This window comes from Acartia tonsa, chromosome 8 (assembly GCF_053477335.1).
Source record: "Acartia tonsa isolate MP-2025a chromosome 8, ASM5347733v1, whole genome shotgun sequence".
Lineage (NCBI taxonomy): Eukaryota > Metazoa > Arthropoda > Copepoda > Calanoida > Acartiidae > Acartia > Acartia tonsa.
This window is the reverse complement of record NC_137267.1, coordinates 31,602,670-31,674,758: the sequence shown is the minus strand read 5'-3', so window position 1 is coordinate 31,674,758 and position 72,089 is coordinate 31,602,670. Positions and strand designations below refer to the sequence as shown.

Sequence of the window (72,089 nt, the reverse complement as noted above, 5' to 3'; positions counted from 1 at the left end):
GCGAAGCCGCTAGTTACATACAAAGTAGCTATGCTACTAAAAGTACATCATAAATAGAAAATTATTTTATCTTAAATTTACCAATTCGTGTCTCCCTAACTATACTACCCAAATAGAAAGTAATTAGACGTGTATTATAGCAATTAGGTAAAATTGTTGGCAAGCAAAAGGAATTTGTTTTTAGCCAGTTGCCAATAAAATTTCGGTGATATCCCTCAAAGTACATATCGAGCACTAAAGCCCCCATGTTCCTTAGTTTTGTGATAATTGAAAATAATATTGGGGGGGGGGGTATCAGTTTTTTTTCTCACTATACCTAATTTCTGCAGAGGCCCCTAACCCTGTGGTGCTACCCACTACCTGCTATAAACTACCCATAAACTACCTAAAGTAATAAATAAGGGGAGAAGGAGGGTCTTTGCTTGACAAGGCAATTTAAGGGAAACAGCCAAATATCATTATTGGTTTGTATGAGAAACAAGGACAATTATGGTACAATACTCCATCACACATTCAAACACAGTCATTTAAAACCATGTGCATTTATTTCATTACATATGAGCGTCTTAAAAAGAGCCAAAGCTGAGTCGGACTGCCAATATTGTTTTTTTCTTTCTTAAATCTATCTCATGATTATGGTAATTAAAACTAAATATTTAAAACATTTATTTAAAAGCACCCTAGTAATTTTTAGACTTTTTAGTTTATATTCTTTAAGACTAACTGACATACTGAAATGAATACATATATAACATACAAATGTTTAAATTGATATTTATCAAAAAGATATATAGTATAGATATGTATACAGATAACTACCTCCCTCCCTTTACCAATGATTGTCTGTTTGCAAATTGTTTTCTGCTACATGGCTGTGTTAATATTCCGGACACCATTGGTTGATTTTCAAAGACCCGATTAGGAGTCGGCACAAGTTCATTGTGATAGTTAAATACAGTTACCCCTTTCCCCTTTGGTGTTTCACTCTAACATTTATCATTAAACTTTTTTGAATTCCAAATTTGTATATGATATTTGTGTGAATAGATTTTTCATTTTCAATGCGGTTCTGAACATTTCTATTTTATTTTTAATTTTCATTTCCAATAATATATCCCAACATTACCCCACCAAAGGCATAATTTCCTATTTAACAATTAGAGGGGATTGGTTAATGGTTATATTTAGTTTTTTATAAATCTAAAATTTAAATATACACATTATTATCAATTTACGTTAAAAGCAAAACTAACCTAATAACTTATTTTAACAATGAACCCTAAATTCACAATCACTAAACTATTTTTTATCACAAACTCATTAGCAAACACGCCCTTACAGTTTGGCGCCAGTGTTGTAACTGAATATGTTGGTCTAATTGTGACAGGCAGGAAAGCATATATATTTAGGACTTGTTGTGTGGAAAATGCAATTTTTATCTGGTATTTAATCACTGAATTATCAATCAGCGCAGGTAGGTTGGTTGTTGGTAAAGTGACCAAACAGGAACAAAAAAATGAGGACAATTCTTTACCTCTAAGCTCCTTCCTTGGTGCTCATACGTTGCAGCAAAGATTTCTTGTCCTTATATCAGTACATCATTTGAATAAACTTTTGTAGAAGAAAAGTTTTGCAATAATTAGAGTTAATAGAAACAAAATTTATGTTTTCGTAATTCTATTAATGGAATGTAATTGTTTTACCAATTAAATACATTATAAAATCCAGTTAAAATAATAAAATTAGAAATATACATATTTAACTTCTAACTTAATCTTCGCTTAAATGGTCTTCTTATCCATTGAAAAATCTATAAGGCATTTTTAAACCAAAGTTCAAAGGTTTCTTAGATTTGATATAAATTTTTAGAAAAATATTACTTTTATACAATGCCAGGACACTTTTTTTTAGAATGCCTATTAACCCATTTTTTTAGGTTGAGCTAAAAGTGGTAGACAACAATTAATCTTCCACAGTTGCATTACATACGTACTTACAGACCAGTAAGAATAATTTCCAAGTATTATACATACATTATATTTAGTGTTTAGAAAATTTCTTTTATCATTAAATGCTAAACTAGTGCTTTCCCTGAAAGTGCCTGGCAAGCACATAAACCCACCTATCCCCCTTCTTAATTTTTCATTACGGTTCTCAAGCCTGCGGGGATACTTAGTATTACACAATATAACCTAAGCTAACCTGGCCTAAGATAATGAAAAACTCACGAAAACTAACCCCTATTTTTAATTTATTTCTGCGCTCAACAAGTCGACAAACCCATACTAAATATATTCGAATAGTGTATTATCTAATAGTTTAGAAAGGAAAGAAAATGGCATACTATTTAAGATGTAGAAATCTTGAAAATGAGATTTTGAGACGACCTTTCACCAAAAAACAGGACAGACAAATATGCAATATGCATCTTTACTAGGGATACACTCATAGGCAAATGGACGGTGAATTAGTATTTCATTTTAAGTTTAAGAACCCTTATTCTTATGTGTAAAATTCTATGTTTGGTAGCTTAGAAATATAGGTTAAAGGAAGAATATATTTGACCAAATTATTCTTACAGTTCCCTCTGAAGATAATGTGTACAATTCTGCCATTAGTATCTTTTTTATGCATATTAGAAGAAAGGGTTGTTTATTTATTTTATTTCTAAAGAATAAAAAGACAAAAAAAAGTTTGAAAGATACAAAAATATAAAATTTTAGAATTTGTGGGAAGATTAATTATCCGTATATGTCCTTTACCTTTATTCCTGAATTGTAAATTCGCCTACATTATGCAAAAGTGTTTAGGCGATAAATTTCTGGACTAAAGGACAGATTAGTCCATTTCAATCTGGAATTATTAGTGTTTTTTTGTACATACTTTATTTAATTACACTTTTCTTCTTGATATTGTAACTAGTTAGAGTATGCTTTGCTTTGCAGCTATACAATTATAAATTTTTAAACTAATATGCGAGGCTTTCCATGAAAGTTCCTATCGAGCACTGAACTCCACCCTCAACCCCCCAACCCCATCCCTTGCTGCGGGGGCCATCTAACCTGACATCAAGAAGAAAAAATTCCCGCTCTTATTCAAATTTATTTCAAAATAATGGTGGGGAGTTATTTGCTCGGCAAGGCACTTTAAGCCTCATTTATTCTGTAACCCTTTTTTCTGTCTAATAAATATAATATTATATACCTTGTTAATGTTCTATAGTTAATACATGTCCTTCAAAGCTAATGAAAGTACAACAAGCATTCGAATAAGAATAAAAACAAGGATATTTATGTACATAAGTAGCGCAGCAATAACGAGCAATTGATTTTTATATTTGAAATAAATTGGCGTTTTTTTAGATGACAATTTAAAAAAGCAAGCATTGACAGTCAATCACATTAAATTTCACAAGAATTTACACTATGCGTCGGACGTACAGACATATTCTAGTTATATAGTAGCTGCGCTACTAATCAAATGTGAATGAAAGAAAAGTTAAAACAAGAGAAAATTTAGTTTGAAATTTATGATATTGTTCTCATTAACTACCCTTTGAACCGGAAAGGTAAATATGTGTTGTGATACAGATATGTAGGAATAGAGCATCTGAAAATAAAATTATTTCAACCCAGTACCATTACCACTCTAAGAGAAAAAATTCTAGCTAGTGAAGAAAAAAATGGTTCAAACTAACAGTGTTGAAGCTTTTTGCAAATATTTTTAATCTACAGAAGGGGAAAATATTGTTTATTCTAATTGGGGAGGTACTCCAGTGTCTTGTCCTTGAGTTTAGAAATGCTTTATATCTTCAATATTCGAATACCTCATATACTAGCGCCGCAAACACTAGTTTAATAAGAAAAAAAGTTTTCTTATATCTTATCCATTTTATCTGTGAAAATATAAATAGTACGATAAAATAAAATAAAACTAAAGTGGTCAAGTAGGAAATGCTATTTTGGACACAACCCAATCTTTCCCGATTTTGTATAATTTTTGAGGAACACGATTCCAGTGACGTCATATTTTTCTTTCCCGAAAAAGGGAAGGGGAGAAGAAAAAAAGAGATGGGAGAAAAGGGTGTTTTCCCCATCTCTTTTGAAGAGATTTTCTTCCCCCCTTCCCTTTTTCGGGAAAGAAAAATATGACGTCACTGGAATCGTGATACTCAAAAATTATACAAAATCGGGAAAGATTGGGTTGTGTCCTATTTTTGTATAGAGCAAAGCACTTCGAATGGTTAGACACCTGAATACTTTTACCGTGTACTAAAGCAGTATTCAAAATGAAGCCCTTTAACTTTCTAGTTAAACATGTTAATTTATTTTAATAAAGACATTTTGTACAGTGCCTTGCTAAATTTTCGTCGGACTCGGTTGCCGCACCCTTTACCCTTGCAGCTGCAAAATAAAATAATTTTTGCCAGGGATCTATAGGGTTAAGACAATTGCCAATAAATTGATGTGCATCAAAGTGTTGATATACAAAATTACCCCTTCTGTAGATTACAATTAGTGTTGAAACGTTAGGACACTCAACTAAATGAACCAACCAATCAAAATTAAAGTAAAGTACCCAAAAATGTTGAGCCGATAAGAAAACGTTATAAAACTTTAGGGACTAGGGTAATGTTCCTCCATTTTAGCCGCATTGCTGCTTTTCAAATGTTGGATCTTATTCTCATAAGTTTGTTGTATTTTCGTGTGTGTGGATGTTTGTACCTTTATTTATATGTTTGTGTGTGTGTGTGTGTGTGTGTGTGTGTGTGTTTAAGTGTGTGTGCCTGAGTGTGTGTATGTGCAAATTTATTGCAAATAAGTGAGCTTGCATATCAGTTTAATGAGTAACAGATTAATCACATACAGGTTTTAAATAATCAGGGAAATATGGTTAGGGAAATGGCAGTTAAGTATTTTTCCCTAGCACTCTTTAACCTTTTGGACGACCGTATTCTTTACTTAACCTATCCTATAAAAATAAGTTTGTTTCTGATCGAATTGAAACTTTAAGTAACAGGATCTGTTTGTATGTGAATGTGTGGTCTATGGTGAAGGATCTCTCTAACCGCCTGGCCGATATGATTCTCATAAACAGCTTTAAAGCTAAGGGATGGTTCATAACTATTTACCGTACCTTAACCTCCTAAGAGAATTCGCCCATTGATAAAATACTCCTACAATTCTGCCTTTTTTACCATTCAATTGAAAGTAAAAGTTCGGATTACCCCACCCCCTTTACCTCCAAGTGCCTTAAGAGACCTCTAGGTGCGAAACCACTAGTACTTAATATAAGGAATAAAATAATTTTATAGTCATTTTAGATTGTAATCTTTAAGAAATTCTGATCAATCAGAGCCGACTTTAAAATAGTCTATAGATCTCAGAGCTGTTTAAAGTTAGAAACCAATCAAAGGCAATACTTTACATTACAGTCACGAAGACAGGCAGTCAAAGGTGACTTTTAGAGTAGCCCTGCTACTAAAAAAAAAGTCAAATAACAAACAGGTCTAACTAAAGTGCATATATTTAGCCAGATCTGACGGGTGTATCAAACTAATGAATTTAATGGATTTTTTGGCCAACAAATTTCCTTCCTGTACCGTAAACTTGTTCTAATTAAAATAAACAAAATAAAATCTGCTTTTTTAGGAGCGAATCTACTGTATAAATTATATTTGTTAGTTGCATTTTTTCAATTTTTAAGCAGCTCTTCTATAATATGTTAGGACTTGCATCTGTTCGTAAAGTTAAGATTGATTATTATGACTTCATAAACATGTAATCATCTAAGAAATTCATCCGCTTGTAATGGGATGCAATAATCTAACACCCACTTTTGAAAATAGATTATGTAAAACCTAACAGACAAACAACCCTTTGATTGCATGACGGTTGTATGGAAGTCTAAAGTGTGAATTGTAGTGAGTTGTGCCTGTTTATGAGCCAAGGTATTCCACATACTTTCACTAATTAGTGTCAGACATAGCAGCAGTAGGTACGTCTCTAGTTGTGATTTCCTCTTGGTGTGTACACATTTGTGTATGCAAGCACATGCAAATACTGTGCAGATCTGAGGTGGATTCTTAAAAAAATTTGCCCCACTAATCGCTTAGTGGGGCAAAATTGTTTTCGTAAAAAAAAAATCCTCCAAAATAACATAAAAAATGTACAAAAATAAAATAAAATCTTATGTTCATAACCCTTCTATGATTTTGTTTAATTTTTGTAGATTTTTTATGTGATTTTTTTAAAGAATCCACCTCTGTACTTTAACATTTTAACTTAACTCATAAAATATTTTTTCCATTAAGATTTGTTTTTACTTTTACTTATGTAATTAATTGTTCTTGTTGTACCTTGTTTTCCTTATTCATAATTATAGAGAGCAAAGCATTTCTATATTTAGCGTCAATGTGTACTTCCGTTTGACAAGTTAAAAACGTTTCAATGTAAAACTTTTCATACAGATTTATGAAACCGTATTCTATGATATAAACCGCCAAAAAGTGGTTAAATTATTCCATTTTTTAGCAATGATGATTCCTATCACGATATGCTCATACTATAGTCTATTCATGCTATTTTAGTACTCTATCTAACATTATATTGTTATCAATATCAATAGGCGTGCAGAAGGGTAGTATAGAAGTGGTGTAGAAGGGGGGATACATACCTTAGGTTTATCGGATTGCTTTGAACTTACATATAGGCATTAGGTATAGGCAAAGTCACAACTTGGTTTGATAGGAAAGCTTTGCTGTAGAAAAGAAATATTTTATAATTTTTTTATTACTTCCCCAAAAATAATAAGTTTAACTAACAAGAACAATAATATTCAAAATATACACCTTGAAAAACCAAGAAATTGTAAGAGATTTTTTAAAATTGCCTATTTTCAAATTCTTTTAGTCAAAATAATTATTACATACATAAAAAGTATTGTGTTGTTTTTCCTGTATTGTGATGATACTGTTATCCTATGGTTTAATCGATTGGGCTCTCTATTTAGGGAAGCTTTACTAACATTTTTTTTAGATTTAATACTTGTGATGGCTTTAGTCCATTTTCTGGCTAAACGTATTATAGAGTAGCTTGCAGTTCTTGAAAAGTAAAAGATGAATGCTGCAGTTGAAATAAAGCAATCAACCTACCCTGCAATTTTAACACTGCACTGTATGAAGTGTTCATACGATTGTGCAAAATGTTTGAAAATTGCGAATTTTACTTTAGCTGAAGTCTATAGTTGATGTAATGCTATTGCATTAAAAGTAACTTGATATGTGTATGTCGATATTGACGTTTCTGTTGCTCATTAAGATCTCAAAAGATTAATGACCGATTATTTCACACATTTAAAAATAGTACCGGACAGGTTTTAAGCCATTGGCCTTAATATTTTTCTTTGTCCTTATTTTGCAAAATAAATATGGCACTGTAAAGGAGGACCATATAGGTCCAGTGGTTAGCGCTAGACAGATAGGAGACACCCTATTACTTTCAAATAAAAATTACAGTACCGAGCGAGCGTACTGCAATTTAAAGATTTCATTAAGACTTAGATTTAAACATTTTCGTGATGGTCCAATTTACACCACAGAAAAACACGAGAAACATATGTTTTTTGAAAGCAGCAAAATTACTTTGAATAAAAAGAAATTCATAATTATAACAGGAATTACTTTAAACATACATAAGTAAAAAAAAACAATGGTTAAGTGTAAAAGAGGGTAATTTATTTTTGGTATTTTTGGTAACGACCTATTAATCTTTATGATTCATGTGGTTTTGGATAAACACTTAAATAGGAAGGTGATATTTTTACAATGAACTTAAGGGATAAGACAATGAATGACAATTTTATATCCACCCCAAATAAAATTTATAAACATAATCATTCTCTCTGTAGACTAAAATACAGGTGAAGTGTTAAAACACTTGTATCTTTTCATAAAAAGAATCTAATGTTCTCTCCTTTCCTTTAATTTCAAGTAATAGAACAAATATTCTCGGCACCTCGGGGCTAAAAAAACTGGTTTTAATCTTATAATTGTACATTCTATATCTGTTTATAATACGATGCGAGGAATAACTAATCAGGTGTTTTAATGAAATTAAATAAGATCATTGAAATTTTGTGTTTCACATAAAAACATATAAGATCAAATTTTAAATAGGTATCTTGATTTTTAAAATCACCTAAATATATTAACATTTTAGCTGATTTATAATCCCTATATAAAGTAACAATTTATCTATCTGTGTGTACGACTTTGTGTAGCACAGGATCTCGCAAACTGCTGAAAAATAAAGGGGTTTCTTTTTACTGTAAAGCATCTTGTAGGTTCAGGGAAGGTTCATCACTAGTTAAATACCCAAATATTATAATATTAAAACTACAGAAAACACGTCCCTTTTCTAAATAATTTAAGGTTCAGTTTACACTAAATTAGTGTGTAATCTTTATAATTTTAGTTCATTATATCTGCAAATACCCAGGAAATAGGCATTTTATTGTTATTGATTGGAATACATCAAATTAAATCACAGACAAGGATGATGAATGATGATATTTATAAGTAGTGAAGCGCAGATATATAAAAACCATAAGCAAAGCATCGTACTGACAGAGCACGTTATAAAGTAATTAGAAAATTACAGAACCTGGATTCATATAGAATTCGAGAAAATAAAATATCAATAGAAAATTCAAATCTCCCCCGTATTACTATTGACATACATACGGACAAAGGAGTTATAGAGTTGTATGTATGCTAAACTGTCATAAAAATATTTACAAGAAAATTCATATATCCATCTTCAAAAGTAGGCAGGTAAATAATTTCCACTTTAAGAATTACACTAATATTACTAACACACAAACGAACGGACGAACAAACAAAGTGAATTATAGAATAGTTATTTCTTTTATCGTATTATAAACAGCTTTCCGCGGATATAGAATGTACAATCATAAGATTAAAACCATTTTTTTAGCCCTGAGGTGCCGAAGACACGGGCTAATAAAACTGGTTTTAATCTTATGATTGTACATTTTTATATTAGTAGAAAGCTGGATATAATACGATGCTAGACATAGTTTTTTCGTATGGATGAGAACCGGTTCCTATCCACCGGATTCGAATGAATACGAGAAAAATTTATATCATGTGGCAAAAGAAAACCAGACAAAATGTATGAGTTGAATTTGTAATGTAAAATTATTAATTCAATTTGGAATGCTTAAATATGCAAGCGTACAAAGAAGCACGTTCCAATAATTGAACAAGGAGAATATTGTCCAGTGTCCATAAGTAATGCAGCAAATATAACATGAGATACATTTTTACAATCTATATACCATTTATAGATTTGTTACACCTCTATAAAAATAATAGTCTACCTTTCTTTCACAATGATTGTACAATAAGTATTGTCAAGTTTTAGGCTATTTTTAGAGAAAGGGATAGACTCACCTCTCTCCCCTCCATAATATAAGTAAAGGCCAAAGAACAAACATGGTTATTTTTGTGGATTTAAAATAAATTTTGTTGTATTGTATCTATTCGTTATGCATTTTTGACCTAAATTAAATAAATAAGTTCTAGCATGTGCCCATGGTCTAGATTATTTTTTAACCCCTCACACCTAGGGGTCAAGAATTGAATTAAACAGCTAACTTTCCGTGTTAAACTTTGTTCCTGTTGATTAGTATTTATGTCGACGATATGGCAAAATGGATATTCGTGGATTTTATGACAAGGGAAAAATGTCGTCAACATAGAATACAATTATTGGTTAGTTTGTTCATCTAGTAATAGGGGAGGGGATGGGTGGAAAGGGGTGGAAGGGTGGTGTCGTTATTCTAGACCGCTGCTAGCTTCACTTTATTAAAGAACATGAAAATCTGGTGTTGGATCCAAGTAATAATATATCCATTTATGGTAATATCCTATTCTGACATATTACCGACATAAAAGATTACCTTCATGGTGATATAATATGATTTTTATATGCGTATCATGTATGAAAGTATCCGCTTCCCCCACTCACTGACTCTATCCTTCTTTCCAACAGAAAAGTTGTATACTGTATGCTTCTAAAATTTATTTTCAATAAGAAAATATCATTGCTGACAAACTATCTACACAGTCCTGTAATTTACGTCGACATTAGGTCAAAAATAAGAAATACGTATTGATTTTATCTTTTTATTTATCAAGCTCTGTTTTTTATGTTTTCATCCTTGTTACTTTTGAGTTTTGATATTAATATTCTATGTGTAAGAATTAAACGTCTAGCCCAAAATATTATTTTGTAATTGTATAATATACAATAGTGAAGCTTCTCTAAAGAAAAAAATAAGTCAGTCAATCATTTAGCTATAAATTATGGCAATGAATGACTTTTAATGCTTATTGAGGCAATAATAAATATACCACCCTATTACATAAAGTAGTAAGGTTTTTAAGATATCTTTAATTACTGAACTGATTGAGCTTTTATTTTATGATAGCTTCAAAGCTTTAGGCCACTTAGTAAAAGTTTAAAGTCTAGATTGAAGTCTTGGGATGGATTTATGCTATTCTTACCATCTCCTCCGGGATTGGGATATCAATGATGATTAAATTAATCTACATCCCTTACTTACCCATCAAATTTACCTACTAATATTTTTTCTGCAGATATTTGATAACATAAGAAGGTGCTAACATGTCATTTGAATATTGTTATCTCGATAATTGGTCACCCAAGACCACTTTTATTAAATATTTTTTTTAAATGGCGGATTGAATTTATGTAAGCCAGGAACATTTTCGCCATATAGTCCATTTAAACCTTTCAAATTTCATATCGACAGAATTCCAACAGTTTTAATGTGGTTATTGGCTGCGAAATATCTAAAATGTAGGGAATATTAGTTTGTTATCCATTTACATATCCCAATATCCCTGTTCCAACTATAAATATGAATGAGGATTAAAGATTAAGCCAGCTAGACATGTTGCATAAACGGTTTAAATAGATATGAAGCAGGGCTCGGCAGTCGCATGTCAACCGTGCAGTTGCCGCCAATCTAAAATTGTTTGTGTGGGGTTTATTAAATGGACGTAATGACTAATAAGAAGCAGGTCTAAAAATCCAGCTGACTTTTAAAGATAAAATGTTGATTTTATTTTGAATATTTGCTGTCAAATGCGCGGTTCTCGAGATCTAATAACAAAAAATAATTATGATGAATTGTATAATAGTTTACTTTTCAATTATGTTATAGGTACCCAAGAATCTATAATTGCAAAACTTTTGGAGGGTAGGAAGGTGTAAATTTTCTTTATTCTTTATGCTTATTTATGTTTATGTTTATGTTTTAGATCTTTCAGAACAAACACACCGGGAGATAAAAGAAGACAATGTTCAAACAATAATATCTTTCTTATTGTTCGCTCTCATTTTATAATCCACCTTCATTTATTCATTTTGAATTAATTATATCATGTATTATGTCTAAGATTACATTTAATTAAGTGAAACAACAAGGATGACATACATAAAAGTAAGGCAGTACTTTCCTTCAAACTTCCTAACAAGCACTGATCCCTCTCCCCCTCCGCCTCATTTTCGAAAATGAGTTAAGCAATAGGGGGAATCTTATTTTTTATGTCTAACCCCTACTGGAAAAACCCAACCCTGTGGAGCCTTTACCTACGATGCCCTAAAATTGCCGAAATATTTTGTACCCAATATAAAGTAACCTAACCTGACCTAAAGTAATAGACTAACAAACAAAAAAATTTTATCCTGCTTATTTTTAATTTATTTCAAATAAGGAATGGGATTTTTTGAGCTCCATGAGGAAAAGCACCTAAAAATCTTAGTCTGTATATCCGTCTAAAAATTTTCTGTCTGTCTTTTTAATTATTTTCATCTTGTATAATGTCTAAAATTACTTGTACTTAATTTATTACACAATGACAAAGTCTGTGTTTGTGTCTGTCAGTCTGTCTGTATGAGGTCTTTTTAAATCCCGTTAGGATGTTACAGATTTGAATTAAACAAGGAATTAAAGATCATAAATGCAAAAAAGACTTAATAATATTGGGTAAAGACGAACAAATTAATCAATATTTCTGATCAAAGGGTTTTTGAGCCGTGGTGGTTTAATTCAGGCAACAGCACCCCCCTCCCTCCCAACTCCTCCAAAAATTATAAGTCAGGGCCAAAATACCTCTTTAAGGTTGTCATACCTCCTCTTTAACGCTAAATAGCATAAAACTCATCATGAACAAATGCAGACCTTCTATAAAAAATATTTACCGATCTTCCATAGTCGTATTTTGAAAGGGAAAAAAATCTTCAAATTAAATGAGAGGAAAATGTGCAAAGTAGAGGAACCAAACGCTTAAAGAGATTCCACGCATCTTAAAATTAATTAAAAGCAGAGTATGGCATAATTAGTGCAGTTACAAAGTTAATTATTAAAAGTAAATGAGATAATATATGTAATGAACATAGGGTGCGTGCATTCAAATTTGCTTGGGTCATAGAAGGGGGATTTAATTTTTACACCCTTCAAAAATAAAGCGGCAAGAAGTGGAGAAAATTTAAAAAGAAAATTAAAGAGTGTACACTGTACACTGTCATACATACCCTGTTAATAATGTAATGGGGGTATGAATACTCCCATATAATTCACAATCAACCCCCGCACGCCCTTGACCATTTTATATTTTATTCGTGCTATCAAACTAAACTAAAATAGGTTACGGAAATGTTAACTTGCATGATAGCCATTCATGAATTATTTACCGAAAGTAATTAATCAATAAAACCTAATCCAATTATAATTAATATACTATTTTTTGTTGTTGAAAATTTACTTTATATACATACTTTTGAATTGCATTGGCGAAAATTGTACTTTTGCTGGATGTGTAAATGGCACTCCCCTATTTCCTCTAATTATAAATGATTAATATTGAGATAAATTGTATTGTTATCATTATTTTATTGTGACATTGTATTGTGATTATAACTACTAGCGGCAGCACCCTGGCCTTAGTCCCTTAGGTAAAAGTAAGGGTTAAGTTTCCTAATGGTGATACCTAAACAATAATATTTCCTAGGGCAGATTAGAATTATTGGTTTAAAAGTTTGGTCGCTAGTATTAGTTGAAAGAGTATGCACTCAAATGCAATAAAACATAAAATAAGACAAATCATGTTCAGAAAAAACATATTTATGTTTGCCAAATTTAAGTTGTTACATTTTCGCCATAAAAGAACTGTAGGAAAAACTACTGTACCGAAGGATCTCGCTAACCGCTGAACCGATATGTTTATCCTTTACAATGTAGCTTATCAGAGGTCCTGGGAAGGGTGCCGAAACTTTTTTTTTTTTTAAACTATAAAGTGAGGGGGGATCGACTTCTCCCTTACCCCCCACCCCATCAAAGTCCGCTAAAAGGCCTTTAGAAGTGTAGCCGCTAGTTGATGTAAGTAGATCAGTAATGAAATGTTTCATACTTATTTTATGACTCTTTTTTTTTTAAGACGGTTTACTTTTATGTCTCAATACCTATGCCAGATCAATATAGAAAATAAGCTTTTTAAATATCATAGTGAATTGATACATCTGAAATAACTGAATTGGCGGTATAGATAGATATTCTTTACTTTAGCAATTTTTTTTATTTTTGCGCATTTTTCGTGAACACATGTAGAAACATTATAGAAAATTACCGAGTGATTTTTTCTCGCTTGCGTGCATTTTTTTCGCACCTACGCCCATTTGTTTTCTCCTTCCTTATTTCTTTTATCTTTATTATCCATCTCGTTATCTTTCCTTATCTTTATCATCCATCTTGCTATCTTTCTTTTCTATCTCACAATCTTTCTTTTATCTTTATCATTTCCAGCTTCGCTTTTATGGATGTTGTCCCCCTTTTTAAAAGCGAAGCTTTTCTATAATTAGGGTCGGTCCGTCCGTACGCCCGTCCGTCCGTCCGTCACGGATAGCTTTTTTCGTTAATTTAGGCATGTTAGAATTGTCCTATCGATTTCAAACTTTGCATGGTGATTCCTGTAGAAGTTAGGTACGGGTAAGAAAGCGTAGCAACTCTATAATCATTACCAGAATGTCCGTACGCCCATTTTAAACATGTTGATTTTTTTTACATTTTTAACAACAAATTTGTATGTGACCTAATTATCGATTGGTCTGATTTTTGGAATACTGATTCCTGGAACAACAAAGTACAATATTATAAGCGAAGCAACTCTATAATCAAGTCCTAAAAATGTAAGTATGTCCATAAACATTATCCTGTATCAAGCAGTTTTTCAACAAATTTACTTACAATTTTGCTTTGACTCTTATACATTTACATTCTGATTATTTAGTTCATAAGTGTTAATGTCCGTTTGTCCTACCGTTTCAGAGCTTCGCTTTTATGGATGTTGTCATCCTTGTTAGTGTATAGTTTTGTACTTTTTCTCTATCAAGTGCATTTCCGTAAAAATACACACTCACACACTAAAACACACAAACACACTCATACACTAACACCCACACACACACTTATACAGTTTGGGTTTAACCAGTGAAACATGAATGGGGCAATGAACGATAAATTAATCTTTATTCCTTTTGCGGCGTGCACAGAGGTTGCCAGGGGGGCGTGCACAGAGGTTGCCAGGGGGGCGTGAGCCATTAGTGGGTGAAAAGGTGAGATTCAATTTAAAGGGGTGTGTTGACACCCATCCCTTACTGCACGCGCATGTTGGGGAGTAGATCATTATTAGAGTAATGATAATAGACAAGCTAATCATGTAAGCTCAAAGTACATCGTCTTTAATGACTCGTAGAGTAGAATCGCTGCAATTTTTTTAGTTTTACAGTATGTACAAAAATATATATTTAACATAAAAAAGTCTTATTTTTTTCTTTCTTGTTTTACCTTTTTATTCTTGAGTGAAAACATAAAATTTTGTATAAATAACTAACCTAAAATAAAAAAAAACAAATGATTAATGTTTTAAATTATAACATTTAGTAGCGATGCTTTTCTACCGATCTCTCTTGCCAGTCTGTTTTGAAGCTCTTTATAGTGCCTATAAAAATGACGTCATGCAATACAAATTACCAATCAATTACGTCAATTTTAGGCACTTTTAGAAGCTTCGTGTGCTGTTTGTTGAATGACACATATATGACATCAGAATATTTTCGATTTTTTTCCCGAAACTCTGACTCCAATTGGATGCAATTGTCTTCGTTTTTTTTCTGTATTTTTGCTTTCATTTGGCAAATGACTGGAGCATTAATAAAAATTACCCTGTCATTGTCTCTCTATTCTAAAAAAAGGAATGTTTAATAAAACTGGCAAAAAAGATAGCTCACATTTTGAATTTATTCACGTTGTTAGAATTGTCCTATTGAGTTTAGTGCTTATGAAGATTTCTGTAATGATAAAGCATAACAGCTATATTGCCGTGGATGTACATATTTCTGACCATTTTTACTCAGGTTTGAAATGGTAGAATAATCCTATTGACTTCAGTTTCGTTATAATATTAAAGTTATTGTTGTAATATTAAAGTTATTGTTGAATATTAAAGGTAATGATACTTTTACTATTAAACTCTTATTTCTATTTCTTTATTCTGAAGCTTCGCTTTCATTGATATTGTCTATTGTTTTTCTCATTGAAGCAACACTCCAAAAAGATTTTCTTATCGTCATTCACTTCCTTTTGTGATTCCATGTCTTTTTTCGGCCTTTTTTTTGTAGCAAAGAATAGTATGAAAGACTCTCTTTACGTCTCTTTTTCTCTGTCTGTTGATCTGTCTGTCTGTCTGTCTCTCTCTGTCTATCTATGTCTTTCTCTTCGTTTCTGACTGTCGGTCTGTCTATCTGTATGGCTATCTGTCTGTCTTTTCTGTCTGTCTATCTGTCTGTCTCTATTTCTCTATCTCATTCCGTCTCTTTTTCTCTGTCTGTCTGTCTCTCTCTGTGTTTCTCTCTCTATCTCTCTCTGTCTATGACTATGTCTTTCTTTTCGTCTCTGACTCTCTGTCGGTCTGTCTATCTGTCTGTCTATCTGTCTGTCTATCTGTCTATCTGTCTGTCTATCTATCTGTCTATCTGTCTGTCTATCTGTCTGTCTATCTGTCTGTCTATCTGTCTGTCTATCTGTCTGTCTATCTGTCTGTCTAGCTGTCTGTCTATCTGTCTGTCTATCTGTCTGTCTATCTGTCTGTCTATCTGTCTGTCTATCTGTCTGTCTATCTGTCTGTCTATCTGTCTGTCTGTGTCTATCACTATGTTTCTCCGCTGTTGCTTTCTTTTACGTTACACTCACTAGAGAAAAAAGAATATTTTTTTTTAATTTTCAGTATTTTTGCTATGTAAAAGTTACTTTCTTCTTGCTTTTTGTGGATATGACATAATAAAATTTATAATATAGATTTAAAGGATAGAATTTTTATTTCTAAAGAATATAATTGAGACAAATTATTTTTATATAAACAAGAAAGTACAATATAAGAACTTACATACAAAGCAAAGCTATATATATTGTTTTACTTTTTAAGCCGAAAAAAACTTATTTCCTGTTTATTTTAATACTTTTACTTGAAAAACGTACATGTACGTGATCTATTTTTCTGACAACATAAATAAATACTTTTAAAACCACAAAGAGTGACTTTTAGGTTTTATTTAGAGTTTTGTTCACATTTTAAGTATTTTCATTTTATATTATAAATTTCATATAACCGATAAAATTGTTTATCATGTTTTTTTCAAGTATTAGTTCAATGCTATTTAAAAGCAAAGCTATTCTGTAATTTAGATATGTTAGTATGTCTAATGAAATTTTTGCGAGAAATAAAAATTGGCTATGCCTTTACCCTTTATGTTAAAGTCGCTGGATATATAGCCTCTAGTCTAATATACCAAAGAAAATAAAAGTATGTTTGTATAATACGATACTGAAACAGTCTATTAGGCTATTTACAGTGAGTACCTTAACTCCCCACTCTTTCTAAGATCCATAAGAATTATAAGACCCAAATGAAACAAATTTACCCTATTCTAATATATCTTCCTTTTTTTAAAAAAAAGGTTAAATATAGGAAGAAGGGGCAGAGCACCCCGTCCCCCCCCCCTCCCACTACCCCGGATTGCCTTTAAAAGTTTCAATTAGATTCTGATAAAGCTTTTAGATATTCAGATTACAACATTTATGATGTGTGGTAGTTCAAATTAATATTAATTCTAGTGTTCTAACAATACAACATCCTGACAAGATCTTATTGGACATACAGACAGACACAAACTATAATACTTTGGGATATAAGATTATTAGCGCAGCTTCTATTTTATGTAATTATGACGTAACAAACATAGTAAACTTAAGAAAATAACTTTATTATTCTCATTTATTGTAAAAAATATTTTTACTGTGTGATATGATGAACAGTTAAATGAATATAATGTAGTTTCCAAGACGGTGGGATATCAAATCATCACAGTCATCATTTACTCTTTTATATAACTTTAATATTATTCGTTCGAAAATACAGATTTTAAAATAAGGGAACAATGTTCAGAAATTGAAATTGAAAATATTTAGGATTATTTTGAAAAGCTCAAAAAACTGTAATAACATTATAAAACTTTCCTAAAAAGTAGAAAAATTTATTAGGACCTGCAGTTCCTGACAGGCGGCCATCCAAGTAATTAAATTGAATAGATATTTGTAAAAAATATACACATATGCTGCGCGTCCAACATAAGGAAAAAGGATAAGAGGATGAATACTCACCCCTTTTTCATGGTAAAATACTACTTCCCCATCCCTAAATTTAGAAGCAGACGAAAATCAAAAACCGCCCAGGGCTTTTTGTAAGTCAATCATAAATAATAATGTGAATAAAAAGAAAAGCGATATTTAGCAAACAGCCGTGGGCGGTCAGAATCAGCTGAATGTTCATTATGAAAAAAATTTCCCCCTTTTTAGAAATAGAAGGATTCATCTTTCATGAACAAATTTTTTTAAATACAAATAAAATTCTATGTAATTTTTAATTAAAACATTAAAACGAAAATATCTAATCTAATATTCTTGCCCTAAATATGGAAATAGTAAAAAGTAAAAAAATATTTTTTTTAATAATTTTCAATCCTCCCATTTGAAAAGTAGTGGAATAGCAATAAATTTTAGCGTGGCAACAGCGCTGAGTAGGCCTCTAGGCCCACTGCCTATTTTCGTCTTCTAGTTGCTTCGATTCCTCTCTTTTATTTTTTTCTCTATGGCGTCCAACTATCCAATCGTAAAATAAGCTGCTGATCGCAGCTGATGGAATCAGCTATCGAAATGGCAGTCATAGATAGCTGCTATTAATACTTACCAAAAATCATAAATTCTTAAATAACTTAGTTTTATAATTATCAAATTTGTAAATTAAATGTATTAATATCTAAGATCACAGTGTGACGTGCTTCAAGTTTTGGGGGGCCTCTCAAAAACAAGGAACGGGAAGATACATTTAGCTTTTAACTCTTCACAAATAAAATTTAGGAATGATTCTGAACTAAAAGATAGATTTGAAAACTTAATTTTGACCAAACAAGTATGACAACATCCATAAAAGCGAAGAACTGAAACGGTAGAAAAACGGACATTAACACTTGTATAGTGTCAGAACTGAATAATCATAATATAATTGTATAAGAGTCAAAGCAAAGTTGTAAGTAAATTTGTTGAAAAACTGCTTGATTTAGGATAATGCTTATGGACATACTTACATTCTTAGGACTTGATTATAGAGTTGCTTCGCTTATTACATTATACTTTGTTGTCCCAAGAATCGATATACTAAAAATCAGACCAATCGGATGATTAGATCACATAAAAATTTGTTGTTCAAAAAGTAAAAAAATCAACATGTTTAAAATGGACGTACGGACATTTTGGTGATGATTATAGAGTTGCTACACTTTCTAAATCATACCTATAACTATTAAAGGAATCACCATGCAAAATTTGAAATCAATAGGACAATTCTAGCATGCCTAAATTAACGAAAAAGGCTATCCGTTACGGACGGACGGACCGACCATAATTATAGAAAAGATTCGCTTTTAATAACAGTTTAATGGGTAACCGTGCAGCTATTAAAACTAGGTTATATCTAAAAGGTCATTATGTTTAATTATAGGGCTTTATTTACTAACAAATTATCTAAAATTATCAGAAATGGGTCTTTTCAAGGAAAATAATGAATTAGATTAAAATTACAGTATCTAAGGGTTCTGTATTCTGTGGAAGAAAACAGGCTAAAACCATGTGAAGTTTGTGTAGCTTTTCCAAATATCACTATTGTCTTTAGTGATTTGATTATATAACATGCAAAATATATATTATGTTGGTTGATATGACTGCACTACTACTGGACATATTTTAACTTGTTCATGCTTGTATTATTTTACCAAACGAGATACTTCTTCGATCACATTAATAACAGAAAAATATACTTGTAGAATAGCTTTCTTACTTTAAAATTAGTATAATTTTTGACGTAGTTTATTTAAATTATTTCTTTAAGCGGGTAACGGGTTTGTAATTGAGTTGAGATATATGTTTTAGTGATTTTTATTCTTGTATTCTTTTTGTAGGTTGCTTAAAGAATGCCTGCAAAAAATACACCGATCTAACTGCTGAAAGGCTTCCACAAGTAGACCCAAGTCCCCAAATTTGAAGCTTTATGCTTTAATAACAAAAAAGTTGTAGGCATTTTCTGATATTCTTAAGTCAATCAATTTAGACTCTTATACAGACTGACGGCGACATATAGCCACGCACTAGTTATGGTATGGTAGCTGAACTATTTAGAATTCCTGCTTATCTATCCCTCCCTCTGTAATTAAGTCACCAAAAATTATGTAATATAAATGAACTGTTCGATTTTTTACAAGATTTTTGGGTAATTTTAAAACAAGGGAAATCATAACCATACGATGCGCACCTAACCATATAAACATATTAGCATATATAATATAAACTACATCACATATTAACACAGTTTGAAAATATTTCTCTTTAATGATAATTTTTGACTTATCATTAAAAATATACATTAATATTTGAAGTTATATGTTTTTGCCAATTCAATTAATGTAATTTAAACATCAATTAGCTTTTTAAAATCAAGTTTTGTTTTCTCTACATTTGATTAAATAATTTTGAACGGGCAACGAAAATAAGTCTTAGGCATAAGTTACAATTATATAGCAAGATAGTCAAATTAACCTTTTAAAGACCAAAATGCAGTAAAAATAATATGTCTCTTTATGTGCTTTTTTACCTTTAATATTTGAAGCGTAGCTTTTTCATCGATTTTAATTATTATTTTATTTTAATATTATTAAACATTGATTTTTTGGTACAATATCGTGCTAATCTAATTTAAAGCCTATTCTGACATAATAACCTTTAATATAAAACTTAATAATACACAAACTCATAAATAAATTAAATTTTCATAATTGGTGCCAAGAAAATATCAACAGGTTAGATCCCTCCAAAAACAAGTACAGTACCACTCAACCCCCCCCCCCCCAAAACACTAATGTTTTATAAAAAAAATTAAATTGGACTAACTTTGTCAGAGTCCTAGTTTTGAACGGTAATGAGCTTCGCCTTTTTACTCACCAAGATATATTAACGTCTCTAATATGACGTGTTATGGTCCAAACCCGAGAAAGCTGATGCTCTATTAGTTTGCTAATTCCGCGGGTGGTAGGTTTAGTAAAGTTCGGATGCCTGATAGTATGAACATTCCCCAAAGGTGTTATTCTGTAATAACTAATATTATAAATCTTACCTATCCTTACAAATGTATTTAACTGTCTAAGCATATGTTTGTAACAATAACGGGCATTTATTATGTAAACTTTCATTGCTACGTTACTTATAATATTAATATCACTGTTAAAAGGACCTTTCTTCAAATGCCCATAGGGTATAGAGTAATCTAAAAAGCAAGCATATGTAACATTAAAGTACCTTCCATGTGAGAAGTGTTTTTCCCTTCAACCAAAATCAGAATTTTGATAATAGCATAATATTAACCCTTACAGCTCGGGGTGGGGGGGAAGGGGGGGGGGTAGCTCCAAGAGCCCCCCCCCCCCCCCTCTAGTTTTTTCAATCTCATTTTTTTTGTAGGTAAGATGAAGAGCTGTGACTTCATGACTTTTTAAGTTTAGAAATTATACGTCGGCAAGAGTTGATTTTATTAGGATATCTGGTCTGTGTCGGTCGTGGTGTCCGGTCAAAATCAGTTGGGTAGCACCAAAATTAGAAAAAATTCTAAATAAATCTTAATTTCTACATTATGACTTTTGTGTATAAGGTAGAAACCTAAAAATTTTTTGGTGAATACTTAGATATCAATGACCTTCTGAGAAAAGTGGTGTTATGACCGTTTGAACGCTCCCTGACCGACTTTTTTTGTCCGGCTTTTACTACAGACATATATCATGAATATCGTGGCTTCTATTACAGTTAGAGACCTATACATTTTTTTGATAAATCCTTGAGCAACAATAAACAGATAAAAATATAAATTGGCGCCGCCAACCGCCGTTTTATCGCCGTAACCGCCGAAAATGGCGGTTTCCGTTATTTGCCGTTTTTCGGCGATGGTCAGAAAAAGTAATTTTTTTGTTTTGAAAAATAAAAGTTCGTCCTAAAATTTGGTCATCCTAGCTGCAAAATTGGCCGCTTTACAGCTCTTTTAAAATTTAGCGGCTGGCCGCTAAAAAAGCGGCTAAGGAGCAATCTGACCGCTATGACTAGAAAAAGTAATTTTCTCTAAAAATACACATGAACCACCAGAAAAATTACGTCTTTATCTGTAACAGGAGCCGAGATAGATGCCCCCCCCCCCCCCGATCTGATAAGGTGGGAATTGGGGCCCGATCTGTAAGGGTTAATTAGTAATCTGTCCTGATAAAGCTTGAAACAATATCTTTTACAATATCTATCTAACACTAGAAATTGTGGAAAGTTTAATAAATTGTCAATTGTTCCATTCCTAAATTCATGAAAAGTAAAACCCTAGTCTATGAATATATGAATTCTACATATAGGATGACCTTTTCGAGTTTTGGGATAGGAGTTTTCCTACAAAATAACAAATGTATATACTTCAAACTCAAACCAGTACACTTTAAGAAATTTCAAGTAGCCTTTGTTTTTTGATTGATTTACAATTCTTTCTAAATTTTCCAAACGAAGAAAGACATACAAAAATCTAAGGTACAATGCTATTAAAACAATCTACACCCCTTCGTTCTCCTAATATATTACAAAATACTAAAGGCTAGATTAAACACATACAAATTTGGATAAATCATTTAGTGTTCTATTCTAAGAATATATTATATTTAGTGGTTTATTTGTCTTTATTAAGAAACTACTTAAACTAATTTAAGTGAAACTACAATCACAGTTTACCAATATAAAACTGCGATTAAACGCCTATTAAAATAATTTGCTAAGTCCTATATTTTAGTAGCTTTTCAAAAACACTTGTATAAGGTTTGATATGTTCGGAACCAAAAAAAAGTGGAAGTACACAGTAAGCTCATTTTAGCTCCTTTAGCAACATTAACAAATTTAGATAAAGATCTTTTATAACCACTTACATATGGGAGAACAAGGATCATTATGTCTATAAGTAGTGCAGCATAATAGAAAATTAGGGTCAGTTTAGCTGCTTTTGAAACAAAAAAGTTCTTTTACACAAAAAATTAATAAGGACAATTAAGATCATAAATATTCTAGCAATAGCAAATAATATGCTGATAAAATTTGAAAGCTTAACAGTTTGGTGTTCTTTAAATTTCTTATATAACCCTAATATTAAAAACATTATAGCCAATATAAATTCATAGATTTTTCTACTGGGAATAAATGTTTTGTTATGTAATTATTTTGAAGGTATATTATGCTTTAAACACCCAACAGACGTAAAAAGTTCTAATTAATTTCAATGTGAGATTCAGCCAGGCAGACGTACAGACTTCAATTAAAGGGTAGGGGCCCTTCTAAAATTGTTGTCATATGATTTTATCTTGTTCTGAAATTAAGAAAGAGGATGCTAATTGAAAAAGTACACATCATTTATTTCAATTCTGATATACTATCACTCAGACCAGTAAGGAAGGTAGCTTTGCTACAAAAAATGTGTCTACATAACCAAAGTCTGGCTTTTCAATATTAATTATGGCAAAAAAATGTATTTAACAACGATTCTGGCAAAATCTCTCAAGCCGACAATAATTACCAACTCCCCTTCTATCATCCCAACTTTCTTATTATTTTTTTAGCCTTTAAAGGTTACATTAAGCTTTACTAAACTGAAAAAGACTTATTTTAGGCGTTTTTTCTTTAGTTAAGCTTTCCCAATGCATTATTACATCTTAGCTTTTCCAGATTCTTTAAAGGACCTAACATGTACATTCAGCCGTTTGACAGCTAAAAGCCTCTAAAGTTCATCAATGTTTTGGAAGATTATCGACCCCAGAATCATTTTACGGTGACCTCCATGCACCGGATAAAAAAGACTAACTGTTTGGGTGGGAGGTGATGGTGAGGTTATATGTGCTCCATTAGCAATTAAAGGAATGTAACTAGAATTCCTTTCCTTTAAAAACGCGACATGTCACCAAGTTTGGAACTATTACATACTAAGACCTAGAATAAGCATTCTTGAAAACTAATACAACATTAGACTGTTATACAGCAATGAAAAGAATTATGTCTAGGCAAGATAATTTAATGCAAGGGGGGGATAAAGTGGAGATCAACCCTCCCTCCCCCAACTAAAATTTACCCCTACCCCGGGGGTGCCATAGGCACCCCCACAACCATTTAAGAGGGGGTATTACCCCCCAAAAATTCGGGCGCATTTTTAATACTAAATATTTAATAAAATTTAAATTACCCCCCGGGGGGGGGGGGGGTACACAAAATTTACCCCTGCCAACAGATTTCAGGGGGGTAATTACCCCCCCCCCCCAAGCAAATTTTACCCCTGGTGTAAAAATTTTGGGGAGGGTAAAAAATATTTGCGGCGCGCTTCGCGCGACATTTTACCGCCCCCCCCCCCCAAAAAAAAAGCTTGGACGCCCCTGATTTAATGATATGTAAATTTAAATATTATCAATCCTTATAATTGTTTGATTGTGTGTCTGTACCGAAGGATCTCGCTAACCGCTGAACCGATTGGGTTCTTCTTAACAGGGTAGATTCTCATGGTTCCCGGGAAGGTTTATAACTATTTTGGGGGAGGGTACCACCACCCTGCCAAGAGAAATCACAAAAAAATCGAATTTTTTTAAAAATACGGGAGACTTCAACGTAAAATAAAGAGGTAACGTACGTAAAGAATTATCGTAGAGACTTTAACAAACAAAAACATTTAAAGTGCCACTAGAGGCCTCTAGGGGCGTAGCCGCTAGTACAAAATATTGGTATGAATAAATCTAAAAGTTTACATCTACTATTGGCTTCGCCCCCCACATTTATTTTTTTGTTATTATCATATTTCTTTATTTTAAAGATTAAATTTTAGAATAAATTTCAGTGTACCCTAAAAATGTAAGGAAATGTCTCATTGAATTTTAAAATGGATAAAAATATAATATCCTTTTGTAATATGTAAGTGACATATTTTAATATCTTCTAATCAGGAAAGGAGGGGTCATTTGGCTGTTTATTTTACTAGTTCCCAAAGTTTTTCAATAACGTTTTCCAATTCGAAGTCTCAACAACTTGGGTGACTATCATTAAATTCTGATTGGCTGTTTCATTAAGTAGAGTGTCCAAATATTTCCATCTTGAATTGTAAACGGGGTAATTTTGTGAATCATCATTTGGGATGTAGATCAATTTATTATCGGCAATTGTCTTATCCCTTTAGATCCCTGGGTTCTAATCCTGTATTTTGTTTTAACAAATAACAAAGTTAAATTTTAGTTTTGTTTCATCACGTCTTTCAATCTGATTATTATTAGTAATATCCGCAGGATAAAAATTGTCTATAATACGACGCGATTAACAACTATTTCTTCGCTTATCCAAATTCAACTCATTTTCCGAGGAATAAAACCAATTATATTTTTACGTGAAGAATAAATTTATCTTCAATGATTAAATATATTGTCCTTAGAAACGGAAATAAAACACTCTTAAGATAGACTTGGTAGATAAAAGAGCTGTTCAATCCTGGCAATAATTATTCGACTTTTATAAGAATACGTGGTCAACTGTTTTGGGGAAGTTTTTAGTTGCTTAAAAAACTTGTTAAAAATGCTTAGAATAAATTTATCCGTATGAGCGAGTTATTTGAAGGTTACATTCCCTAATTCTATTAAGTATTTTAGTAGCGCAGCTTCTCTTTAACTAGGGTATGTCATAGACATCAGATGATATACATATGATTTGTTTATTAACAAATTTTATTATTCTGTTCTTGTCATTTTCATGTTATCCATATGTCTTTATGTTTTCTGTCTAAGTGTCTGTCTGTACCGAAAGATCTTTCTCGACCGTTGAGGCTCTCATTTTTAGGGAAACTTCTTATTGGTTCCTTAAAATTAAATTTACATAAGTTATATTAACAATTATCTCTTTACATTGCTAAATGAGGCCTCTAGGCGTATATCTATTTATTATTGCTGCGCTTCTTTTGTATACAATTGTACTTGTTACTTTATCTTTCAGCATATTTTAACAGATTAGGTTTTGGGTTATTTAATCCAATAATTTAGGGCATTTGAGAGGAATAGATATCTTAATATGCCTAGTTTTTAAACTAAAGCTTTTCTACATGTATAGAATGTCTTTCCGTCTGTTGCAAATCCGGGCTTGTTAGTATCGACCAAACTATTTTAAACAAGTCATTTGGATTTCTTAAATGATTAACATATTGGCATTAAAATGATATTAAAAAATGATCCTATAAACTTTACAAAACCATTCGAAGGTCAAAAAAGTTATCTTTTTATTCGCGTAACAGCTTTACAGTATTACCCATATTAGTCTTCTTTGGTGTCTTACCTAAAAGGATAAGAGTATTTTTTTCGAATTTGTTTATATAATCTTCTTTATAAAATACAGCAGCAAATATCCCTTTGACCTCTGAGATAACAATATTGGAAAGGAAATAGCTACTATTGATGATTATCGTCATTGTTTTTACATTGAAATGTCATTGACAAGATACCTATGGAATAAATAAAAACCTAAAAAAATGAAGGGATGGACAATGTACTATAAATTATTATGCCCCCAAAGTTTTGAAACTCGTTCTGCAATTCGTTGGCTCATGTTATTATTGAATCTTGAAAAATAGTGTTCAAACTTTGGCATCAAGAAATTTAATCTACAAAGGGGATAATTTTGTTTATCAAAACTAGAGTTGTTTATAGATTTACCGTCCATTATCTTATCCCTTGAGATCCCTGGTTTCCATTGAATATATCCCAATTACTCAGTTCTTTGTGGCTCAATAAATCCGGCAACAGAAGTTCTTGTAAAACTGTTAAAAATCATCAAATTGAAAATACTAAATTTGTAAGAATAAAAGTAAATTCAAAAGGATTGTTGGCTTATGAATTTCTCTGTTTTTCCTATATCAAAGTAAGAGTGGTCAAATCCCTTCAAAACAATGTAAAACATCATTGATTGATTCCATAGAATTATCAGTATAAATGTTTACGAGATATTTATGGACAATCACGGCTGTAGCGTACAACGTAGCTTATGCATCCGCTTGTTGTCGGGAAGGTGGTGGGTTCGAATCTCTATACAAATTGCGACATAACTAAAGACGTTAAAACAAGGCAACGGTCGTGCAATAAAAACATTATGGTCTGATAGTGACTTGAGACTCACTCTAAAAGTCTGGCTTTTGCAGAGGCTATTTTAAAATTATGTTCGTGAATTGGTCTGTCAGTAAGTGAATCTTATAACAATCACCTTGACCAAACAATATTATATTTGTTACTTTGTTGAAACACTGAAGATGTTTATAGAATTATAGAACGGTATCTGTCTGCGGATACGATTTTATTAGCAGAGGTAAAGAGATAAAACAATGTATGATAAAATAACATTTTCTTTAAGTACTACATACTATGTGTTAAATTTCAATTGGGAGCTACTTGATATTAAGGTGGGATATAGGGTAATTTTACTGTTTTAACCTCCCCTTCCATAAAATTACAAATTGTATTTTTTAATCCACCAATTAACTAGTTTACTTAGAGAACGTTATTAGTGACGGACACTTTAAAGTTGTCAAAGAGTAGCTGCTCTGCTAACAAGAATGAATTAATACCAGAGCAAGCAAAGAATTTAATTTCCCATAAATTTGTTATTTTTTCAAATTACATCTTTTCCCTTGTCCATAGGATTATTGAATTTAAAACCCTATCTTTATTCTTTATCCATCCAAGGGTTAGATGGGATTATGTTAGAAAGGTTAAGTAATTCAGTGGCATTTTTTATCTGATATTGAAATCAATCTGTTCAGTATTCCTTTTAGAAAAAATTCAGGTATTTTTGTACTAATTTTTATTACTTATTAAGCATTTGATAATTATTTTTTTCATTTTATTTTTTTTTTATTTCTAATATTATCAGATGCAATTGTGCAATGTTTAAACAAAATTATTATTTTCAGTTTAGATCTTAAGACAAATACATAGAAAAAGGTCAATTGGGTACCTAAGCTATATGTTTATCAGTCAAATTATTTAAGATTTGCATTTAAAAGGCAGATAAAAAGCTTTATTTTGCCCTAAATAAACAAATTCCCCTAAAGGTTGAGATAGAAGCCGCTAATTTTAGTTAAACGAAGAATTATAACATTTAAAGCATTAAAACTCATAATTATATTTTTGCATAATTCACTTACACACACAAACAATTGTAAAACAAGAATGAGTAATTTTAAAATTGGATAACATGTCAATTATAATAATAATAATAATGTAATTGTGATAATACCATTAGATGGTTAATTTAGGAGTTTATAAAGTAACCCTGTCAAAAAATTGTATCATTATTATGTCAACATAAATATACAAATAATAGAATATCGAATTGATGATATTATGTCCACCTTACCCAGATTTTTTTTTATCATATTATCTAGTCAACTTAAATAGTGTGATACAAATATTTGAAAAAAGCATGTCGATGTTTGGTCAGCAATGACTATTTTTGTTAAAGTCATTTAGTCGAATTAAACTCTTGAAATTGCATATCGTTGAAATGCAACAATTTTACAGGGAAGGTTGAAAGACGCATCGCGTATTCCTAAATGTAGAGGTCTTAGCAAGCAATCAATCAACTAAGTTTAAATGTCAATGTTATGTCAGCCGTGACCACTTTTATTACATAGGATTTATTTGTCATATACAATTGACAAAGCATGTCAAAAACTACCTTCCAGTATTGGGATGCATGTAAACTAGGACAGACGGACGAACGGTCGGCATAATTTATAGAGCAGAGTTGTATAAATGCGCTAGTTTTAATATAGTGTTGTACAGGTATAAAGGGATGGGACTATAGACGATAAATAAACTTTCTCAAATGAGTAAAAGTCAGCGTTCTATTAAAGGTATTTTTTTTTTTTTGAGGGGGGATGCAATATTCTTTTCCTGTCATTGTTTGTACCCTTCCTCCCTGGTATTCTAGGGTTCTAAAAGGTCGCAATAAAAAATATGGAACGTGATTTTGGAGGCATTTTAACCCCTGACTCAATTCCCTGTTAGACCTTGCACTATTTTGTGGACATACAATTGAAATACATAGAAAGTCTGTTCTGAAGAGCTTATATTTTTTAGTACTATACATTATTTCAATGTTTTAGAATCCTAATAGTAAATGTTTTTCCAGTATAGCTTCGAAACTAATTAATATCCACTGGATTAGAACCGGTTCTTAGCTAATATGAAAAATCATGTTTTACATAAAATTTTCCACGAATATTAACATAAGAATTATGATATTAACTCGACAAAAGCTGTTTGAAATATTAAAATGACTCTTGTGATATTTTTGTATCTGTTTTATTGTATCTTTGCTTGTTATATCTTATTTTGTAAGTATATTAGATAGATCTATTCTATATTAAAGGGGAGTCTAGCATTGCATGCTAAAAACAAGGATGAAGGCATCCATAAAAGCGGAGCTCGGCAAATCAAAGTCAAACAAACATTGAAAACTATAATATAAAATATCGAACACAGTAATAGTGTCTGACTGATTATGACGTAACAAAAAAAAAATAGCCAATGAGAGGCCGTTATTGACCAATGGTAAAATTTATAGTGGCCTCTCATTGGCTAATTTTTTTTGTTACGTCATAATCAGTCAGACACTATTACTGTGTTCAAAATATCATTCAACAAGATCTTGAAGTCTACATAAAAAATCTGTCCTCAATTAATGAATTAATTACGGACATACTTATTTATAAATCCTTGATTATAGAGATGCTTCGCTATTACATTTCTTTTCATCATTATTTTTATATGAGCCTATTGACTTTCTGGTAATAATAATAGATTTGCTACGTTGAACCTAATTGTTACAGTAATCTTCATACCTAGATAGGAGCTGTCCGTGGCAGACGGACGGAACAAGCGACCCAAAATATATAAAAGCTTTGCTCTAAAAATGTAAAGCTTTGCTTTTAAAGATACGATACCGATTGATAAAACGTTAAAATCTATAGATATCATTAACACTAGAGGGCAAAAAATAAGTGGTTTTAAATAGATTTGACTCATTTATTGTTTGTGTGAATATATCAAATAATTATTTGTGAATTTTAACACTGCTTGTTTGAACCAATCAATCAAGATTCAGTTGAAGTAAGTACCCAAAGTTTTCAAGCCATCGAATGAGAGAGCCTATGAAACTTTGGGAACTACTGTAATTTACAATCTAATGTAAACCTCACTCCCTGAAATATACACATTTCTATAAACATGGACAATTTGTTTATAAATAGCGCAGCAATAGCAAACTAAAAGTGTTTTAGATGGGGGAAAGAGAAAACCGTGCAAACGGATAGTGTTGTTTTGTTCATGTTTTAAGTTTATTGGGAACTAAAATATTCACTATATTTCGTAATATAAGTTTATATACGGACAAACGTACGAACACTCCACTGTCATAGAATAGCTATAAACTTTAAATCGTTTCGTTTTCCCTTAAAGTGCCTTGTTGAGCCCAGAACCCTTTATTAATTTTTTTGATAAATTTTAAATAGAATATAAAGTGGAGGGTTAGTTTTTCGTTTGTTTGTGTATTACTTTGTTTGTTTAGGTTGTTTTATGGATGGTTAGGGTGCCGCAGGGGTCAGGTCATAACCCCCCCCCCCCTCCTCTAATTTTTATTTATTTAAAATTAAGGTAAGTCAGGGGGGGTAATTGCTCAACAGGCATCTACAGGAAAATCACCTAAATAGCTATGTGGGAAAGCTTTTATGTGTTTTTATAACCCATTGATAAAGATAAAATCTAAAAGGGACAGTTTCACGAAAGGCATTTGAACCTAATTTAGTGAACCCCATATTTTTTCCTGGTTAATTGGTTAAACTACATTTGTATGGCACATATTTGAAAAAAATTCAATTTTCTACTACGTAGTTTTTAAAATATCAAGACTTGAAAATCGTCTTTTTAAATTGCACATATCACAAAAAGACGATTTTCAAGTCTTGACATTTTCAAAACTACGCGGTAAAAAATTGAAATTCTTTCAAATATATGCCATATTAATATAGTTTAGCCCATTAACTAGCAAAAAATATGCGGTTCACTAAATTAAGTTCAAATGCATTTCGTGAAACTACCCCTTTAATCGGTATTGGATCTATAAATGTTTTCATTGGAAATTTACATCCAAGCATTATCCCTTTAATTGTAAATAGCCCGGAAATCTCACATTTCATCCATAATTCAAACGTATTTGTCATAATTAATATAGGTTTGGTTAAGTGAAGTAATTGAGAGTTGAAGGACAGGAGCTCTCAGAATACTTTTAATAGATCGTGATTTTCTGGTTGTTTAATCTACACAAACCGTAAATTTAATTTTAATCTTTTTAATTGCCATTGTCTTATCTCTTAAAATCTCTGCGAATCGCGTCTAAAAATTTAATACATGAACAATGAGAAAATATGTTTGGGTTTTCATGAACTATGTTTTTGCAATAGTGCAAGGAGTTTAAATTTTTCCAAATTCACATTTACTCTACAATTTCTTAGTTTTAACCTTTGAATTGATATAACAAGATTTTTAAAAAAAATTTACTGACTATTGAATAAGATTGGTTACGCTATTTCTCAACTACAGTTTACTGTTCTTTTTTCCATTAAAAGGATAAAAGTAGTTCTGTACCTCTTGATTTTTCTTAGTTGCCTTTTTTTACAGAACTATATTATTACTAAACTTACTTTAGGTAATGTTAATATATATGTAGATTAGGATCTATGTAGGGAAAAGGGGGTAATCGACACTCCAATTTCAATTTTAGTTTCTTTTCGGAGAGCATTCTCCTTGGAGGGTGGATGTATCCACAAAAAAGTAATAATGCATTTCTGTTTCACTGTAAAGGTAATCTATATTGGTTCTGCAGTTAACGAGATCCTAATATTCGGACATACAAACATCCTCCTACTATTATTTTATTAATAATTTTTAGTGCAGAAACAGGTTTATTTGCGGGTTTTATTGCAGAATCTGTGCAAGGTGAGCAGAACACTTGTTAGCCTAAAAAGGTTTCTCTATTCACTTACACGGATGAAGGGGTCAATGGGAGATAAATTTTTTTTAACCCCAATCATAGATAACTTTTTGATACTAAGAGAGATTAAATACAAATGTGTCTAAAATACGCAAAGCATTTACAAGTATAATTATTTTGGATAAAAAAGAACAGTTATTGGTTTACATTATTCTTTCAAGAGAAGTTTGTAAAAATTAGTTGTATTTAACGGATGAGCACACGGTCATATCCAAGCTATGAAGTAGCTACGCTTCCAAAATTTTATTCTTTACATTGGATTTGGGGATTTTGATTTGTCTGCCATTGTTCTATCCCTGTATTCTCTTTGTGTTGACCTTAGTAGAACAAATAGTCATCATTTCTTTTCAATTTATAAATTCTGTCATGGGGGGAGGGGAGGTGTGTTTGGGTGTCACCCATAGTTTAATATAGATAGAGAGACAGGTAGTTTGATATACCCCAGCTGTTAGTTAACAAGTAAAATTTTGTCCATAAGTAGAACAAGTGTAAAGTAAAAAAGAACAAAAAAGTACCATTAGATTACGCAGGGATGTCCAAGAGGGGAGGGGTGTAATAACCCTCCCTCCCTTTTCCAAAAAAAACTTTAATTTTTAATTCCCCCCCCCTCCCCCCCAAAAAAGCTTGGACGTCCTTGAGATTAGGTTATTTATGCCAAAAATGTATATTTCTTTCTTTATATTTTTCATTAATACTTATATATTTTTAGTTCTTTATTATTCTTTGGTTTTAGCATTACAAGTGCAAGGTGGATTATATAGGATTAATATATATTAGACACAAAATTAGTTTAGAATGAAATAAGATAACACAATGTTAGGAAACAGGTATACCTAAATTTTACTTTTTAAAGCATATATCTCATAGTATAAAGTAGAACGATGTCTGTCTGTCCGCCAGTAACAAGTTTTTGTTTAAAGAAAAAATTTAAACTGGTTCGATTGGATTATACTAGACATAATTTTTCAGTATGTATTAGAACCGGTTCTTATCCATATCAGTTTCGAAGCGAATATATTAAAATATTATATTTTTACCCATCTGTGAGTCTAAATCAAAATATCTCTTAAATGGCTTGACTGATTGAATTCGAGTTGTTCTTTTGATGCCCCCTTCCAAAACCTAAAAAGGACTTCTAATTTACCTCTATTTATATATATGTAAGTGTGTGGGTTACTTTTAATTTTGGTTTGTCAAAACATTGTTAAGGACAAAAATGTAAGACACGTCCAAAGTTCTAGGCATAGGGCATTAAAAAATTTCTTAATTTAAAAAAAAAATTCAAGAATAATTAAATCCATTGTAGGAATGCCTCAGAAAACAAGTAAAAAAGTTTTATGCTATTAAAAAAAATAATTTAGGTTCTAAGAGATCAGAAAATCGTCCAATTTAATTTACCAAAGACTATGTTATAGAAATTCACATTTATACCTAATAATTATGGAAAGCTGGAAGAATAAAGTGTGTTATAGATAAAATTTGTAAATATCAGTAAATGAAATTATAGCTGGTATATCGAACACTAGCTTAATTAATCTTCTTTTCTTAAAGTTATCCTATTATATAAAATAGAACGCTTATTTTGGTTTGTCCGTTAAAATATCGCTTGCAAATTAACCGATTGAGTTCTCCATTTTAGGGATGCTTAAGATAGGTCCTAGAATTGTACTTAGCTCTTTATTTTTTTTTAGGTTTTGAACTATTTTCTACCCTCATACCAATGTAGAACTATAAGAAGCTAGGGGCCCAGCCATTAGTATTATCATTGTATTATGAGTATTATGACATATCATAAAACCACATTTTAATGGCATTTGTTCCAAATGTATTTTTCCCATAAAATAAAAATAATAGAATGCATTTTTTGTAACAATTCTCCTTAAATAGAGCAAGGATAAATATATCATTAGGAAACGTAACAAGCGAACAATATTTTATAAATAAAAGAACAATAAAATAAAAGAATCTCAGACCATTCTCTAAATATAGTTTTTCTAATCCAATTCAATAATCTTATTTTAGAAGTACCTTCGCTACTTGCAAGAATACAAAAAGGTGCAAAATTCTTTTTTTAATAAACAAAGCAAGGATTGCATTTTATTTTACTTCAACAACAATACACAAATAAACATTTAGAAATGGTTACATGTAAAAGTTGCAAAATCAGACGCGTCCCCAAGATTATAAAAGAAAATTGCGCGAAGCACATAATTTTAAGAGGTGTGTAAATTCACAAATAAACAACAATCATATTCATAAGTCGAGCCAAAACAAGAATACAACATTTTATATAAAAAAATACTATAAAGTGTTTTACAGTAAAAAATATTTTTTCGCAGGTGTCAATAAATCAATTTAACTTAAACAGACTTCTTCGTTTTGATTTTTCGCATGGACATGCTAAAACAACCTTGCAAAAAATTGCACTTTTATTTTTTGCCATTTCATTCATCTATCTATCTATCCTCCTGTCTATTTTCTTCGATTGTGTTGAACATGAAGAAAAGAATTGTACACTATGTAGTTTTTAGATGAGAAGTTGCTCTGTGCCTCACATTGTCCATCTGTCCCTTTGTCCGTTTATCCGTCCGTCTGTCTGTCCGTCTTCACGTGAATGGGGAAATGGGATTTACTCCGATTCTATTTATTTGAAGAAGTTTACAATCAAAGTATAAAACTATGTACAATAAATTGATGTATAGCCACAATTATGATAAACAAAAATACCCTTTCTGTAAATAAAAACTATTGGTGTCAAATTTTGAGAATGCCAGTTTAAACCAACAAATGATAAAAGTGATAAGCAACTAATGATAGGCGTGTTTATAAAACTTTGGGTACCAAAGAAATTTACAGTTCAATGTCCCCTCCCTCCCTGTGTTAAAATCAGGTTTCTCGGAAAAGGGGTGGGGGGGGGGGGCGGGAGAAACCCCTTCTTGAACTCATCTACCAATAAATCATACCTTACCTGAAATAAAAATGTGGGTCAAATATCGTCTTTTAGTAAAATAGGTGGCCGACTGCCGGTTCATTATCACAACAAGGCAGCCGTTGTGCTTTTTAAAATCATTCAAGTCTTTTTATTGCCATACTTCTTATGGATTTAATTGTTCCTGTTTTTAAAAAATATTTTTGGTTGATTTCTCAGAAAACCCATTTGACAATGTTAAAGGCATAAAAAAGTAAACTTAGTCATGTTGTAAAGACTAAAATTAACCTCCCTTAAATGCAAACTTTTGCCTTTTATGTCACTAATCCTTTTGCTCTTTTTTGTCATTTAATTTTTTTTGTCAAAATATTTTTCAAAATGCGTGTATCGTTTTTACAGTTTATTACTCTGGTACCATGTGGATAGGGATAAATCCACTAGCGTCAGAAGTTAAATTATCCTGTATAATTATATCTAATTATTTGTCATGGAATATCCTCAATTTTATTATATTGTAAAGTTATCACTTTTTATAATTTACAACATGGCCATATCCAAAACAACAATTTGATATTAAAAACAGTAAAAAACATGCAGTGAATATTTCTTTAAAAGCTTCCCTTAATATTAATTAAATGGTTATAAGCTTATTTCCTTAAATTTATGTTTTTGACACTGAGAATAATTAAAGATTGATGTATTATAGACGTAGGACAAATAAACCTTAATTATAGAGAAGGCCCGCTACTTTACCAGAGATAAACTTCACTTTATTTAACACAAGATTACTTTATTGTTAACAATAAGTAAAGGCAATAATATTAACTGGATACAGAGTATATATTTATATGAATCCTGGTTGGATAAAATGTAACTCTGGGGTCCACACCTAAGGACTCAAACCAAAGCTACTAAGGGGCGACTCAACAATGCCAAGTCTAAAATCCAACTAAAGTTATCTAGCTTAGCATATTATGATTAAAGCAGCAGCTTGCAATATTATGACAGCTATCCCTTTTGCCATTACCCTATTTTTAGCTGTCTGTTTTGTTACAAATACAATTGGAGCAAAGCTAGTCCTTAATTCACATTACATTGAGGTATATGACAATAGCAAAAAAATTCATATTACCCCAATTATTGAGACACATTTTTTACGACCTTTTCCATGAATATTTAAATTAGTTTATAATATTTGGGAGGAAGAGTGAGAGAGTGTGGGATTAGAATATTAGAGTATCCAAAGTTTTATAACCACAAAAGCTTTGACGTTGTCTTAAAAAAATGGGTACTTTTTATTAATTTTGATTCCTAGGCAGCAGTATCCAAACTTTTTAACCAATGAGGAGTAATTGAGGTTGCATATAAATTAACTGTCCATTGTCTTATCCCATAATATCCCTGGGAAGAACCCAAAATAATGGGCAGATAATTGAGTGAAAAATTATGAAAGGGAAGAATAGATAGTATAGTTAAGTTATCATAATAGACAAATTACTGAAGACTAATCCTTTCATTCATAAAATGTTAAGTTAAAGCTATTCTGTTTACATATAATTTCATGGTTTTAAGTCGATGTTTTAGCTTTAAATAAAATGATCTATGTAGAAATATAAAATTTAATAGACATTCTGAAACCATAAAAACAACACTATTATAATTTAAAGTCCCAATTTTCTATGTAACGCTATATTTTTAATGTTATTAAAGTTGTTTTTGTCTGACGCTAAAGATAACGTAAATTGCTGACAACTCATGCCCTCTCCTAGAGGCTAGTGGTAGGGATATTTATGTATAGAACGAATGGTTACGGACCCAAAACAAGAAAAAATTCTAAGCAATAAAAAAAACTTGGCTTATTAGTTAGCGGAATCTTAAAGGACAGACAGAAAAAACCTTACTACCTTTTATAATAGGATAATATATAATACAACCACAAATAACATTGACTGCATCACTAAAAGTTTGAAAACTCTAGAACAACTCTATATTGTATTACAATGCACATGGCTTGAATGTGTATATTATTTGACCTCTGGAGGGGGGAGGGCAATTACACCCCCCGTTCTCTCCTTATGATCTTTACAAAAGATTTGCATTGTTTTGGAGTTTTAGACATAACACCTACAGATTTTTTGGGAGGATTGTTTAATCAGAGACGGAGTATGTTCATAGTTTGGAAATAATTAAAACAGATGTGTGATATCTGGGGTTCACTCCCCCCCCCCCCCCCGGTAAAATTTATGGTGTTCACCCACCTAGACCGTCTAAACCCATAGGACAAGGGTCTACCCCTATATAGATTTTGGTTTAAGTGGGTGTCAACAAAAACAATCTATGACAATAATCAGCCATAATCAGTGATTTATGGCGAATACCTACAAAAGTAGTCAAATATTTTCTTATGTGTTATTTTTCCAGCTTTCAGATTCTTATTAAATACCCAATACACTGAAATTCTTTAAATCATAATTTTTCTAATCTATGGTATATTTAGTAAATGAAAGAACATGAATATGAACATAAAGTTCTCGTGTTTAGGCTCTTTACCATACACATCCTATCCATCTATCTATCTATCTTTGTAAACAACAAATATACACAATTATTCAATGACTTTAATGATTTAAAACTTGCAAATATTTTTAAACCTAATTAATGATTCCTAGGACAACAAGGTACAATATTTTAAGCTTGACATTTCTAAATATAATCAAGTCCTAAAAAAGTAAGTTTTTTTAATGTCCTTAGACAGTATCCAGTATTTATTCTATTTAGCAACAAACTTTTACAATTTTGTTAATAATTATGAATTAATTTTTTGCTTACTAGGTTCTGAAACTTTAAAAGTGTAAATGTTCGTTTATCCTACAATCTGATTTTAGAGCTTATTTTTATTAGTGTTGACATTTTTGTTTATTTATGCATTCATTATAAGAAAATCCCTGTATTGTTTTTTGTTTGTTTTAGTGTGTATACTTGCAATTGTGATTTTCTGCCAGACAGTCGGACAGACCATTGCCATAGAAAAGCTGCAATACTAAGACTTAATAATTTGAATAATGATTCCTATTCAAGATTACCTGCATTTTAAATGATGCACTGCCTATTATTGCCGCAAATTTGTTGTTAAGAAAGGCGGGTACAGCCAAACATTTGAACCTATTTATTAACTAACATAAACATAATTTGTGTGCCAGACTTTGTTTTCGGTAGCAAAGCTACTATATAATTTACTATGCATTTCTGTCTGTCCGTCAGTCCGTAGTGCTATGGGGGAAATGTGATTTACTCAGCTGCTATTAAAGCTAGAACTCTGTTTTTTCTTCTCAACATTCCAAACATTATGGTACATATTTAAGTTTATATGCTTCTTTGCCTCATTTATCCTTTAAAATTTACAAGGACAGTTTTGTATCAAGGCAGCAAGGACACTAAATATTCTTATAGAATTTTAGGATTTTTTTCTAGGGATACATCGGATTTTTACACCCCATTGTAGTTTTTTACTTACAACAAAAAAGAACTAAGAGTGGTGTAGAGGAATGTATAATCTAAATAGTATAGACCTCTTTTCATTAAATATTTGTCTGTCATATTCTTCAAACTGTCTTCAGAATACTTAATCTCCTCTCATTTTGTAATAAATTGAATTTATGACAAAATTTTTGTTTTAAGAGATCACGCTAAAGTGTTTTCAAACGACAAATTTTTTAAACTTGAATTTTGAAAAAATTATTGTATTTTGTCAAATGGTATTTCAATTTTTACAATATTTGATTTAATTTTTATCAAAGGATTATGCACACAATTTATGAAAAATGGACATAGTTATTCTTGTTAACCATTAGATTTAATTTAAAATTGTTAAAATCAATGGCATGATAAACTTTTTTTATAGTCAGGGAAAAGCAACTTTAGATGCACATTTTCCTTCCTTCAATTTTTAACAAGAACAGTTATGTTAATATTGGGTCACCTCCGGGTTCCAGGGACAAATGTAATCCTTTATCACTACTTCACAGGACTACAATCTCTCACCAATGTCTCCTTTCCAGATCAGCGACGCATTAATCCCTGTTTGACAAGTATATCTAACCTTAGAATGGTGGTATTATTTTACACCGATCCTAAACCCAAATACACTTAAGAGATAGTCTTTTGTTTATAAGCCCTATTCCGAAAATGGTACTAAGACATTACTGATAACTTTATACTGTTATTTAGTCTAAGAATTTTTTATTCCTAGGTAACTAACTTTGCCAACACTTTTGGACTGAAAGTATCTACTGTGATTACTAGAGTCATGCGAACATGACTACAATATTCCGTTCTGCTGCCTGTATCCCCGTGAGGCGTGAAGTTCTTTGTTAGGTACCTTTGTCAGGTAAGAAAATCACTAGGCTAGCTCCGAACCAATCTTCCAGAGTATTAGCAAAGTAAAACTACCTTTAAGACGTGAACTTATTCAGAGTTCTAATCCGAAAATGTTAAATTGTCCGAATAGATAACGATCTCCAACTTTCCTGGACTTCAGAAGCTTGGGGAGGATCCGGTTGTTAGTATCGGCCGTCAGATAGCAAGCTATAATCAACCGTTGGTAGCCGAGCCACCACCGTATCTCCCTGTGTTATTCCTATTTAGCCCCGTAGTGACTTGCGACTTATGCTGATACACGCGCTATAGGAGTTCTCTTCAGAACAAAACTTGGAGATAACTATCCGTCCGGATGCCTAAGCTGTTAGGCCCCAAGAAGGCCTTACTCTTAATTTTATCTCAATTGACCAACATCAAAATGATATTCTATAATTTATTTAACAAAGTATTATGAATTTATCTAACAAAACTTTTTATTCTTTAGGTATGTTTTAAATGAAAAATCCTAAGTTTGAGCCGCCAGGACCCTCCAGAAAATTCCAAAGCAAGAGAAGGGAGTCTTCCCTTAAATTTTAGAATTTTTTGAAAAGAGTCAGTGTGATATAGTAATTCCGTATAACGACTGCCTGTTTCTCTCTTCCAGGTTTACTTTTATAGGCCTGAAGCCTAAGGAAAAAAGAGAGACAAAAAGGATGATTTTGATTTTTATGTTGATTTTTATGTTTTATCAGGAATTGGCGACCTAATTTTTAAGATTTTGCATTTAATGGTGTGTGTATATCTCAACTAAATTACAATATTCATTTCATAAATTAGTAAGATCACATTTTATTTTATTTTACATCAAGAATACATTAAACTATTGGTTTCAAATTAGTTTTTCTAGTAATGTTTTTACAATATCTTCTTTAATTTTTACAAATTTTCATTCTTTTAATTTAGTTTTTTTTATCACGAAACCTCTAATTTTATGATTCTTGTGTTGTTTTACTAATGTTAATTTGTACTGACAATATTTGCTAATAATTTTTTAGCTGTACTATGACCATTCTATTAAAAAGGGTTATTGTCTCTAACATTACATTTTAGGGTCTTCGTTTTATAAATCTTATTTCCCCATTTTAATAAATAGGTCTTTATACATGCTTTTTTACTTAAAAATTATATTAAATTGTTTTAGTTTGTCTAATTTTGATAATATTTTTATAGTCTTTTATTTTCATTAGAAAAAATACATAATTTAAAGTATGGGTTGGATTTTTCCCTAGTAAAGCTACTCTACAAGTTATTCATAGAATCGGTTCAAGGGAAAAAGACGATCCATGTACCCCCCTCAAAAGAAAAGCTCGATTATAACACGTTCAAGAGGCTAAAAATGACTCGTGTTTCATACAGCCTTGTTTTTGAGGTGTTTTAAATCATAGAATATTATTTGTTTACTATTTTAATAATTTTTTTTGTGTTTTTTGGCACAGACGAATTTTTTATATAATATTATGGCTTTAAGACATGATTTTAAGTTATTTTTCAATTAATATCTTTATGTACTACATTAAAAGTTGAAGGCTCTTAAAAACTTATACCAAAACATTAATGTCGTCTTACCTACATTGGTGAGCGCACTAATTTATGGATGCCGCGCTAAAATTTGAGTAGTTCTTATTTACTGCATGGCGACACTGTATAGGTTTTAGACTACAAGCTAAAAACATTTTTTTTAAACATAATATAAGGAAATATACGAGTTAAAAGTTGCTTTTTTATGCTCACTTTAAAGTGAGAAATAGTAATAAGAAAAGCTAGATCATTTGTTGCTATAATTTGTCATTTTCCCTAAAAATTGGTGATAAATTTTAATAAGAGCCTTCGTGATATGATAAATATGAAAATCTTAGTTTAATATAAACATTGTGAATATTTTAGATTTATCTTGCTTTATGTCGGGTGTTGCCATGGTGAAAATGTGCTTAGTTTTGAAATGATAAAGAATTGACTAAAGAAGAAATAAGCACACTATTACTGGTAAACTAAATTTTGTTTATGTTTTTTAAAGCTATAATTTAATGTCTTTTCATGCGTCGACTATTTAGCAAGTTAAACCAAGAGGTTTTCATAGACAATGGACATTCGGCTTCGAAACCGATTAATATCCGCTGTATTTGAACCAGCTCTCACCCATTCTAAAAGTCATGAAATGCATCGTATTACAGACAACTTCCCACGAATATTAAAAAAAAATTAATACCTTCAGCCCCTAGAGTTCAACAAAACTGGTTTTATACTTATATATTTTCATTTTAATGTAAGAGAAAACCTGTCTATAACACGATGCGATAAATTATTCTTACATCATTATATTATTTGTCTATATATTTTTTATCTCTTAGATATTAATCCACTCCTATCGGGAAGAGTTAAAAAATAGAAAGACATTCCATTAATTAATTATCTTTTATACAAATTTGGTCATTTTATTACTGTTTTATTCGAAAGTTCGTTTTTTAAGGTCATTAATCTTATGCTACGTTTTTATTATATAATATTTAGTCCTTCCTTTATCTCTCACTAAACAGATGTTTTTTAGACTAAATTTTATATGTATTTTTAAAGAAACAATATTTTTAAAATGTTGTTTTCCATAAAATTGCAATCATATTCCTGCATTATGACCTGAACATAATTATTTATCAATGATTGAATTTTATGTGTTTTAAAAATTGGATTTATTCTTTTTTGATTAGATCTAAAAATTGAATTTCTTATTTTTTCAGGCCCTTTTGCAGTAGTTTGGCTGTTTTTTGTTCTTGATTGTAGTCGTAGTTTGGGCTCTCAATTTTTGGTAAGTATCAAATTTGTAACTTTTTTATTTTTGACCTTTAAAACACTAGTTTTACTATATTGAACTAATGTCAAGTGGACAAATATGATAGCCTCGTCATATTCATCTCCTTTCTACTAGTTGTACATTATATAACATTATGTGTGTTGAAAAAAATATAAGGTCCACATCAACTTCTTGGGAAATTGTTTTAAAGAGCAGCTGGGTTGTTTCAGTTTATTTGTTATGGGCCAAATATTTTTCCAACAATTACTTTTGTTATTTTATTTTATTTCCATATCTAGTTAGAGTAGTTTTATTTAAACTGTTATAGTTCTTTTTACGCGTTAGCAAAAGCTACATATTTTATTGATTTTATCCTATTTTATAAAGTAGTAAGCCTTTTTTGTCTGTAGCGAAAGATCTCGCTAACCGCTGAACCGATATGGTTCACCTTTACAATGAAGCTTCTTATATGTCTATGGAAGGTTGTAAACTATTATGGGTGAAAAGACCTCACACATTAATTGCCCCTAGAGGCTTCTAAGGGCGTAACCGCTAGTAGGCATATGAAGTATTTTATTTTTATCTCATAGTCGGTTCTAATTTTATAAAAATTACTTAGATCCTTTCAGATATAAATAATAAACTCTTTAAAAGTCCTTTTATTAAAAAATAGCTAAAAACCCGACTATACAGTCAAAAGACCCTAAAGTTAGTTGCTATTGCATAAATTTAAGTATAAGTTTCCCTGTTAGCCATACTGTTTTATATTTAGAAGGAATCCAGTCAAATCACCCCACGAAGACTGAGAGAAGGCTTCCCTAACAAGACTAAAGTTTAATAATTTAAAATATGTTAAGGTAAAGTCACGCAACCTATTTCTTCACCACAGAGCAAAAATTAAGTGTCGGAAATAATGTTAATTACTTACAAAACTTAAATTTATACTAAAATGTAATTGTTTAATGCAAAAGCCATTTTTATTTTCAAATTCATTTTTAGCAAAGAATATTTAATTTTGTAGAAAGTAAAAATGAGAAAAATATTATCCAATCTATATATGTGATTAACCTATGACGCGCAAAAGGTTCAAATCTCTATATTCGTTGTATCAGTCTAACGTCGCCCGTCGGCCATCTTACTAAAAGCAAGGGAAAACAGTCTACATAAAAACTTAAAGAAAATTGTTATTTTTTAGTACAGAATACGCATTTAAAATAAATTCAAAGCATTTATAAAAATAATTTGAGCTTTTCTTTCCAATTTTATTAGTTTTCAACAACTTACTTTGTCTCTTTTAAGCAAAAATTGGTTAAATTAACTATCGTGAAAAAGTTTTCAAAATGTAATATTGAACTGTCTCTGCGGAGATACAAGGTAAAACAAATATTAAAATAGTCAGTTCATTTACCCAGCGAAGCCGTACATGCAAAGATTTCATTTAAACCAAAATTGAAGATATGATTCCATTGAATTCACTGTTCCTATTTAATTGTAAAGAACCAATAAATGGGTACCGTAACAGCCTCCAAGTTAACTTTAAAAGCATTGTAGTCCATTAAAAGTTTGGGCTTAATTTGATATTATCAAGGCCTGGAATTAGCTGAACCTAAGAAGAGTGGATCTGCCCTCCCCATCTCTAGTGGAGAACTTTGTTGGTGCCCCTCGTGATGGATCAGAAGGAAAGCCTGAGCACGAAGAACCATAGGTAAAATGTTGTTGATTGGTTAGTTACCTAATGAAATTTGGAATCAAAGTTATAGTGTAGATTGCGGCCTATCCAAATATCACCTAATTATGTAAGTAAGTTTTTCATTCTTTGACTAATGAACCATTGGATTGTTTTAATGAAATGCACTATTCTGAAAAGCCCTAAATCGAAAAAAGACTTTAAAAAGAAATTAACAAAGCAATGCAAACTTTAGTATTTTATTTATGTATTATACTTTATTGTTTTATTTGTAGTTCATTTATAACAACCTAATTTTGTTATTTTATTTTAGGTTGTTTAGAACCGCTGTATTCCACCTGAATAAACGAGTATTGAAAGCTTCCCTGACTGCTCCACTGTCAGCTGTTCATTCTGGGACACCTGCCGCACTGCTACATCTCCAACTAGTGGGTTGTGGTACACATACAAAGTAAGTATATCATTGCATGTAATGGGTAAATTATGAATGGGAAATATATATTATTTGAGTGTTTTTCACCTAAATTTTTCAGCTCTCTGTTGAGTTTCCTATCCCTATTTCCCTGATGGTTGAAAAAAAGAAAGTTTTTTAATATTCTTTACAGGGGAGAAAAAGGTTGATTGAAGATATCGAAACTTTTAAATGCCGTCTTCTTTTTTGAATATTTTTGTTAGGTAGAGATAAAAATGGACCATTTCAAAATATTTGAAGTCTTTAGTAGTTTAGTCTTTAACAGTCATTCGTTGGTTTTTTGTCTCAAGTATGAGACTGATATGGTTCTCCATTTTCGGATCCTAGGAAATTGATGATTACTAGCTGTTTTTTCTGGTGTTATCCTATAATAAAAGAGTTAGAAACCTGAAATAAAATTATTAATTATTATTATTGTTTCAATCAAAGTAGTAGAGTGTGTATCTATCATAGCTTCACTTTTTTTTAAAAACATGGATATCTAGATTTAATTTAGGAGGTGGTGTGGTAGTGTTGTGGTCCAAAAAGCTGTTTTTTCTTCCAATTTTTAAAGATTATTGAGCAAAGAAAAAAAACGCTTTTTCAGATTTATGCACCGCACACCGATGACAACGTGATTAGACACCTTGCCAAATTTTTTTACTTTATTCCTGGAATAAGAGCAACATTCTCTTCCACTTTTAAATTATAGCTTTTTTAATAATATTAGTAATAAATATATTGAGTATTAGACCGATACTTAAAAGATTGATTATTCTAAAGTTGTATAGCTATTTTAATATCTTTTAATTGTTCTTATTTTTCAGTTGATTTGCCGTTTTCTTAATGGGGAGGTTTTTAATGCAACCATCTCGCAATCAGTGAGCAAAATTTACTCAAGATAGCGGTTATGAGGTAATTATATTATCATTTAGTCTTATTTTAGATAGGTGTTAATTTAAAATATTTTTATTTGTTCGTAGTTTATGATATTATATAAGTTTTGATAAAAAAAAATGGTTTATATATTTATAATGGATTTTATGATGAGAAAAAAAGTATTCTGAACAAGAGTAGAACCAGAGGATAGTGCTAATAATTAGATCCTAAGATTTTTAGATGTAATTTATAAGTTTGAATGTCTTTTGGCTTATTTTCTGTGTGCTTTTCTTTTTTAAATAATCTTATTTACAGCTTATATTTTGTAGAATATTTTTTAGCTTGATTTAATATTTATTTTTTCTGTTTATTCAGTCATATCTACTCGGCTCCCAGTTTTAATACAACGACTGTGGTTCCAACATTGCATTGCTGATCAAGTAACTGGTGAAAGACCGCCCTATATTTGATTGCAGACGGAGTAGCCTGTACACTGATTTTCTAGGTAAGTGTTTCTTTTGCTTCTATTTTGGTCCTTTAGGGCCTATGGTGCTCCCATCCCTTTTTATAGGATTGTGAAGCTAAAAAAAGACCCCTTAATTATTTTTTGGGGGATAAGATACATGCATGCTTATTCTTATTTTAGGTGAAGCAAAAAGATTAGGCTTTGTTTAATGTAAACAGAATATGTGACTGATATATTTATAATTAGATAGTTATTTGCTTAGCAAAATAACTTCTCCCCCTTTGCAAAAAAAATTTCGCTCAATTGGAGGGGTTTTAAAATAAGTTAGAGATAAATTTGAGAGTGATTTTTATTAGCTGCTTTATTTTTCAGTTCATTTTGTTGGGAGTTGGGAGGGTGGTTTATATTTTAAAAACTTAAATTTATTTTGTTAATATCATTCTGTATAAAACATATAAGGCATTATTTTCTGTCTTTCTATAGAGTAATTGACATAAGAGACATTGGCCTTTTGACTTATAGATTTAAGACAAGAGTGAAAGAAAGTGATAAAGAGAGGGGTCGAGAGAAAGAGAGAAAGAATTAATATCGCTTTTTTGTTTTATACTGATAGCTTTGGTGTTTTGTTTTTATTAAGGAGTGTCGTGTAAGGTGAAAAATCAAGGTGTGTGTAAAAAAAATATTGATAAGTAAAGTTTTAGTTTATTTATGTTGATTTTATTTTTATGTTGTGTGAAATGTGCATGTGCCATCCAGCTTGTTTGATATTTTCTTAATTTAGAGTTTTTTGTAAGTTTGTTTTAATAGTGTTGTTTTATTTCAGCTGTTAGCTTTTTAGCTATCCAGGCTAGTGTATGTGTGTAACCGATTTGGTTAGAAGAAAAATAGGCAGCTGATTTCTGCTTTCTCATTTAATTTTTTCTCAGCTAAGTGGGCAGGTGTGTGCTTGTCGCTGTTTAGTCTGGTAGAGTGTACTCTACAGCTAAATAGGCTGTGTGTGTGTGTGCCTAGGCGGCATTAGTTTTGTGTGTCGCTTAGGGGCTTGGTAAAGTGTACTCTACAGCTAGCTAGGCTGTGTGTGTGTGTGTGCCTAGGTGGCACTGGTTGTGCGTGTAGTTTAGTGGCCTAGCAAAGTGTACTCTACAGCTAACTAGGCTGTGTGTGTGTGTGCCTATTGTTAGATGTTGAGTAATGTATTTTAGAGCTATATAGCCTGCGTGTGTGTTCCGCCTAAGTGGCTTGGGAAACAGCTGAGTTGTGGTGTGTAAAATTGCTGCTTTAAAACATATATGTGTAGTTTCCCATTTGTTTTTAAATGACCTTGTATTTTTTTTGTTCATTTTAAAAGTTTAAAATTTTATGGCTTAGCAATTGTAACTTTTTATGTATAAATTTACAAGAAAGAAGATTTATAAGTGAAGTAAATATTTTAAATGTAGCAAAACAAGGATGACAACATCTATAAATAGCGAAACACAAAAAGGTCATTGATGGTAATATTTACAAGTAGATTTGTAGTGTATTTATTAATTGATTTATTGGGTAAAATAAACACTAAAACTTGTTTTTATTTATATAATGTTGTCGGTCAAAGTAACTTACATAAAGGATGCTCATAACTATGGGAAGAATTATTTTGATCATGATATCTTAAAGAGTTTTAAGACTGGTCCAAAAATACCAAAAATATGGGGGAAAATGTAAAAAATATAGAAATAGCCAAAAACCTGCAAAAAGGAAGTCTGATCGTCATGTCTGTTTTCTTTAAACAACAGGAAATTTTATTTTGCAACTAAAAAAAATCTGGAAATCGTATCATAAACACTGAGGATATGTAAGGAAATGAAAAAATTACAAAAATAGCTTAAAACCTATTCTATTACGCAAAAATTTTGATTGTTTTTATGCGCACGAAAACGAATTTTTCCAATAATTGTCTATTATTTTGCCAAAAATTGACAGAAAAATTATTCGGCGTTTTTATCTTCCTATTTTAAAGAGAATAAGAAAAAAAAATTTATTTTTAAGGCAAATCGATTTAAAAACTGCTTTCAAGAAATGTTAGAAAGTAATTTAAGATTAAGTTGTCCTAAATCTTAGAAATTGTTATTAATTTATCTTAGGCTTGCGTGTGTGTGTTTAAATATTGCAAGTTGTACTTTCAAAATACGCATTATTTAAATTAAAAACTAAAATAATTTTGATGAGGTCTGTTTTCTATCTTGACATGTGTCAACTTTTTTCAACACTATATTTATGCATTTACACAAAAATTTTAATTATATTATTTCGGAGCAAAGCATTTCCTTAATTTACTATCTATCAGTTTAATAGTATTAGAACCCTCAGAAAAGTTTTTATCATATAAAGTTTTTCAAATTTTACTATAAAAATTCAATTTACTTTCCATAAACAACTAATTTCAAAAAAATAAACTGCATTTAGAAATATTCTTTGTTTAGGCCAAAAATATACAAAAAAAAAACTCGCCATTTTATCTACACATCCTAAGAAATACATGTTTCAAAGCATAAAGGCCCTATTCTTTACACAATGATACAACTATTGGCTGCGCCCCTATAAGAATATTCTTAGGGAAAAGCTTAAACTCATATTTAGGTTCTTAAAGCCTTTTACAATGCCATAGATGCTTAGTGCTGTAAAAAGTATGAACAATATTTTAATTAGCTTATAGAAGAACGAAAGGTTGTTAATAGTTAATCATTTTAGCTTGCCACAATGCTATCTCTTATTTTAACATCGACTACAGCTATGATTTTTATCTCTAACACTACCCAACTATTGTAAAAATTTGGACAAGATTTGCTATAAGACTACTGATATCAATGTGTGAAAAATTAGGAAAAAGTATAAAATTAAGATATTTTTTACAAATCTGAATACAATGTAAACAAGGAGTTTGATACTTTTGCTTGTGATATTTTTCTACCGGGCGCGCGTGACCCCCGTTGTCAAAATCCTTAGCTCAAAAATGTAATGATTTACATTAAAATTATGTATTTTGATGGTGTTGTAGAGTTAGCAACAGTAAGGTGTTTACTGTTTATGACCAGTGAGTTTCTTCAGGTTAATGCTGTAACAGGTTATGAGATCCGTAGCTTCTTATTAGGTATTTCTGGTATTATGGCTGTTGGTGAATATTCCAGTCCAAGTCAGGTGGAATCTTGCTAGGATACTGTGGATACACATCTGATAAACGTCTGATGACTTGTGCTGTATGATGCAAGGCTGGTTTCTTGACGTATTTGACTGTAGATCTACTGATTTTCAAGCTCAAGAGCAATGGTTGGCTGATTGTTTTTATCAGAATCAGCTACTTTGTTAGGAGCTAGTAGATGATGAATCTGGAACTCAAACTTGGGCATATTTATCCGCTTAGGTATTGACAAGGCTACGACATTTGGTTTTGTGAAAAAAAATCAGCAAGAAATCAGTTGCAAAAATATAAAAACTTGTATTCAAATTGGTCTTAAATATCTTTGCAAAAAGGAATTAAAAATAGAAAAACTTTTGTAGATTTTATTTGTTTTAACTTTTATTGGGTTTTAAATCTTAAATGTCATATTTTAATTTCGTATTATTGACAAAACTACCCCTCTATCTATAAAAGATGAAAATCAGAGATAGTGTAGCATGCTAATGTCCTTTTTATCAAAGCTAGGGTTATGTTTTTAAAATCGGTTTACAGTTAAGGAAAAAAAAATAACTGTCAAACAGTTTACTTTTTGTTTAACAATAGAAATCCACGTAGGAGATTTAAATTTGAGTCTTTGTCAGACAGTTTTAATTGAAATATTTCGCCTTTATTATTTAACAATTTTAACTATATATATGGGAGAGAAATGGGCCAATTTAACTTACTTGGACATTCCTGTTTTTTGAGTTTGTGGTACTGGAAATTAAATAATAATGTTGTTCATTCTTATACTTTTTCTAATTTGCATAAAAAAAGCAATTAATTGCAAATCCTTTGCATCTAGAAAAAATTTCATATCTTGGGTAATTAAGTAGAAAATTTCGTTTTTTAGTGAAATAAGAATTCTTTTTTCCCTATCTTTGGGATTATTCTTGAGATATTAAGGTTTGATAATCCGATGAGAAGTCCTTTATTTTAATGCTATAGAAATCTTTTATCCTGCCATACATAATCAAAAGGCCTTTATTTAAACATTTTCAGTTACATGCTACAAAAAAATTAACATTTTATAGGTTCAGGGATAGCAGGATATGTAAAAATTGCTTTGAATCCAATTATTTCCCGATGGATTTTAACCGGTTCTCAGCCATGTTAAAGCTAGTATATAGCATCGAATTGTACATAATTTTCAACCAATACTTAATTAAAAATTAATTTAGCAATTTTTCATTTTAATGTCAGCGGGAAACTGTCTATAATACGATGCGACGAATAATATTTTTTCCTAGATTACTATATGAGGTTTGAGGATACTTGGAGATTATTTATTTTGTATTTTTTAGGAAAAAGTATAGGCAGAAAATATTTAAAAATTGCAAGATTATCTATTTAGAGATAGGATAGAGATAACTTTCTAGGGGTTAATTAGCGCTCGCCTAAACTACAAAATTCCCGCTGGGGACATACAATAAAAGAACTGAAACCTAAAATCATAGTAAAGCCAAAAAAAAAAGATAAAATCTTTAAGTCTAAAGTGAAACTTAAATCAAACTTATACCAGATAGAGAGCCTAATCAGTTCAGTCTTATAATGTTGTATAATTTGTAGTTGAAAATTCAAGATAATCAATTTAATGTATTTAAAAGTTTGTAAAAAGTTGAATTAAATGTATGTTTTGGAGCGATTTTTAACACACATGTCTAAAAATCAACACATGTGTTCAGAACTAGGTCATAAACCTCAGAATTTATAAATTCATTTTCATAAAAATTATTAGCTAAAATTAGGCTTATTTTCAGGGATCTTAAGGGATAAGACAATGGACGATATTTTGTTGGAAGTTTAAGACACATTAACTCATAATTAATGAAAATTGGATTTAATTATACAAGGATCTAAAGGGATAAGACAATGGATGATAAATTTGTTGGACTATTTTGCTACATAAACACATAATTTATGGAAATTGGATTTAGTTAGACTTTTCTTATGGAAATTTTTATTTCTTTTGGGATTAAGTTCATGCTTATTTAATAAGGTCTTGTAATTTTGGATGACACATTTCTGTTAGTAAGTTTTTGCCAATTATTATTTCAAAAGTACGGTGTCATTCTAATTTATTATTGTGTGGTGTTTTCTGATTATTACAAAAAAAATTTAATAGCTTATTTATTTATTTGTTACTAATTCTTGTATTTTATTTTTAGGTATCATGCCTGTTCAATATCCTGTGGTTGGAGGATCGAGTTTTTGTTGAAGAAACAGTAGAGCTGAAATTGGTTATTTGTGAAATTCCTCCCTTGGGACCTCCGCAGATTTTACCGGTTTTTGTCTGCAGATTTGTATCTTTTACCCTGCTGACTGAAAGAAATGTATCTCCGAAGTTAAGGAACCTGTTTTGACTTGGAGATGGGGAGTGGTGCTCGAGCTTAGCCAGCCACATATTTCCAAAAAGAGTGAAGGGCTTGAGGATACTAATGGAGGTATAGGCAGGTAGGAATTTATTGTTTTTTAAGCAAGAAAAATTTATCTCTAGGTTATATGTTTTCTGCAGTTTTGTGGGGAGTTATTTTATAATTTTGATTGTATGTTGCAGCTTGCTACATAACTAGATATGTCTGTACTTGATAAATACTAGAGAGCATATCTGCTCTAAAACTAGAATTGTCGTCTGTAATTATTTTTTAATTTTCTGCTGAATTTGTTCATTTTATTAAGCACACATAATTGCCCTACTTTATAATTATAATGATGTCTATTCTTGTTTAAACTTTTTATTATTTTTTCTTGCCTTTTATAAATAAAACATTAAAGTAATGTATATAGAGCAATAAATAGTATATGTAACAACCGCCCCTTCTCAAAGACCTTTTACACGACTTTTGGTTGGGTCTTTGAAATAAGCTGAATCATTCAAAAATGTAAATACAGCCGGGTGCTGGCAAAAGAGCCAAGAGCAAATTGCAAACTAATGTTAACACAAGGACGCCCAAGCTTTGTACTTAGCATGGGGGTAAAATGAGGATTTCTATATATTAGTAATGTAAGATATTTAAAAACTTGAGGGGTTTAAGGGATAAATACACCATTACCCCTTTACCTGGACATCTATGTTTCAGTTATAATGATTTCTGCATTTTGCCTAGTTAATTTCGTTTTTGTATTGTTTAAATACTGTTCATTTGTTAAAAATTATTTTGAAAATTATCTATTGATCTCTTGAAACTGACAATAAGCCAATAATTGAAATAAGGACATAATTAAATTGCCATCCCCACAAGGGAGAGCTCAATCTTTTATGGAAAAATAATCGAAAACAACGTAAATACTGGCAAAAACCAAATTTGGGGACATCTGCAATATATTAGTTCTACATTTGTCGCTAGATGTCACTAAAAACTTGATAATTTTGATTTGCTACAAAGTATTCATATCATTTAGAAAGATGTCTTATTAATCACAAATAACTAGGTTTAAAAATGCAGTATTGTAAATCAGAAAAGATGATTATGAATATAATGGCAGTTTTAGATACTTCACATAAGTTTAGACAGAAATGACAATTTTTCACAAAAATTGTCCCTTTCTTTCTCAAAAAGCAGTAAAAAGCATTAAACCGCTATACTTAGAAAGCAAAATTTAATGGAATTATTTTTCGTCTGCAACGCTCTAGGTCTTTGCAATTGGAAATCAAATAATATGCTCTTTATACATTTATACTATAAATTTATTAATGAAACTCTGTGTCTCATTGTATGGTTCTAAGAATGGGATCTGGAGATTCTTAAAACGTTTGGATAATGACTATTTTATACCTTATCTTTTTAGCTAGATAAACCCTAATATAATTTAAGACATTAATTATTTTATTTAGGGTTTTTATTAGACTGTTGCTTACTTTAGAGTAAATCGATTTAATTGGCTTAAACTCCGGCTTTGTTTCAAGCTTATTCATGTCAATCCTGTTAGTTCCGCGTTCAGTAAGTGCAATGAGTAATAGTCTCCCATTTGACATATTAATGTAAGCAATGATAAAAAATAATAAGCCAAATAGCGCAAGAGTACTACCAATTACCATACTTGTTAATAGAACTAACATGATTGTCATGAATTTATTTTGAGAAGGAAAGTCTTCAAGATATTGGAGCCATGATAAAGCCTTTGTGTTTCTGGCCCCATTTTTCATGCACAATGCACTTTTAAAATCTGATTTTTCTTTAATTCTATTGTTTTCAGATATGTCAGTGTTGTAAGAGGACTGTACAGTTTTGCAGTAGTCAATTATCTGCTCATCTAAATCCTCAGGGTAATTTTCTTTGCTTTCTATTTTACTGATGTTTGTCTGTTCGTCTATTTCCTCTTTTTGCCTCAAATTATTTTCTAAATCGACTTTGCCTATTTGTACCTCTGGGCATAGCAATTGTTGAGACAAATTAACAGAAATTTTATTGCTAGATAATTTTTCAATTTTTTGACTTATTTTTTGATCCGTCGCGTAATTAGTGGATTTGCCAATATAATCCAATTTTGTGTTAGTCACATTTTCTTTTATATTGATAATTATTGGCGGATTAATTTTATCTATTGGATTATTAACAATAGAGTTTTCTATTATTTTAAAATCATTGTTTATAGACGAACAGTTTGATGTTGAAGTATTAGATGTTTGACTTTCCATTAATATATTTTCTATTAGCTTATTAGTATTATTACTATTTACACTATTTTGGGTATTATTATTGACATTATTTTGGGTAGTCGAACATTCTAGTACTTCAACATTCTTAATTTTTATATTTTCATTTTGATAATCAATATCTGAATTTTTCAGGTTTATCTGAATGGACAAAGAGATGTTGAATTTGGGACCAGTTTGATTTAATGGTGAGGTTTTCTCTAGAATAGGGGTGCCGGGTATGTCCCAAGAATCCGTAACTTGTGGTATTTTTACCTGTAATTGTATGTTTTTGCTTTCTTGAGAAATACTCGGCTGCCCCACTAGTTTTTTTCCATTGTTGGCGGGAGTTTGCACTCCGACAATGGATGGTATAGTCTTGATACACCATAATTTAAGCAGCGTGGGCATTGTTCTTTGGAGAGAGTGACATTAGGGAAAGTGAAACACTCCCCACTACCATGGGTGTCAGAATTACACAATAAACAAACTATACTGTTAGCTTTTTCTTTATTCTTTTTATACCACCATTCCATATTTGCTTTTTTAACTGCTTCATCTGGATGTTTTAAACAGTATCTAGAATAGTGAGGCTTTTGGCAATGTTCACATTTGGGTTTAGGTTGAAGTGAAACCTCTTGGGTAGGGTTTTTTTCCTTTTCTACCTGGTTTACATTTGCATTTTTTTGTCTGTCTATCTTTCTTTTTCTCTCAATTGCTGAGTTATAGAAGCTTCTATTATTACTAAACCAGCTTAAGATTGTCTCTTTAGAGAAGTTAGGAACATTTGTGGATGTCAAAAATGCAGATTGTAATAATGGTGGTACCAAATAGGTACATATTTTTTCCCTAAGTTTGGCCATTTGATTTTCATGACTATTGCCTGTTTTTTGCAACATGGCTGCCAAATATATTATTATTTTATTTGGTCTGTCTTCATCTTCAGCAGTGAATCTATAAGTGTAGAATTGTTTCTCATATTCATGTGGGTTGAGTAATTCTGCACCTATGGTAGTTAGGATCGATTTTACAAAATCCTGAGCACTAAGGGCATTAGGATCTATTTCTAGCATATCTAGTTTATTCCTTGATTCTGGATTAAAATAGTGGATTATTATGTTGTTGTAGGAACTATGGGTGAATGGTTTTATGTATGTTTCTAGATATTTAAAAGTGTTGAAAAAGGTGTATGGATTGGTTTGCATCCCGTATAGGTTAGGTATTTTGCCAAGATATTTTATTTGGCGGAAAATGCGCTCATGCTCAGCGATACCCCATACTAGGTTGTTTGGGATAAGTTTCATAATTTTTTTAATGTTTAGATCAGTATGGCTGGGCGTGTCTTGGAGGAGGAGCCTCAACTTGTCCATCTGTTCAGAGGTTAGTTTATTTTCTAATAAGTCCATTTCGATTTTTTCCTCTCTATTTCTATTATCTCTATTGTTAGAGGGTGTTCGTCTGTTCCAATCTGATTCTGTATCAGATGAACTAGAACTAGAACTTGATGTTGGACTACTACTGTCTCTGCGTTTATTCATTCTTTTTGGTCTTAAGAAGTTTTTATCGTCTTTCCTTCTGTCCTCTCTGTCACTGTCGCTTTGTTTGTCTTTTTGTTTGTGACGATGTTCATGATGTTTATGATGTCGCCTATCCTCAAAGCCATGAGGATTGAGAGGATCATAGTGTCTGTATTTTTTATTTGCATGTTTTTTATTTTTTCGTTTTTCTGAATAATCGCTAGATTCAGATTCATATTCTGATGGATCTGATGTTGGTTTATTTTCTTTTTTAATCTTAGGCTTTGCGCCCGTTTGTTCTTGTTTTTTTGTTTGTATATTTTGCTCTATCTCATTTTGGGGGTTGAAGTGTAATTGTGGCCTATGCAAGATTCTATTTCTGCGTCTGTTATTTAAAACAAACATGGCTGGTATCGTATGAATCTCAGGCTCAGTTTGAATTCGAGGTATTTCCTCGATTTGATCATTTGTATTTTCTAAATGTAAATACTGATGTTCAATATGATCTAAGTTAGGTTGATAATCAGGGTTATATGGTGGAGGATTTTATATATCCTCGTCTATATTTTCAATAATATTATCTTCCATTTTCAGGACATATATTCGAGGCTAGAAGAATACGATGTTAATTCTGACTATGGATATCTAGCGGTAAGACTTATTTAGTGGCTTTGAAAGCCCTCTCCCTCCTAAAAGGAAAAAGTTAAATCTTACCTGGGTTTATCCGGTAACGGAACCAATTTTATGGGTCACCTCCGGGTTCCAGGGACAAATGTAATCCTTTATCACTACTTCACAGGACTACAATCTCTCACCAATGTCTCCTTTCCAGATCAGCGACGCATTAATCCCTGTTTGACAAGTATATCTAACCTTAGAATGGTGGTATTATTTTACACCGATCCTAAACCCAAATACACTTAAGAGATAGTCTTTTGTTTATAAGCCCTATTCCGAAAATGGTACTAAGACATTACTGATAACTTTATACTGTTATTTAGTCTAAGAATTTTTTATTCCTAGGTAACTAACTTTGCCAACACTTTTGGACTGAAAGTATCTACTGTGATTACTAGAGTCATGCGAACATGACTACAATATTCCGTTCTGCTGCCTGTATCCCCGTGAGGCGTGAAGTTCTTTGTTAGGTACCTTTGTCAGGTAAGAAAATCACTAGGCTAGCTCCGAACCAATCTTCCAGAGTATTAGCAAAGTAAAACTACCTTTAAGACGTGAACTTATTCAGAGTTCTAATCCGAAAATGTTAAATTGTCCGAATAGATAACGATCTCCAACTTTCCTGGACTTCAGAAGCTTGGGGAGGATCCGGTTGTTAGTATCGGCCGTCAGATAGCAAGCTATAATCAACCGTTGGTAGCCGAGCCACCACCGTATCTCCCTGTGTTATTCCTATTTAGCCCCGTAGTGACTTGCGACTTATGCTGATACACGCGCTATAGGAGTTCTCTTCAGAACAAAACTTGGAGATAACTATCCGTCCGGATGCCTAAGCTGTTAGGCCCCAAGAAGGCCTTACTCTTAATTTTATCTCAATTGACCAACATCAAAATGATATTCTATAATTTATTTAACAAAGTATTATGAATTTATCTAACAAAACTTTTTATTCTTTAGGTATGTTTTAAATGAAAAATCCTAAGTTTGAGCCGCCAGGACCCTCCAGAAAATTCCAAAGCAAGAGAAGGGAGTCTTCCCTTAAATTTTAGAATTTTTTGAAAAGAGTCAGTGTGATATAGTAATTCCGTATAACGACTGCCTGTTTCTCTCTTCCAGGTTTACTTTTATAGGCCTGAAGCCTAAGGAAAAAAGAGAGACAAAAAGGATGATTTTGATTTTTATGTTGATTTTTATGTTTTATCAGGAATTGGCGACCTAATTTTTAAGATTTTGCATTTAATGGTGTGTGTATATCTCAACTAAATTACAATATTCATTTCATAAATTAGTAAGATCACATTTTATTTTATTTTACATCAAGAATACATTAAACTATTGGTTTCAAATTAGTTTTTCTAGTAATGTTTTTACAATATCTTCTTTAATTTTTACAAATTTTCATTCTTTTAATTTAGTTTTTTTTATCACGAAACCTCTAATTTTATGATTCTTGTGTTGTTTTACTAATGTTAATTTGTACTGACAATATTTGCTAATAATTTTTTAGCTGTACTATGACCATTCTATTAAAAAGGGTTATTGTCTCTAACATTACATTTTAGGGTCTTCGTTTTATAAATCTTATTTCCCCATTTTAATAAATAGGTCTTTATACATGCTTTTTTACTTAAAAATTATATTAAATTGTTTTAGTTTGTCTAATTTTGATAATATTTTTATAGTCTTTTATTTTCATTAGAAAAAATACATAATTTAAAGTATGGGTTGGATTTTTCCCTAGTAAAGCTACTCTACAAGTTATTCATAGAATCGGTTCAAGGGAAAAAGACGATCCAATATGCAGTATAGCAATAAATAAACAATTTATTGTATATATTTTCAATAAATTACCTAATATGACATTTAGTATTTTTATTATGTTATTCTATCATTCAGGGGGGAGGGGGGAATAATGGCAGAACTTGCGGACCTACTCTAGTTATGAATTATCTACGCTTAAAATTTTAGTGTGTCGATGAATTGTCAGTTTTGACAACTTATATTTAATGTGTTTTAGTCGACATAAATAATTGAAATAATTTAAGAACTCGCAATTATTTAAATTCATGCATAATTCTACAGCCCTTTAATTTTTTTCTCACCTCCAGGGATTATTGTTAGAATTGATGATAAATATATTTTCCAAAATCAAGTGTGTCCAATACTGCCTTTAGTAGACAGTATATGTAGGTTGATAACAACGTAAGGCCAATCCTTTAAAGTAGCTCCCAAAGGGGAAAACTATGCAGACAACTAACCCTTTAATTGTGTATGCTAATGTGATGCATTTGTTTTGGGCAAAGTCATTCCCCCTAATCTTACTCTAAAAGTCGCGTATCTGACATAGAAGCTGTAGGTACAACATTTAACATCTTCGGTTATGACAGAGTTGGGTCAAAATTCGAACCCAACATGGCGAAGATGCCTTACAGTCACAGGGTTATAGAAGAAAAAAACCCCGGTTATAATAGATCTATTTAGAAGGGAGATTAAATTCTCTTCATTGTCCTATCCCAGTATTCCTGTGAATTATTAAGTTTTAATGTGAAAAGTTTAAATGGATGACTATATTTGGTGTCCAATCATAACTGCAAGTAAATCATTCTGCAAATATCTAAACACATTTCTTCTTCCCAAAATTTACTATCTAAAAACATGGCAAACTTCACACACAAGAATTTAAGGCGGAGATTAATTTATCTACCATTGTTCTATCCCTGTGTATTACGACCGCAGCGTGATATGGTATCTGCAATCATTCAAATTATTAGTAGCGCAACTGCTCTATAACTATGGTAAGTCTGTATGTCTTGCCAACCGTCAATATATGGTTTGTTATTTCCTTTACAATATAGTAGATTATATTTTTTAGCTTCTTATTGCTGCGCTACTTGTGAATATAAGTAATCTTGTTTAAACAATCCGATACTGTAGAAATCAGAGAGGGAGGGAGGGGATATTTGAATATAACTTACACGCTGGTACTCAAGGTAAGCTTATTCCTTTGCCCAGAAACTTTGAGTACTTATACTGAATTTTGATTGTTTGGTTCCAAACTTTAACCAATAACATTAATCTACATAAGGGGTAATTTTGGTTATTATAATTTGGGATGTATATCAATTTATCGTTGATTGTCTTATCCCTTAAGATCCCTGGTAGAAATAAAGTAATTGTTTCACTGAAACATATTTGATAATATTGAACGGAATATCATATTTGCTGAATTAGGATATTAATTGGAAATATATTAGCTTATAGATCAGTTAACTGTCTTTTTTTTTAAGTAAAGCTTTTCTGCATTACGGGTCGGTCTCAAGTCCTTAACGGATAGTTCTAATTGTTTATCTAGGTTTGTTAGAATTCATCTATCCATTTCCAACCTTCCAAGAGGATTCCTGTAAAAATTGAGTAAAAAATATCATTTATTAAAAAGAAGTATATTAGGAGGAAACGTAATCTATAATTTTAACTTATTTATTGGCTACTACATAGTTATGATAGATGTTTGAAATCTGAACTTTTGTTGTCAAGAGAGTAAGAAATTTTATCGTATTCATTCGAATCCGGTGGATAGGAACCGGTTCTCATCCATACGAAAAAAATTATGTCTAGCATCGTATTATATCCAGCTTTCTACGAATATAGAAATGTACAATCATAAGATTAAAACCAGTTTTTTTAGCCCGTACCTTCGGCACCTCGGGGCTAAAAAAAACTAGTTTTAATCTTATAATTGTACATTCTATATCCGCCGAAAGCGGTTTATAATACGATGAAAGAAAGATCTATTATCTTAGATGCAATAGTTCATTTTTATCATTTGTCAAGTTTAATTATTTATGTTTCACGGTGCTTTCATCCAAACTTATTTCTCAACAATCCCACCCCACCCCCTCCCCTACCACCAAAAGGGTTGTATGTTTATATCCTACTATCCCTACGTGGTACTATCTCTGTAGGCCACGGGGCTTTTCTAACCTTTACTTAATCTTATTAAACCTAAACTATAAGATAAAGGGTTTTTGTAGTTCAGAATCAATATGAGGAAAACTGTTTGCTATACATTAAGCCCTTACAGAGGTGAAATAAAGTACATTATTCTTCAATAAATCTAGCTTAATCTCTTTAGATTGCAAATAACAGGGATAAAAAAGGATATGACATTTTTTATAAATGTTGGGGGTATTTTCAAAAATGTGTTTTATTCAAAATTCTGTAGTTTTTTATAAACTAAACTAGCTTAATATGTATGTCTATCAATATCTCGTAAACAGTTGGTTGTACAACTTGGTACAGAGCTCAAGACACGAAATTTTAGTGGATTTTTTTACATACTATAATTCCTGACAAATGCTATTAAAAAAGGATTTATCAAAGGCTTATTGAAATCTTGAAAAATATAACTTTCAGATAAAACAACAAATTATGTTTTAAGCACTTGCAAAGTCTTCCTTAGCCTCAATGGACAGTTCTTATGGTGAAGGGAGAGGTTATACTTTTATCTAGAAGTTTCATCTACTCTCTCAAAATAATGTAAGAAATATTTCTGAAACCGTTAAAGCTTACCTGAAAAGAAAATAAATCTATAGTATAGTGATTAGCAAATATAAAAGGGACAAAGCTATATAAAGACATCTTATTATTTGAACGATCTTTATTATTTTTTTAGCGAATAAAAAATGAAATATTTTTTATGCCTTTTAAATGTTCCTTTAATTTAAATGACATAACAGCCGAGTAAAACCAGCGGTTGGAATAAATATTCATCCTTTTTATTAATCATGGCATGTTTGTATGATTATAGTATTAATGTTCAGAAATTTTGTAAAGGAATTAATATCAATGAAATCTTGGTGTAAGTATTAGGTAGTCTTCACCTAACTAGCCTCCTAAAATAATAATTTCTAAATACTACTAAAGGCAGAATTTATGGAACTATAATTTTGAAAGCCAAACTCGCATAAACAAGCTACGAAACCATCATATTCCATATTGTTACAGATTGACAAACAGAGATTGTCAGCAATTGATTATTATGCAATTAAGTATCTTTGCTAAAATTTTTCTTTTAGCATTTGGAAAAGTTCCAAACAAAATATTTTTTTTTGGATAAAATATCCCTAAAATTAGAATAACTGCTTGCAACACTCATGATTCAAAGATTAAGCAGTATATCAACTTGCAGCTTTGCCAGGGATGGTGAAGACAATGAAAGATAAATAATTTCCTACCAAATCATTTAAACTTCCAAAGACGAAATATGAGTATAAGCAAGATGATTTTATTTGTCTTTACCTATTTTTGCCGTATTTTTATGCATGTACAAAGTTATTTTTTTGGATTGAGTGTGTAAGTGTTTATTTTATTCTTTATCAGCGAAGCCTCTTTTCATTAAAGTGCCGCCCGTCTATTCGTCAAGAAAACCAAGGGTGTCTATTTTAAAATTTATTAAATATCCAAGTTTCAAATAGAAAAAAAACTGTATAGTTTGCGAGTTTCGTTTCAAATACGATGTCGTTATACTTTTCAGTTGAGGTCTTTTTTAGCGAAGGTTTTTTTATTACTTAATCATTGTATTACGTCCCTCATTAGTAATTCATTTGCAATATCTGCAAACACCTCCTATCATTATTGTTAATCTATTTTCTCTTAAATACGTATAAGGAACGTAACAACGTAGAGCCTGATCTTTATAGTATATCCCAACTATTACAGACAACCAACCCTTTGATTACAAGACATTTGTCTGGAAGTGCTAACTGTGCATTGTAATTAGTTACTCCTGTTATAAGCCAAAGCAACCCCCTTTCTCTTACTATTAAAGTCGTTTAGCTGACAAAGCATCTAATGGTATGGCGCTGTTTGAGATTAGATTCGAACCCGTAACCTCCCCGACGTCGAGCGTTAACTTAATTATCTTAATGTTGTCATTTATACTGTATAATACTTTACTGTGACCCTTATGGATATAATCGTCCTCTATGGAATAGTCTAGAACCTATAGACAAGTAAACACTTAAACAACTAATAAATATTCAGAGATGCTAATTTACAACTTATAAATTATACAAGATTAGATTTTATTATTAGCGAAGCCACTCTATAAGGCACTTCCATATGTCTGCCCGTCTGTCCAAAGTTTCGAAATGTTTAGGGAAGTTTTTTGTTGGTCCGAAATTCTTGTCTCATAATAGCTTAGTTTATATAGAACTTATCTCTTTGATTGGTCTTTTCATCTGATAAAAAAAATAAAAATTTTAATGTTTTAAAAAGCTTCATTATATTGGACGTATTCTTCTTTGCTTGCTGTAGATATTTTTATGAGTGCATAATTTATATTTTATTGAACTATGTTTACTTTTATTTAAGCCTTCTATTTAAATACAAATTGTCCTAAATTTTGAAGTAATTTTGAAGTCTGTCTATCGGTCCGTCAGCCCAATATAATTAGTAATATCAGAGCTAGGATTTATTTACTGCTCCTATGATGGTTTTAGGCTTTTTTGAGGAATGGAACACCTCTTTCACACAAAAATAATCCTAATATTAATAGTAGTAAATTTAATTTGACTGTAGCTTAAGATTTCGATAATTACGGAACCGATTGAGTTCTACCTTTAGGAAATCTTTAAATAGGTCCATGGATAGTATTGGTTATTCATTTTTTAGATTTCTTCCTGGGATGGTTTTGAGCTATTTTCTCTCCTCTTCGAATATAGATTCCCCCTCCCCCCCACCCATTTCATTAGATCCTAGGGGCGTACCGGCTAGTATCTTTTTAAGAACTTTAATAAATTTGTTTAACATGCATATTGCAGCGTATTTAAGATGCCATTAAAATGTATGCATAAAACACCAGAAACAGATATTTCATCCAAAGAAAAACTTGATTCCCTCCAAAATTTAAAACTTTGCCGGTTATAAATATCAATTACTTCTAAGAGTGAAGAACACAAATAATTGTATTGTTGCTTCTCTTTCAAAAGTACATATAATTTTAAAGATTCTACATACAATTTTTCAAACCGATTTACCGGTTCTAACATAATTCAAATATAGGTTGGAAATTGTTTCCAGATTAATTATCCTACTCTGATAAAACACGAATATCCCCAAAGCAAAGCATACAAATCCATAATAATTGAGGTGTTCATATGAAACTTTAAAAATAATCCGCTTTACATTTACAAATAACAATTATAAATAGTAGCAGGGATCGGCAGCCGCGCGTAAGCCGCGTGTAATCCTCAGTGAAATCGTCATTTTATCACTATAAAATTCAGCTGAATGTATAAAACTGCTCTTTAGCAGACAATCCTTCTTTCTGCAATTTCTTTTTCGGCTCACAAGCAGGTTTAAAACTGAGGCTTATGCGCGGCTGAGGCGTGGCTGCCGAACTCTGAATAGTAGTAATAACATGGAAAAACATTTGATGAAATATCGTATTAGATTTTAATAGGACTTATTAAATGATAATACCCAAAAATGACTTTTCTTTTGATATATTTTTGTGTTTTAATCAATATGCAAATAGACAAGAAAATTTCATACAGGCGAATTAAACAAAAAGGCAGAATGTTGGTCTAAACAATTATAATTTAGCTGCACTACCAAATAAAATATAAAAGTATGACCGTGCTAAAAGAACATTTAACGCGATGTATTGGCACCCAAAAATGTATGACAGTAATGAGGTGGTTACATGCAAAGTAGATGAATTTAGCTGGCGCACTTTAATTAGAGCATGAGATATAATGTGTTCCAAACAGGAAAGCTAAAAATATTATGAATATGAGTACTTATTACTTAGTATTTCTAATTTATTTGATAAGAATAGGTATTTATCATATCTTATTATAGACACCTTTCCACAGATAATAAAATGAGAAATTGTAAGATAAAAACCAGTTTTGTTACCCCACTAAGTTTACCTTAATTAACAAAAAGTAAACTTGTAATTTCACCTGAAACAAAAGTTTAACTAAAAGAAAATTTAAAAGAAATATAATTTTGGTTAAGTTCAATTTCTGAATTATATTTATACCATGAAGAAATCTTTAAGAGGAGTCAGTGTCCAATAATCTATCTTTATTAAAATCTATAAGAATGTTTTTATTTACAGCCAATTAATTTGCATTAAATTACTAATGAATATAATTTCATAATTAACAATTTGCATATTTAATTATTAATTTGTTTAATTTGTGATTAAAGAATTTAGATTTATAAAGTAAGGAACTATTTAGAAATCCCATGATTTTTTTAATCAACAAGTTAATTAAATTGGCAAGGAATCCCAAAAGCATACTTATTTAATTAAGATTCTTGTATACTGATACAAAAAAAACTGTTTCAATTTTACTTTTTATAGTTTGTAATTATATGTATAATAAATATTTTATGCAATGGTTGTTTTATCAGTTATAAAATAGCCATCTGTCACACACTGTTGTTACTGCATCATGACATTTCAAAATATAACCTTTTGTTCTCTCTATTACAGATCAACTAAAAAGCTATAATCTCTGATATAAAACAAGGGGGACAATGACCACCATAAAATAAAAAGTAATAAAGCTTTAGTTGTTTGTATGTACTGTACATATGTATAGGTATATAGGTACTAATATCAATTGGTATCATCTAATGTTTAAGTTTTCATAGGTTCTGGGCAGGTTTATGGCTATTTGGAGAGTAGGTAATTCACTATACAGTCACAAGAAAAAAACTCCATGTTAGTTGCCGCTAAGTTAAAATTGAGCATAAAAAAATGTCTGAAAATAATTTCACTAAATCTAAGTACCGCAATACATAATTAAAGTTAATCACCAATTACAAATGTCACTCTAAAACTGCTAAGATGTTAAAGAAAGATAAGAGAAGTTGCACCTTGTACAAAAAGTTTAAATTGACTTTTGCCACTTTAAAAGCATGATTCAACTATTTGTGAACTTTCTGTGTTTGCCTACAACAAAGTTTCATCCCATCAATTAATATTTTTAACGTTGAAAAAAAAACATTAGCAAGGGTAATTAACTCTCATCACCATAATTATTAATTTATGATGAAGAAAGCTAAGGATTCTTTGTCCTTTCTAATCTAGCTGTTAATTACTTATTAATGCATTAAATCATTAAGCCAATAAAGTTCACATTACTTAATACATAGATCTTTAGGTCTAAAATTTACAATATAGCTAATATATATTTAATTTCTAGTTAAAACTTAAATCAAAAAAATATGATTTTAAATAAAAATGCTTACTCTTTTTTCTTCTGAAAAGTTGGAGCATTTTGAAATAGCTTAAGACTTATAATGTTTGTTTACGAATGTTAAGTGATCCCTCAATAATCATATTGACTTAACAATAACCCTGTTTATCTTATTTTACTGTTATTAAATCAACATAAGAACAAAGTCATTATTAGGATAACATAAACTTTAATGTTTAATACCAGTTATTAAACTACTATAAAAGAATGTCGGTAAAGTGTCAGTCATGACAACTTCTATCAAAAGCATTATAGTCAACATTGAACATAAAAATAAAAATTAATTATTTTGATAAAACTTTATTGTAAACACTTTGGAATAAGCCTTTATAGCACAAACCTTCCTAAAATTTATTCCGATTTAATTGCACAAATCGTGTGTAAGCGTATTAGAGGTTCCGCGGATTTTTCCAGGTTTGATTTAAGAAACCAGACCATTAAATTAGTAACTCATGGAATGTTTTATGGAATTATGTTAGATTTCGGACGCGAGAAATTAAAACTAGGAGACCAAGGGATTTCTCAAGTTGATATTAAAGAAACAGGCCACAAAGTTTTGAAAAAGTTTTATGCATGATCATCCCAATTTTTAAGAAGGTCCGAAAATTAAGCTTCATGTCCTAAAAAATGAAGATTTTGATTTAAATTTTTTAGGCTTTATTGACTCACTTTCATATACAGCATGACCCTCAAAAAAGTATTTTTAAGCATCTGCAGCCCTTATTTCTCAATGAATTATTAAAAAATGCATATGTCCTTGTTCTCTATAGTATTCCACGTAAGTAGATATAAATTTTTTTTTTTTACCTCCATTAACACCGGAGATTTTTAGTGCTAAAGTTTTGAAAAAGTGACTGAGGAAAAAGTAACTTTTAACATGATACGACTTTTTTAGCAAAATTAAGCTAGAAATCCTTTTATTTTTGTTACTAGCAGAAACTTTATACAAAAATTAAATAAAAAATTTAGTTTTTGAGTAAAAAGCATTTTTTTACACATATTTTTTGAGTCTTTTTAGTTTAATGATATTTTGAAAAACTTACTTATTAGGCAAAATTGTTTAAGATTAAAAAACCAAATAAATCTCTATGAATATAGCAGGAAAATTGTTTTTGTTTCACAATCCTAACTTTAATAACAAAAAAGTTATAAAGAAAATGAAAATAAAACATAATGATTTTTTAGTCTAAAAAGCTTAATTTACCCCTTATTAAATAATTGAGATGTCAGAAAGTAGGCGGAGCAACTGTCATAATTAATCCTTTTGTATAAATAAGGGTTAATAAATAATCTAAAATTTGCAAATAATCAATTCATTCAGTAGTATTTTTTGCCATTAAAAATTTATATTTTTTGGTGGAATAAAAAAGAAATATTTAGTTAACTTGTTTTTCTTTGTGTCTCATTATTCAATTGCCAGAAAAACATAATATAACCATCCAAAAAATAAGAGAAACAAAAAAAAATTCTTTTTCTCAGTCACTTTTTCAAAACTTTAGCTCTAAAAATCTCCGGTGTTAATGGAGGTAAAAAAAATATTTTTATATCTACTTACGTGGAATACTATGGAGAACAAGGACATATGCATTTTTTAATAATTCATTGAGAAATAAGGGCTGCAGATGCTTAAAAATACTTTTTTGAGGGTCATGCTGTAGAATTGTCCGGTTTCTGTTCTCTGAATAGCAAACTCCATGGATTCTTTAAAGAGTATGCACAATTGTTTCATCTATATTCAACACATACATGTGCAGAAATGATTTTGGTACAGTTATAGTACAACATTATAATACAATATAAAGATGCAATGTTTAATCAAGAAATTATATTTTTATGTGTGTATAAAGTGTTCTATGGAAAGTAGGGAAGCTTTTTTTATTTTTGGGAGATTTTTTTATCCTCGTCATTTTGATTATAGGCTCAAAAACTTTTATTTAATTTTGATTGAAAGAAGTCAAATCTTTTCCACCAATGATTAAGTTCAACAAATAGATAAATTTTATTCATTATCACAGGGGATTTATAACAATTTATCGTTCCTTACTATCCCTGAAAGGACATATGTGAAGAAAATATTATAACACCATATAGAAATAAAAATAACGTTACAATTAATTATCAAATCAAAGTATAAAAAGATGTTAGTTGGGAAACATTATATGATTTTGAAGACAATTATGCCCATATCTAGCGCAGCTATAGCAACATTTTAGAAAAAGAGCAGTACTATTGTATACAGTAATAGCAGATAGATTCTTTATGTTAATTGATAATTGGATACATATAGGGGCTTCCAATCAGCCAATTAATTCCATTTGAAACTACCGAAAATTTAATATTTTGTTTGCATTGAGTTGGCGTGTATAACTTGTTTTTTGGTGCAGCTGAAGGGAAGTGGGTAAGAAAGGGAGAAATACGTGAAGAGAGTTGTAGGGAAATTTTTACTAAGAGTTGTTTTTCTGAATTGCATTCCCTAGTTAATATACTCTATATTTCGCCTTATCCGTCTACCTAGCTTGAATAATCATAAATAGTTTTTTTATCGTAAAATTTAATTAAATTAGCTTTAAATTCATGCAATTCCTTATACTTGTAAATGTTGTTATCCTTGTTTTCTTATAATTGAATTTTGTTTTTAAAATAATATTTTGGCAGCTAACAATATGATTTTTTTGAGTTAATATAATACCAAAGGATTTAAGCCTTTTTAGTTCATAGTAACACTGCAAAAATGCAGTTTTAAAAGAAGTATACAAAAGTATTAAACCAAAAATTATACTAAGATTATGTCCCATTCTAGAACATAGGATTGATAGCTATCAGTTTCCTATTACGGTCATACCAGTACTGACAGACTTAAAGTGTATAAATGATGATATTATGAATATATTTTTAAGAGTACATAGGAAAAGGAATTATACGGTGATAATATGTATTCAATATTTCAATATCCTCAATCCAATACAATAATATACATCCTCATATGGATAGCTACTCCGTTACTTACTTTGTCTGTGTGTCTTACTATTTCTTAATCCTCAATCTAATACAATAAAATACATCCTCATATGATTAGCTACTCCGTTACTTACTTTGTCTGTGTGTCTTTCTATTTCTTAATCCTCAATCTGATATAATAATATACATCCTCATATGATTAGCTACTACGTTACTTAATTTGTCTGTGTGTCTTTCTATTTCTTAATCCTCAATCCAATACAATAATATACATCCTCATATGATTAGCTACTACGTTACTTACTTTGTCTGTGTGTCTTTCTATTTCTTAATCCTCAATCCAATACAATAATATACATCCTCATATGATTAGCTACTCTGTTATTTAATTTGTCTGTGTGTCTTTCTATTTCTTAATCCTCAATCCAATACAATAATATACATCCTCATATGAATAGCTACTCTGTTATTTACTTTGTCTGTGTGTCTTTCTATTTCTTAATCCTCAATCTGATATAATAATATACATCCTCATATGAATAGCTACTCTGTTATTTACTTTGTCTGTGTGTCTTTCTATTTCTTAATCCCCAATCTAATACAATAATATACATCCTCATATGATTAGCTACTCTGTTGCTTACTTTGTATGTGTGTCTTTCTAATTCAATATCCTTAATCTAATACAATAAAATACATCCTCATATGATTAGCTACTACGTTACTGACTTTGTCTGTGTGTCTTTACATGTCTTAATCCTCGATCTAATACAATAATATACATCCTCATATGATTAGCTACTCTGTTATTTACTTGTCTGTGTGTCTTTCTATTTCTTAATCCTCAATCTAATACAATAATACACATCCTCATATGATTAGCTACTATGTTAATTACTTTGTCTGTTTGTCTTACTATTTCTTAAAACTAAATCTATAAATCCTCTTAAAATTTACGGTGAATGGTAAAAAGTGGCCTAATTATCTTTATCAAGTAAACTAGCAAATAATCAGACCAGTATCAATAAGCAGCTTCTCTGAAATTGTCTAATATCTATCGTACAAATGGATATCGTCGAGATCTTACTAAACCCATACTTTTGTACAGGATATTCATAAAATTTCTTTGCAATGTACATTTTTTGTGTTTTAGATGCCAATTTCCTACTTTTTTCAACAACATAAAGAGAAAATATGGTAAAAATTCTTTTCATACATTTTTTTTTGCAAAATTTGGCTTCCCACTTTTTTTATGCTCTTTGACTTAAACAAGGACAATTACTTTTAAAGACAGCCAGCTGTTTTAAAAAGTTTTAAAATACTGAAGTCTGCTTTTTTAGGTCTTTAATAGTATCAAATCAAGTAAAAATACAATTTGAGATAACATTAAACTTGTATCATAACTTCCAGGGATCAGGATCTTAGGGGATAAGACAATGAACTATAAATAGATATACGAAGTTATCCCCATTTGTAATAAGATGATTCAAAAAGTAAATAACCATCTTTATTTTGGTTATGATATAAGAAATACATTTCAACTGTTAACTGCTATGTTATGCCATAATGTACCTTCGTATAAAACAACAAAACATGAAATATATTTTCCGCGGGAAAAAAAACGGGACTTGACCAATCAGGGTAAATGAATTATGAAATAATCTCCCCTACCCCCCCCCCCCCCCACAGTGGGATTTTTGGTCATTTTTTAAATTTCCTTAATTCTGAGTTAAATGTCCCAGGGGCTAGTATTACCATTCAAAAGTTGCCATGCTACAGATTTTTTTATATACTACAAAATTAGGCAAAATACAGCCGTTTTGCTGAACGTGGTCAAAGAAATATTTTTAAAAAGTTAATTTTTTCATTAAAATCATCATACATTGCTTTTCCTACTTTTTCCTAGAATAAATTGGTGTAAAAATCTGATTAAATGATATGTAACAATATTTCATTGATATATACAGATGTTTCTACTTTAAAATGCAAAGAAAAATAAGAAAAGTTGTCATAAATCTGTAATTTAAAATCCAAGAACACCTAATATTGCATCTTAAAATAACATGTATTTTTTACGTTTAAAGGTTTTTCTCACTTGGGGCTACGAGGTGCCAAAAGTTATTTAGGCCCTGATTAAATTCAAGTATTCATAATTCAAGATTAGTTCATAACTCTTGGCACCTCGTAGCCCCAAATGAGAAATCCAGCTTAGAAAATAGATACTGTGAAGTTGTATTAATATAAATTAAATACCATTATGAAGTCAAACTACTAAAAATTGATATAATTTAATAAGACACATATTTAATCTTTAAAGGTTACCTTTCCGTTTTTAATAGCAAAGCTATTCTGTAAATGATACGTCCGTCTGTCGGTACATCTGTCCGTTAGAAACATTATTAGGGAAAACGTGAATTTCTCGGCTGCTATTTAAAAGACTTTATTACCATACTAAGAAGCATCCAGATTATAATTTACTAATTCCTTAGTCTATCGGTAATGGTCTGACAACCAGTTGATTTATATTTGAACAAGGATGACAAAATTCATAAAAGCAAAGCTCTGAAACAGGGTGACAGACAAACAGCGTGAATATGTAAAATATATATAAATAAGTCTTGTCAAAATTTTGCCTAAATTTGTTGCAAAAGTTCTTAAATATAAAATACTGTTTAAGGGTAAACGGACATTGTTAGGAATTGATTATAGAGATGCTTCGCTTATAATATTGTACTTATAATATAAGTTAAAAATCAACATAAACGTATTGACATTCTGGTAATGATTATAGGGCTGATACGCTTTCCAAATCGTACAGAACTAATACAGGAATCAATAGAACAATTCTAACATGCCTAAGTTAACGAAAAAGCTAACGTTACGGACGCACGGACGCAGGGACGTACGGACTGACCCTAATTATAGAAATCCTAGACAGCTTTTTTTTTGGGTGGGGGGTGGGGAAAGATTTACCTCATTGATGGTAATGCGCCCCTAGCATCTAGGGTATTCGAAGGGATATAGAAGGGCAGAAAAATAGCTTAAAACAATACCCAGGCTTATTTATAAAAATGAAATAGCCTAAAACCATCCTATAAGAAGCTTCCCTCTAAAGAACCATATCGGTTCAGTGGTGAGTGAGATTCTTCGCTACACACAAAAAAAGCTTAGTACTTTATATTATGGGATATACTATATACAATGATTATTATGAAATAGTTTTAGTAACAAAGCTGCTCAATTTTTATAAATGTGCGTATGTCTTCCTTTCTGTATTTCTGAAACATTTTAATTAAATTTGATTTCTAAGCCACTATTTTTTCTGTCTGTCCTTTAACTTTGTTTGAAATACTTAATTTATATTGTTCTTTCCTTTCAATGGCCTTGGTTTCTAAATTTATAGTAGTCCCTAAATCCACTTTCATTTACTGTATTACTAAAATATTCCATCCAACTATTAAAATTTGAAAATAATAAGGATGACAACATCCATCAAAGCGAAGCTCTGAGACGGTGGGAAAAACGAACATTACCACTTATAGATTGTCATAAATAATCAGAGCATAAATGTATAAAAGTTGAACAGAAATGTAAGTAAATTTGTTGAAAAACTTAATAATTACAGGATAAATTCCCATGTTAAAAGTGGACATTCTGGCTATGATTATAGAGTTGCTACACATTCTAAATCGTACGTAACTACTACAGGAATCACCATGCAAAGTATGATAAGTAAAGTTTGATAAGACAATTCTAACATGCCTATATTAACGAAAAAAAGTTATCCGTTCCAAACAGATTGACAGACGTACGGACGGACACTAATTATAGAAAAGCTTCACTTTTAAAAAAGATTTTACAATATAATAAGGATGACAACATCCATAAGTAATAAAGCACCAAAAAACTTGACATAAACAAAAAAGGCAAATTGAGTTAAAGAGCAGTTGTTTAACATAAAAAGAGAGAGATAATAAGCAAAAACTCTTTTGAAGCATGACAGATAAACGGACAAGATAATGTATAGATTAGATGCACATATATTTTAGCTGTGAAAATTACATTTCCCCCATAGCGTTACGGACTGATATCATATGTTATATTTTTTTTAATGTTTAAAAAGTCATATTTGATAAGTAATAGCAGATAGTTAAAAGAAAACGATCAACAAGGAAGTTAAAAAAAAAATTTGTATAAGCAATACCACGATACATTAAAAAAAACTCTTAGATATCCTATAATATAAAGTAGTAAGATTTTTTTTGTCCAAAGATTAAGATCTCAGTGAATACTGAACCGATTGGTTTCTCTAAATTA

The 72,089-nt window shown here is 30.8% G+C and overlaps 2 long non-coding RNA genes across 3 annotated transcripts; both read left to right on the top strand.

Annotated features, from left to right (window-relative positions):
- The first annotated feature begins 40,985 nt into the window (after positions 1–40,985).
- LOC145326712 (uncharacterized) lies at positions 40,986–45,454 on the top strand. Its single transcript, XR_013881937.1, has 6 exons — positions 40,986–41,227; positions 41,977–42,044; positions 42,802–43,734; positions 44,030–44,167; positions 44,995–45,082; positions 45,422–45,454. It is a non-coding gene; the product is annotated as an uncharacterized LOC145326712 (long non-coding RNA).
- On the top strand, positions 45,453–57,113 carry LOC145326714 (uncharacterized). 2 transcript variants are annotated; one of them, XR_013881939.1, is made up of 7 exons: positions 45,453–45,551; positions 50,877–51,162; positions 52,906–52,975; positions 53,501–53,553; positions 54,667–54,724; positions 55,456–56,022; positions 56,497–57,113. It is a non-coding gene; the product is annotated as an uncharacterized LOC145326714 (long non-coding RNA). The 2 variants fall into 2 exon arrangements; XR_013881938.1 differs by lacking the exon at positions 56,497–57,113 and having other exon boundaries at positions 55,456–56,297.
- The last annotated feature ends 14,976 nt before the right edge of the window (positions 57,114–72,089 follow it).